Source organism: Cricetulus griseus, chromosome 6 (assembly GCF_003668045.3).
Source record: "Cricetulus griseus strain 17A/GY chromosome 6, alternate assembly CriGri-PICRH-1.0, whole genome shotgun sequence".
NCBI classification, from domain to species: domain Eukaryota; kingdom Metazoa; phylum Chordata; class Mammalia; order Rodentia; family Cricetidae; genus Cricetulus; species Cricetulus griseus.
This window is the reverse complement of record NC_048599.1, coordinates 47,064,654-47,135,569: the sequence shown is the minus strand read 5'-3', so window position 1 is coordinate 47,135,569 and position 70,916 is coordinate 47,064,654. Positions and strand designations below refer to the sequence as shown.

The following is a 70,916-nucleotide window of genomic DNA, read 5'->3' as shown; positions in this document are numbered from 1 at the left end:
TGGGATGTTCAGGTCTTGCTGTTGTAGCTCCACCAGTTTCTGGTGGTTCTGTATTGCTCTTTATGTTGTTGAGTTTACTCTTACCTTGTTGCCTACCCTTCTCTTTCCCAGGTTCCCCAAAGATGAATGATACCCCCTAGGTAAGCAGTAAGTAGTCGAGAGAACACAGCATCCTTATTCCCACCTCACCTGCTACCCCTTTCTAATGCCTCATCTTTTTATAATAAATAAGAGGGGAGGATGTTAGTATTTAGGCATGTGTACTGGACTGCCCTTGGAGTTCTGACAGGATACACCCTCAGCTGCTGCCTCTAAGAGCCACCTGCACATATTCACTATGTTCCCTTTTTAAAGGTCCCTGCCCACCTCCCATACTTCTCTTTCTTTCTCTTCCTCTCTGTCTCTCCCCCTCTCTACCTCTCTCTCCCACCTCTGTCTCTCTTCTTTCCCACTGCTCCTGTCCTCAGAGGCTGGTCTCCCCCTCCCCTTCCCCCTTTTACAATCCCTTTCCCCTAGTAAAAAACCCTTCCACTTGAACTCTGTCACATGGCATCTTTCTCGTGCAGCTTTTAAAAAATTACAACAGGTACCAAGATGGATGCCTAGCCTAAAATTTAGTTTCTTTAGCCATCACATTTGTTCATAGGCAGCCATTATTGGCTTAGCTGGACCACAGCCTGTAAGTTACTCTAATAAGCCCCCTTTCTATTTATAAGAGAGATTCATTCTGTAAGTTCTATTGCTGCAGCAGACCCTGACAAATACAACAATGCTTCAAAAAATCTTGTAGTGTCTGATGAAAGCAGACAAATGAGGTTACTCATTTTATCAGAGCCCGAAGTCTCCACATTGAAGGTAAAGTTCTTACTGAGAAAGGGCCCACTTTATAATATTTTAAGGACTATGTCTGTCTTTTGTGCTACGTTAAGCAAAAGCCAGTGGCTTAGTTTTTCCTCCTAGGTTATCAGAGGAATGTTATACAGAGGAAGAATAGATAGGTAAGCCCTTACTACTTTTTGGTACTATCTGTTCTTCCTAAAGGCACAGGTGACTATAGAAGTTGATGTCTGTTTTTCCAGGTTTCTTAGATTATGAAGTCTCCATATTTTTATGGCAACAGGATCTTGTTAAACCTACTAGCCACATGCTCACTGAGTGGCCCATTTCTTTCTGTTTTAAGATAAGCTTATACCTAATTTTGGAAAAGAGATTTCAGAGCTTTGCCTATAGCATCAGAAAATTAAGTATTCCAGCTACTTGGCTACAGAATCTCCCTCTCCTCCTTTTAGATGCTTAGTCTTGGCTGGTATCTAGAAGTTATACTTTTTGAGCTAGAACTCAGAGAGGCAGGTAGGCAGGCAGGCTTAGCAGTGATGATCTCTTAAGCAACCACATTGAAGGAGCATTCCTATTTACAGTCTGTCCCCTTGACACAACGGTTGAGTCTCTGTCGTTATCAGATTGGTCTCTTGTGAGGGATTATCTTTTAAAAAAGATTTATTTATTTTAATTTTATGTATAAGCATTTTGCCTGCATGTATATGTATGAGCACTACATTCAGCTAAGATACCTAGCAATAGTGGAGAGGGTGCCTGGACTGGCCTACAGCTGTAATCAGACTGGTGAATACCCCAACTATCATCATAGAGCCTTCGTCCAGTAATTGATGGAACCAGATTCAGAGATCCACAGCCAAGCACCAGGCCGAGCTCCAGGAATCCAGTGGAAGAGAGGGAGGAGGGAAGGCCAGGATCTTGATGGAGAAATCTACAGAGACAGCTGAACCACACCCGTGGAAACTCATGAACTCTAGACCAATAGCCATGGAGACTCTAAGAGACGGGACTAGGCCTTCCATATGTGGGAGACAATTGTGGAGCTTGGGCTATCTGTGGGGCTCCTGGCATAGGACCGGGATCTAACCCTGGTACATAAGCTAGCGTGTTGGAGCCCATTCCCTATGGTGGGATGCCATTCTTAGCCTTAATGCATGGGAGAGGGGCTCCTCATAGGAGCCTTTACTGGTGAGGAGGAGTGGAGGGGGGAGAGGCATGGGAGGACAACTGTGGTTGGAGTGTGAAATGAAATAAAAAAAAAACAAATTATTAAAAATTTATTTTAATTTTATGTGTATAAGCATTTTGCTTGCATGTATGTGTATGAGCACTACAGGCATGCTTGGCACCCCCAGAGACCAGAAGAGGGTTTGAATTCCCTGGAACTGGTGTTACAGATGGTTGTAAACTGATATGTGGATGCTGGGTTCTCAAGAAGAGCAACGAGCTCTCTTAACTGTGGAGCCATCTCTCCAGCCCCTGTGAGGGGCTGTCTTGAATGCTTTAACTGATATAGGATAGCCTAGACCATGGTGGTTGGCACCATTGTTTTGGGCAGAATGCTCCAGGCAATACAAGGAATCTTGCTAAAGGGACGACCAATTAGCTCAGAGTGTAAAGGTTCTTGTCACCCAACCTGAAGAACTAGCATTTAATCCTTGGGACCCACATGGTAGAAAGAGAGAGCCAGATCTCTGCAAGCTGTCTTCTGGTTTTACATGTTTGCAGTGGCACACATGTGCCCCCTCAAGATAAATAAATTGCAATTTAAAAGAAAAAGAAAGAAATCTAGCTAAGCATAAACCAGTAGTGTTCCTCCATTGCTTCAAGTTCCTGTCCTGACTTTCTTCAGTGAGAGACTGCTACCTGGAAGTCTAACCAGATAAACCCTTTTCTTTCCTAAGTTGCTTTGGTTACAACAACAGGAAAGAAACTAGAATAGAGGGGCTCCTGGAAGATATCTTATTAAGGGGATAATTACTCCTCTCATTGCCTTAGTCTGTCTTTGCCTGGGAGGCTGTCTGGGGTGGTTTGAAAGAAAATGACCCAATAGGGAGTGGCATTATTAGGAGGTGTGACCTTGTTGGAGAAAGCATGTCACTGTTTGGGTGGACTTTGAGGTCTCCTTCTCAGTGTGACACACAGTTGCTTCTGCTGCCTGAGGATCAGAAGTAGAACTGATCGGCTCCTTCTCCAGCACCCCATCTGCCTGCATGCCACCCGCCATGATGATAATGGACTAAACCTCTGAATCTATAAGCTAGCCCCAATTAGATGTTTTCCTTTATAAGAGTTTCTGTGGTCATGGTGTCTCTTCACAGCAATAGAAACCCTAAGACAGAAGTTGGTACCAGGGACTGGGAATTGCTGTGATAGGCCTGATCGTGTGTGTGTTTGGAGGAATTTGGAGTTTGGGAGTTTGGATTAGCAGTAGAATGCTTTAAGTGATGCTTAATGGACTATACTAGTAGGAACATCAAAGACAGTGGTGCTGAGGGTGATTTGATGAACTGTGGGGTCTGGTTCAGAGAGGTTTCAGAGAAGAAAAATATTAGTAGGTTACTTAGAGATTGTTCTTGTGATATTTTGGTGGAGAATGTGGCTGCCTTTTGTCCTTGTCTGAAAAGTCTGCTTGAGGCTAAAGTAAAGAGTTTTTTGGATTAATTCCATTGCTGAAGGAAATCTCAAAATAGCATAGTATATACTCAGTTATCTGGTTATTAGTGTTAACTCTTATGCAGATATATGAAAAGCAGCAAGCTGAGCAAGGAAAAATATTTGAGGAGTGAAAGACCCCCGAAGAGGTACTTTCGTAGAAGGAGACCCGTACCCAAGAATCATCGAGACCACGAACTTGGATGCAAATAGCAAGAGGCTTTATTGGATACACGGGTACCCGGGGCGACTTAGCTTCTGTGAGGCCAAGCGTGCCGAGCCAAGGGACAGGGGTCCTTATATAGCAAAAAGCGCAAACGAGAAGCAGGGATTCTATTGGATAATTCAAATGAGGCGCAGTACAGAGCTATTCCCATTGGTCAATGTAAATGAGGCGCTACTCAGGGTTATTCAAATGAGGCGAAGTATAGAGTCATTCAAATGAGGTGAAATACAGAGTCATTTCTATTGGATGGTTCAAATGAGGCACAGAGCCATTCCAGACCAGCATATTCTCAAGGTCTGGTGTCTGGTACAACAGACTCAACTCCTCCCTCCGTATCCAGATGGCTGACCTTGGGGGCGAGGGCCTTGGGACGGAGTGTTCCCCAGCGGGCGGGGGCGCGGGGGCGGGGCCCCAGGCCGGCTCACTTGGTGTTCGCCCTCGGGCCTCCTCGCGGGCTCCTTGCTCGGCCCCAGCCCCGGGGCACGGTGCCAGGCGGGCGGGCAGGGGGCTTGGCCCCCCCCCCCTTTGGAGGGAACCGGTGGCCGGGGAAGTGGAGGCTGGCGGGGGGTGGAGATCGGGGAGGCACAGGAGCGAGGCATCTGCCGCGCGCCCCATCAGCTGCCGACCAGAGGAGGAGGCAAACTTAAGAGCTAAGGGGCAGGGGTCTTTCAAGGAGAAGCACCAGGAAGTGAGTGGAATGGAGCTAAGCCCTGTGTTCAAGGAGACAATTGGATTGAGAAGTAGAGTAAAGAGAGTGGTTCTTTACTCTTTGGACCTCAAGGCAAGATCCCACCCATTAAGTTTTCAACATGTGAAAATGAACTAAAGAAAAGCTTAGAGCTGGGTGTGGTGGTGTACAACTTTAATCCCAGTACTGGGAAGACAGACCTCTGAGTTTGATGCAAGCCTAGTCAACAGAGAAAGTTCCAGAAGGGCCAAGCTTAGGCAGTGAAGGAAACCATCGAAAACAGAAAGCTGGTGAAGATGTAATTGAAAGATCTTTGAGTTTAAGGCCAGTCTGGTCTACAGAGCAAGTTCCAGGACAGCCACGGTTGGGTAGTGAAGGGAACCATCAAAACCAAAAAGCCATTGAAGATGTAATTGAATGAGGGGGCCATGTTCCAGCCCCAGCAAGCAGTAGAACCTGGCAGATCTGGCCACATGGTTCTGTCTCTACAGTCAAGGATAGACAAAAAGGGTTATGGAATCTCCCTCTGCAACTAAGGAAAGCTACTGAGGCCAATGGAGGCCTAGAGAGGTCATTGCGTGAAGTTGTGAAGGTGGATCCTGGATTGTCTTGGAGAGCCCAAGATGTTGCAGATGCCAGAGCCATGGGACACTTGCGGAGGAGAGGCAGTAGAACCATCCCAAGAGAAAGAAGTGTGCTGCAGTCAACAAAGCTGAAAGGAGACGGAGATCAGAAGAGCAGTTTAACATCAGACAAGAAGATGTAGAGTTTGGAGTTTGCCCAGATGGTTTTTGGTTTTGCTTTGGTTCAGTGTTTCATCACTATGCCCCCTTCCCTATGTTTTGGGATTACAGTTAAGAGATTGCTACATGCCTATGGGGGCCAGGGAGTGGAATGTGGTGGCTTGAAAGAAAATGGGCCCCAAAAGGGAGTGGCATTAGTAGGGGGTGTGGCTTTGTTGGAGGAAGTGTGCCACTGAGGGAGTGGGCTTTGAGGTCTCCTTTGCTCAAGCTACTCTCAGTGTGATACACAGTTGCTTCTGCTGCCCGAGGATCAAGATGTAGAATTCTCAGCTCCTTCTCCAGCACCATGTCTGCCTGCGTGGTACCTACACTCCATGATGATAAGGGACTAAACCTTTGAACCGCAAGTCAGTCCCAATTAAATGATTTCTTTTATAAGAGTTTCTGTGGTCATGGTGTCTCTTCACAGCAATAGAAACCCTAACCAAGCACTGTCCCTTTGCTGGATGATTGGCAGGCCTAAGATGGGTTAACTCTTATGGGAGGGGACAATAGTCGTAATGTTTGACAAAGCTTAGGATGTCCAGGGCTGGAGGGTAGAACCTAGATTCTATTTTTTTTTTTGACTCAGAGGAAGTAATTTTCCTTACAGGCCTCCACAAAGGTCAGATATTATATCACCTTTCTCCCTTTCATATGGAATTTTAAGTCTGAAGAAGTGGCACAGTTGATGTTTTCCTTTCTAGTATTGCCAGGGGCACAGGGGTAGTTCCAAAACTATGAGGGAGAGGAGGGAGGTGTCCTTCCTCAGTGGCCTCTAAGCCTGACACTATCCCTACCTCCTGCCAGGAACTAGGTAGAGAATATACATCTTAAATACAGAGGCTAATCCTGACCTAACTTGATAGCATAAAAGTCAAATGTGAAGTTAGTCCCACACACCTGAAGCCATGCCCCTTCCCATTCCAGGACTAAATACCAGAGGTGCAGCTGCCCTCCAGATGAAATGCCCCTCTCTATGTTGTATTACCTCAAAGCTTTTTACTCTCACTCATAGTGAGGTTGACATACTGCCTGTGCTGTTTATACACCCAAAAGGAAGAAGAGAAAGACAAAAGCAGCATAGCCCAGACCTGAGATACTCATTGTGCTTTTGAATTCCCAACCTAGACTAGGAAATGTCTACCTAACTTTTCCCCTGGGCAAGATGTTACAGCCTGAGCCAGGCAGTGGTGGCAGAGTCAGGGGGATCTCTGTGTTTGGGGCCAGCCTGGACTACAAAGTGAGTTCCAGGACAGGCTCCAATGCTACAGAGAGAAACCCTGATGTCACAGCCTGAACCCCTCATAACTTTCTGTCTAGCTTTGGATATCCTGGTAGCTCTCATGGCTGTGTCCCTCTTTCAGTTGTCTTAGTTAGGGTTTCTATGCTGTGAAGAGACACCATGACTGTGACAACACTTGTAAAGGAAAACATTTAATTGGGAATAGCTTATAGTTCAGAGCTTTAGTTCATTACCATTGTAGTGGGAAACATGGCTGCAAGTAGGAAGACATGGTGCTGGAGAGAAGCTGAGAGTTCTACATCCTGAACTGCAGACAGGAGGAAGTGACTGAAACATACTTTCTCCAACAAAGCCACACCTCCTAATAGTGCCACTCTCTACCGGCCATTTTCATCCCAACTACCACATAGGTGTCCCTAGATTCCTCTGACTATGTGTCATTGGGTCTCTCTGCTATAGTTTAAAGACAGAAACACAAGGCAGATGGGTTTTAACTCCTCAAATAGGTGAAGAAAAAGGACAAGAGAGTCAGAGATTCTTTTAGATTTTAGGGTGAGAAAGAGTATAGAAGTGGCCAAAAAAGTATAAAAGCCCTGGTATGGTGGCATGCTTTTAATCCCAGTACTCTGAAGGCCAAGGCAGGAGGATCTCTGTGAGTTCCAAGGACATCCAATACTTCACAGAGAGAAACCTTGTGTGAGAGTCAAAGTTAAATTGTAAATTTTAATTACTGTGCAAAAGAGAGCTATAAAACAAAATTCCTCTAACCTGTAAGCCCCTTGCCCAAGGACAGATACTTCCTGAAATGCTGGAGGCTATTGTTTATGGGGAATAACAAGGCACATCTTTTCACTCCCACAAACAAATTTGTTCGACCCAACTGCACCAGATGTGTTTGATCACATGTGGGTGAGAGGTTCACAAGCAGGAAATATGTCAGGATATATGCTTGCCCCTGAGTGGACCTGATGGGAAATACAATAGCCTTATGGATTTGCCATTATAAGTCTCTGTAAAATGTGACTCATGGCCATTTTCTAGGAACTCCAGAATGGACCTGGCCAGAGCCCATCCACCTGGCAGTATTTAATTAAAGCTTGCTTCAAATTTGTTTCAAAATTGTGGTAGTGGTCTTATTTTCCTCTGATGGGATTAATACCCATCTCAAAAAAGTATGATGATTTGGAAGTTTGCAATATATACTCACAACTATTTGTGAATGGTTCCAGGGGATTCGACACCTACTCCTAGCTTCCCCAGGTGCTGCAAGCACATGGTATACTTGCTTTCAGGCAAACACTTAAACACATTGTTGTGGGATACGCACCAGAGAAGACCACTTGGATATGAGTTTAAGCCAATAGAAAGCTGGTGACTACAATGGGTGTTGAGGATCCCATTGTAGCCCCAAGCCTTTCTCACGGTGAGCTTTTAAGCATAAAAACCATGTCCTGGTTTGACATACTTTAGTTAACTAGGACAGTAAGCCAGAGCAGAACTATAGAAGCTAAAGATACAAGATTAGTACATTTAGAGACTTTCCCAAGAACTGTGGACTTTGATGAATTAGGTCTTTGTTTTTATTTTGGCAGGTGGTACTATCTACATGCTGAGTTTTATGGCCTGGAATGGTACTTTCATCATGGAGGGCCTACTAAATTCTGGGGCCCTATACAGCATAACAAACAAACAAGCAAATACATATATTAGTCAGGTGGTGTTGTTGTATGCCTTTAATCCCAGCACTTGGGAAGCAGAGGCATGTTGATCTCTGTGAGTTCCAGGGCACCCTAGTCTACAGAGTGAGTTCTAGGGCAGCCAAGGCTACACAGAGAAACTCTATTTTGAAAAACAAACCAACAAAAAAAAAACCAAGAAAACAAACCAAAACCCCAAATAAAAAACTATTGCTATAGTAGCTGCTGTTGGTACCCTGGCCATGACACATGTAATATGTTGGCCCATGTGACCATCCTTCAACTTTCATGAGTGTTGACTGTTAGAAACTTACGACTGCCTCAGCTTCAGAGAGTTGCCCAGGCGATGGTGGCAGCCATCACACCGGGAAGGTTATGCTCCTGCCCTCCACTCCCCTGGTGATCCAAAAACTAATCATTGACTCAAGGCCACAAAAGTCCAACACACTTGCTTTAAAGTGGGGACACCCTCTATGGCCATTTATGTTTCAGAGTCCTCAACAGGATTAAGCCATGAAACTTCAGGTACATAGAATAGGCAGTTGTGTTCTCAGTGTCTCAATATCTCCCACCTCCTCTGTCCTGACTGTGACCTATCGACCTCCTGCTGTCACTTGTCGGTCAGAAATGAATTTGTCTGTAGTCTAGGAGTTGTCATGGCTGGGTTGTGACTTTGTCTACACTGTGGCTGCTAACACACGTCAAGAGTAAATGGCCTTGTATTAGTCAGGGTTCTCTGGAGCAACAATTAGAGAATGAATCTTTTTCTCTATATACATATATATACACACACAAATGTACACATAATTTACATATATGTATACTCATGCATACATATAATGATTTATTAGAATGATAGACAGGCTGTGGTCCAGCTAATCCAACAATGGCTGGCTATGAATGGAAGGTACAAGTATCCAGTAGCTGCTCAGTCCACAAGGCTGGATGTTTCAGTTGGTCTTCAGTACATGCCAGAATTCCAAAGAAGTAGGCTTTAATGGCAGTGAAGGAATGCACTTGCTAACAAGATGAGGCCAAGAAGATAGAGAGAAAAGCTTCCTTCTTCCATGTCCTTATATAGACTGGCAGCAGAAGGCATGCCCAGATTAAAGATCTGGGTTTAAGGTGTGTCTTCAAGATCCATATTAAAGGTTAGTCTTTTCCCAGATCAAATGATCCTGATTAAAGGCATGTTTTCCTATCTCAAAGAAGCAGATTAGATGTAGTCAAGTTGACAACCAAGAATAGTCACTGCAGGCCTCTTCTTTGTTCATGTAGGTTGTGAGCTGCTACATGGGTGCTGGGAACTGAACCCTGGTCATCTACAAGAGAAGTAAACACTCAACCACCAAACTACCTCTCAATCACCTACAGTATTTTTGTTAACCTCATACTTGATTTATGGTTATATAGGCTTTTCTTTAGTCCATAACTGACTTTAAAAAACATTAAAATAAATTAGAAGTTTTTGTTTGTTTGTTTTTGGTTTTTCAAGATAGGGTTTCTCTGTGTAGCCCAGGCCATCCTGGAACTCACTTTGTAGACTAAGCTAGCCCTGAATTTGGAGCTCCACCTGTCTCTGCCTCCCCTGTGCTGGGATTAAAGGCATGCACCACCACTGCCCGGCTAGAGAAAACACTTTTCAAAGTTACTTTTCTAAACATTTTTGGAGACGGAATCTCATTTCGTGGTTGTGATTGGTCCAAAATTTACAGAGACCCACTTGCTTTTGCCTCCTTAATGCTGAGATTAAGGGTATTTGCCTCCACATGCAGCCTTAAAAGGTTATTATTTTTGTATAATTTTTTTAAAAAATAGAAAGCAGTAGCCCTACTATATACAGATGATAAATACAATGAGAAAAAAATCAGAGAAACATCACCCTTCACAATATCCACAAGCAACATAAAATATCTTGGGGTAACTCTGACCAAAAAAGTGAAAGACCTGTACAGGAAGAACTTTGAATCTTAAAAAAAAAGAAGTTAAAGAAGATACCAGAAAATGGAAAGATCTCCCATGCTCTTGGATAGGTAGAATCAACATAGTAAAAATGGCAATCTTACCAAAAGTAATCTACAGATTCAATGCAATCCCCATCAAAATCCCAACACATTTCTTCACAGGCCTTGAAAGAACAATACTCAACTTTATATGGAAAACAAAAAACCCAGGATAGCCAAAACAACTCTGTACAATAAAGGGTCTTCTGGAGGCATCACCATCCCTAACTTCAAGCTCTATTATAGAGTCATAGTTCTGAAAACAGCTTGGTATTGGCACAAAAATAGACAGGTAGACCAATAGAATCAAATTGAAAAACCTGATATTAACCTGCACACCTACGAACACCTTATTTTTGACAAAGATGCTACATCTATACAATGGAAAAAAGATAGCATCTTCAACAAATGGTGCTGGCACAACTGGATTCAGACATGCAGAAGATTGCAGATAGATCCATATCTGTCACCATGCACAAAACTTAAGTGCAAAAGGATCAAAGATCTCAACATAAATCCAGCCACACTGGATCTTCTAGAAGAGAAAGTGGGAGATACCCTTGAACAAATAGGCACAGGCGACCGCTTCCTGAACATTACACCAGTAGCACAGACATTGGGATCTGCAATTAATAAATGGGACCTCCTGAAACTGAGAAGCTTCTGTAAGGCAAAGGACACAGTCAGTAAGACAAATCGACATCCCACAGAATGGGAAAAGATCTTCACCAACCCTACATCTGACAGAGGGCTGATTTCCAAAATATACAATGAACTCAAGAAGCTAGCCACCAAAACACCAAACAATGAAATTACAAAGTGGGGTGCAGAACTAAATAGAGAATTCCCAACAGTGGAATCTGAAATGGCTGAAAGACACTTAAGAAAGTGCTCCAAATCCTTGGCCATCAGAGAAATGCAACTCAAAACAACTCTGAGATACCATCTTACACTGGCTAGAATGGCTAAAATCAAAAACACCAATGACAATCTATGCTGGAGAGGATGTGGAGAAAAAGGAACACTCCTCCATTGCTGGAAATTAATATGGCGTTTGCTCAGATAAATGGGAATCAGTCTACCTCAAGATCCAGTCATTCCTCTCTTGGGCATATACCCAGGACTAACTGAATGCTAACTGAATGCTGCTTCACACTCAAAGGCTGTTCACAGGCTGATAACCCAGTGACAGTGGACTCCAAGAACTCCCAGCAGGCATATCGGCATAGGTGAATCTCAAACACACTCTTCCAAGTGAAAAAGACCAGATTCCAAAGACATCCTGCTGTACAGCACCCTTTATTCTCTGTATTCTTCAGGGTATGGGGTATTTACAAAGGAACAAAGGGGACTCTTTGGGGGTGATGAAACTTTTGTACACTGCTTATACTGGTAATAATACAACTGTGTGATGGGCTGAGGGCTGTGGAACTCTGCATTGAAAAGGTGAGTCACTAGTTATAAATGATACCTTAACAAAAGAGGGGAATAAACAAGGAGTCTTCTGTCTCATGCACCCCACCCCCAAGTCTCTGACACAGAAGCACATATGTTATGTTGCAGAGACGCCAAGTCACACACAGACGATACATCAATTCTACATTTTCTCATTTTATTTTATGATTCTCTCCCTGCCCCCAAACACCTCCACCCCACACCGGATACATTTGTGGCTGTCGAGTGGGATTCCCAGGACTGTGTTTTCAGTCCTGTTCCCTGGGTAGCTGTAGTTGATGAGTTCTCCACCTGCTTTGCTAAGTACTGGATCAGATGAACACATTTGGCCCTTCTCTCCCCCATCTCAAACTTCCTCCGGTATACGTGGATACAAGATAACCCCGAGCAACTCAGGAAGTTTGCGTTCCAGTGTGGAAAATAACTTCAAATACTATTAAAAAGTATAGTAAGTTTACCAAAAGCACCCTGACTTGGTAGGATGAGCAGGCGCTACACATCAGGACATTTCAGGACTGTCGAAGGACTATGTAACCATTTTGAGGCCAAATGCAAGAAGCCAGGTGGCAAGGCAACATGATGCAAACGGTGACATTCGAGAAAGGCACAACTATAGAGACAGTGAAATTACCTGTGGTAGCCAGGGGCTCTAAAGGAGGGAGACATGCTGGGGGACCACAGCAGATTTTTCAGAAGCAAAACTGTTCTTCTGTAAGAACTATAGTACCAGGTATCTTAGGGTTTCCTATTGCCATGATGAAACATCATGACCAAAAAGCAAGTTGGGGAGGAAAAGATTTATTATGCTTAAATTTCCATATTGCTGTTTACCATCAAAGAAGTCAGGATAGGAACTCAAGCAGGGCAGGAACCTGGAGGCAGGAGCTGACGCAGAGGCCATGGAGGAGTGCTGCTTACTGGCTTGCTTCCCATGGCTTGCTCAGCCTGCTTTCTTATAGAACCCAGGACCATCAGTCCAGGGATGGCAGCACCCACAATGGGCAGGGCCCTCCTGCATCAATCACTAATTAAGGAAATTCCCTACAGCTGGATACTATGGAAGCATTTTCTCAATTGAGGTTCCCTCTCATAACTCTAGTTTGTGTCAAGTTGACATAAGGCCAGCACACTGAATGTCTGTTATTCATGCTTGTCAAAAGTCATAAACAAGTCTCATAGAAACTGGACTTCAGTCATCAACCTGGGCTCATTGGTACCACCCCACTGCAAGAATATTATAAATAGGGGTAATTGTGTGCGAGCGGGGATGGGAGGCAGTATCAGAGAACATATAGGGAAACTCTACTCTATACTCATTTTAACCTAAAACTTCTAAAACAAAAAAGTCTACTAGTTTGAAAAATCTCTGAAGTGAGGTTGCATGTTAAATAGGAAGGCATTTTAGATTTGATGAAGCATCCTTTGAGGTACAGTTGTTTAAGTAAGCATAATGAGATAAAAATGTTGTGTCATGTCAAGGAGCTGTGAGATGGCTCAGCAGCTTAGGATCCTTGCTGCCAAGGCTGACAACCTGAGTTCTGTCCCCAGAACCTACAAGAGGGAGGAGAGAACTGACTCCCCTAAGTCGTCTTCTTGTTTCCACACAAGTCCCATGGCACCCATGCACATACATACACACTCACATGCTCAAAACAAATAGTAAATAAACACAGTGTGGTGTCATGATTTCATTGACAGCATTAAAGATTTTATTATTATATATTTTGGCACATTTTTATTTCAAAAATTATGTGTTTTGGGGCAGTTGGGGGATGGTGGATCTTGAGATACTTAAAACTCAGGCAGGCTGACACAAACAAAACCCACATGGTTCCAGGTTTCTGAGCTGCCTACACTAGCAAGGTTTAATGAGACAGAAAGCAGAGTTGCCATCAGCAGAGGCTGAGGGTTAGGCAAGACCGGGGTTAGTGTTTAATGGATACGTGATTTTAGTTTAGGACAATGGAAGTTCTGGATGTGGGTAGAGATAATAGTTATCCAAACTGTCATATCCAATGACATTGAACTATACACTTGAAATTATATCTTTAATGTGGTATATTTATATAATTTACTATATTAATTATTATAATTGTGGGGGTGTTAATATGTACCATGGTGTGTGTTTGTCAGACAACTTTGTGGAGTCAGTTCGCTTCTACTTTTACATGGATCCTGGAGTTGTAACACAGGCCTTTAGGCTTTTACAGACGATCCATGTCACCTGCCCTAATAGAATATGTATTTTAATATGTGCATGGAAAGGGAATAAAGTTTGATTTGAGACATGCTAAGATTAAGATGCTCGGGCAGTTGGATCAGGCAGTGACCCAAGTGTCAATAAAGATTTAGCAGGTGCCATGTTAGAACCATTAGGACAGAGAGAAGGTAGGGAAACGGGTAGTGGTAGTCAGGATACACTGGTAGAGTGTGGTGGTGTCCAGGGAGGTAAGAGAAGACAAGAGAGTGAGTATAGGGTCAAAATTATCAAGTGGAAAGCACGCCTTGTGGGAGGCAGCAGTCAGTGTACCGGTTTTGTGAGGGACTGGGAGAGGTGACAACTACCAGATGCGGCCAGATGGAAGTGTTTGGTGTTTTAGCACAGTGCCTCCTACTGATGAAAGCCAGGTTGACGTGGGCTGGGAAGGAAGGAGTGGGTGACCCCTCATAACCCTTTGAAGAAGTTCTGCTCTGGACTGAGGAGTGGTGATTTACACTCCCTATGCATGCTGGGGATGACTCTGCACATACGGAATGGCTCGCTAGAGAAGGAACCATGGTCTAAACAGGAGAGGGAGGAGAATTGAAGGAGGAGCATGAGTGATGAAAGGACCGTTGGAGGAAGCAGGACACCCCCAGCACCTTCCAGAAGAGACGGTGGTCCTGATGTGAATGAGGTTGGAGATGTAGTGGTGAGAAAACAATGGTTTTTGTCAACTTGACACAACTCAAGACTCATCTGAGAAGATGTAACCTCAGCTGAGAACATGCTGCTATCAGATTGGCCTACAGACAAGCCTATGGGACATTTTCCGGGTTAGTGATTCATGTGGGAGGGTCTAGCTCCCTGGGCACATGGGCACTGAGTTGTATAAGAAAGCAGGTTGAGCATGCCATGGGGGATGGAGCCAGTCAACAGTGTTCCTCCATGGCCTCTGCTTCAGTTTCTGCCTGTAGGTCCTGCTGTGAGTTCCTGACTTCCCTCAGTGTTTTGTGACCCGAGAGTTATTCGATGAAATAAACCCTCCTCAAGTTGCTTCTGATCATGGTCTTTAGTGCCACAATAGAAACACTAACAATGGCTTCTGTGTTCTCAGTGAAGTGAAGCTGGGTCACCAGATGGGCTGGTTAGGGGGTGTAAGAGGCTTGCAAACTCGTAAGAAAGTAGAAAGAAGTCACAGTGGGGACTGAGAAAGACAACTCCCGGGGCAAGGGCAACGGGCTGGCAGGGCAGTGCTCTGGGAAGCCTGTGGCCTGAATATGTAGCAACCTTCCTAGTCTTCCGAGGATGTGAAGAGAGCCCGGGCTTAAGCCACTTGTGGCTCTCAAAGTAAGTTCATGGTCCAGGAGCACCAACCTGGGAACTCAGAAAGGCAGACCGCAGGCCCCTCCCCCGCACCACTGAACCACAAACTGTGGGTGTGAGGCCTGGTTTGCTCAGTTTCTCACAAGCCCTCCAGTGTTTCTGAAAGCTTAGAAGCACTGAAGGGGGGTGGGGGGTGGGAAGGAGCCAGGGACATATGCATGAGCAAGTCCAGGCAAGCATGGCGGCTGTCCTCCCACGCAGAAGAAGGTCTTTCCTCTTACTGATCTACCAATCCACATAGGGAATGAAGTGCCATTTTTAGAGGAACTCTCAAATCTTTCTAATGAAGTGTTTAAAAAACAAATATGCTGAAGACAAGTAACATCTCTCAAATGCATCCATCTATGTTATCTCTTGAGACTGAATTCGAATGTTGAGCTTTGTGTCTTGCTCTTTGCCCTTGCCCACTGTGCCTTGAAAGGCCTCCGACTGTCCTTCCCAGCTTTCTCCTTCCAGGATAGCCACAAGGAGGTAGGACCACCTTTCCATATGGTTCACTTCCAGCTTTCAGTGCTGCTGGGGGGGGGGGGATGAAAAGCAACGAACAGGCTGTTATCCTAGAGGAGCGCTTTGCTTCTCAACTGAGATGGAAGCAAGGATGACTCAGAGCCAGTCCTGCTAGTGACTCACATGATGCTCTGTTTATGGGTAAGTGCTTCTCCCAGGAAGTTGACAGCCCTATCCTCCTACCTGAGTCACGAGCCCTGTGGTGCTCCTGTCAAGGCAAAATTACCACCAAGACCAGGGAGGTGAGCCAAAAAAGATGTGGGTTCTAGAAAACCTGAGGGTTGAAGTTTAAGTTTAGGAGGTTCAAATTTGTTCCTGATTTGCTGGTGGCCTTGGGCAGACCGACAAAGGGTTCAGTGTTCTTATATGAAAATGGAGATATTGTGTGACCTAAAATATTAGCAGATCCAGGAGCCATCCCAAAGGGGCAAAAGTAAACCAGGGCTCTGGAAGTCATCCTAACTGGAGATACTTTCTGGCACCAAAGGGAGAGGTCCTGGGATGACCTAATCACTGAAGATTTCCAGGACAATCTGTAGCTTGAGCAAGGCCTGGTAAATGGTGGAAGAAGGACAAATGGGGGGTCTCTAGGAGACAAGGAACAGGGACAGGATAGGAGGAGGTCAAATATAGTGACTCAGTGGCAGGGTCTTGAGTGTCCAGAGAGAGAGAGAGAGAGACAGAGACAGAGACAGAGACAGAGACACAGAGGGAGACAGAGACACAGAGACAGAGACACAGAGAGACAGAGGCAGAGAGAGACAGAGACAGAGACAGAGACAGAGACAGAGACAGAGGAGCTTGGCAAGTACAGTCATAGCATTTTGGGACCCCATCCACACATCTCTGTCTCCTTCACTGTCTTTGTTTTCATTGTCTTTGTTCTTCTCCATGTGTTACAACTGCCCACCCCACCCTACCTGCCCTTGCATTTCCTCCTGTCCTCTTCTCTCTTCCCTTTTCTACATCATGGAGCATCGAGGGCAGGCCTTGTGTGGGCTAAGTCCTTCCTTTCCTGTTTAGTTGGTATGTGGCATCTGTTATAGAGACAGCCATCAGTTCATCCTGTTTACTCCTTGCTGACACATAGGTTGTGGTCAGCAAACCTATCTACCAAGGCCCCCCAGTGTGGGAAGGGCCAGGATGCTGACACACATTGTGACTAGATTTGTTTGTTTCACTGCAGCCAAGGAGGTTCAGTGTTCTCTATGCATCCATGTCTGGGACAGTCAGCTGGGCTGCTGACGTCAATGGCCCGGCAGCCTGGGCACGGCTCAGGACTCAGAACAGACCTTCGGAGTGAGTGCACATTGCGCAGCTCTTCAGAAAGTGTGTGTGTGTGTGTGTGTGGGGGGGGGGGGGATCTCAGTAGTGAGAAGGGCTGCACAGGGCGTGGGAACATTGAAATGTACCTTAATTCCAGTGTTTATTTCTCATGAGCTAGTTAGGTACATATAAGTAAAGGAGCCCTGAGTGAGCGTGTTTTTCCCACATGCCCTCTCTGTCTGCCTCCCTCGATTGAGTCTTTCTGTAATGCATGCGATTTGGTATACCTTCCTTAGTTGTTGTTTTTTTCTTTTTCTTTTCCCTAAATCCTGAGTAATGGTCTGTTTAGGCTGTAAGTGGATGAACATTTCTGAGTTGGTGGCAGGAAGTGGGCATGGCCACGGGATGGTGGTGGTGGTGGTGATGGGCATTTACAAGGAGGCATGATTCTTGCCTAAGACCACATTCCTAAACTCTGAGTCCAAGGGCCTAAATCCACAAAGATCGTGAGACAAAAAGCCAGGGAACAAGCAGCGCTCACGTAAACGAATAGTCTAGGTGAGGGGTTTTGAATAATCTGAGGGAGGCCTGGGATTTCCTGAACCCAGAGCTTTCCAGGCAGCTGGTCTTCTGGCCTGGTTGCACATCAAGTATGAAAGGGAAATGCCAACAGTCCTGGCTTCCTTCTAGGAGGGAGAATCCACTGTGTTTCTCTCCTGCTTCCCTTGGTGGGGGAGAAGAAACAGTCTATACCCAAGGCTGCTGCCACCTCCAGTATTGCTTGTAAGGATTGGTTAACGTTCCAGGCTTTAAAGAACCTGCCTGCCCCAGGAATCTGTTCCCGAAGATAAGAGAGGTATCCCTTGGAAATGTTCCTCTCTTGTTTATTATCTGCAAAGATGACTGCCAAGGTTTCCCAAGACTTCTCTGTGCATATTTGTTATGTGATGGCTTGTGTTTCCCCAAAATGATATGTTGGAGTCTTACTCCCTGGTACCTCAAGTCTGACATTATATGGCATTAATTGGAAATTTATTACTACTACTACTACTACTACTATTATTATTATTATTTCGAGATAGGGTCTTTCTACACATCCTTGACTGTCCTGGAACTCTCTCTACAATGGCCAGGCTGGCCTTGAACCCACAGAGATCCGCTTGCTTCTGCCTCCTTCCTGAGTGCTGGGATTAAAGGTATGCACCACTATGCCCAATTCTTTACAGATAAAATCAAACACAATGAAATGAAGTTATTATGACTATTTATAGATGATAGCCAAAACCAAGGTGATACATCTGGAAGTCACAAAATGGCAAAGACTGCCTGCACTTTCCAGAAGCCAGGAGAGTAGTGCGGAATGGATTCTCCCTCTTAGAGGCACCGATCTTGCTGGCATCCATCCTGATTGCGGACTTCTGCCTACCACACCTCTGAGACAGTGAATTGTGTTATTTAAGCCATTAATCTGTGCTATTCATAATGGACACCCCAGAGAACGCTCAGCTCTACTACACGTGGTGGACTGGGCTTATCTTTTTTTCTTTTATTTTTGAGATTATAATATAATTACAGCGTTTTTCCCTTTCTTTCCCCACCCATTACTTTTCTCTTGAGTCCTGGCTGACTTTATGACTTCTGGCGCAGAGTGTGGGAGACATGATTACCTGCCAGACCTGGGCCAGAGTCTTATGATGCTTAGCAGCTTCCGTTTAGATCCTCTGAGAAACCATCTGCCATGCTGTAAGGAAGTCTAGACTGTTCTGCTGGTGACGTCCTGTGTGGCTGCAGCTGAATTTCCTTTTGCTGTGTCTAATTGATACCATATGGCAGCAGAACTGTCTAGTTAACTCAAAGAATTGTGAGAAATAAAGAGTTTTGGTTAAGCTACTAGGTTTGGGGGAGTTATGCAGTAACAGACACCTGAAGGTACATTTTCATTTATTCTGGCAAGCACTCCATTACCTCTCCCACTGTTTTCCTAAAACCTCCAGTTCTACCTTGCTACCCTTCTTCTGAATAGATTCTGAGTTTTCTGGCTCTCCATATTACTTCCTTTTATGTAGTAAGATGTTTTTTTCTCTTCTGGGGGGCCCACCACCCAGCTCCCAAATGAATCACACATGGAGGTTTATTATTAGTTATAAATGTCCAGCCTTAGCTTGGCTAGTTTCTTGCCAGCTTCTCTTAAATTAACCTGACTACCTTTTGCCTCTGGGCTTTTCCTGTTCTCTGACTTTTGTAAATCCTACTCTTATTCTGTGGCTTGCTGTGTAGCTGGATGACTGGGTGCTGGCCCCTGACATCCTCGTCTCCTTGTTCTCTTGCTCCCTCTTGGTTCTCCTATTTATACCCTCTGCCTGCCAGTTCTGCCTATCCTTGCTCCTGCCTCTGTATTGGCCATTCAGCTCTTTATTAGGACCATCAGGTGTTTTAGACAGACAAAGAATCACAGCTTCACAGAGTTAAACAAATGCAGTATAAACAAAAGTCACCATCTTAAAATAATATTCCACCACATTTTTACATACAAAGTTTTAGGGATTACTCTCATTGGCAGGGCCTGCATTGTGTGATCATCTTTGTAGATGGATGTTTCTTTGGGCTCCACTTCCTCTCAGAGTCCTCTCTGTCCCTGGAAGTCCCACCTAGCCTCTTTCTAGCTATTGGCGGTTCAGCTTTTTATTACACCAATCACAGCAATACATTTTAACACACTGTACAAATATCCCACAACATTTCTCCCCTTTTTGTCTAATAAAAAGGAAAGGTTTTAACTCTAATTATATTATAATTATATACAGTAAGTAACATTATATACAATAAGAACAATTATCAAGTAAGAATTACATTCACAATGTTCAATACATTTGTATTTGTCAAATTTTGAGAGATTATTCTATTATCTATCTCTATCTTAATGAGTCCACAGTTTTATACTTAAACCATTTTCCACTATAACTTGTATTACTATCCTAAAAAATCTTTTTAGATCTAAAAGCATCTTCTTAGATAAACAACTTAAGCTTTTACGTTTCCCAACCTTATAAACTTTACATCTCTTATGTAAGTTCCTTTTTTGAATTTGATATCAAAGAAAACTGTAAAACTATAACTATCTAGTCTTTAACTCCATCAAAGACCCAAGAAGGATACAATATTAATTGAGTAAACAGGAAGTGTAGAGCAAACAATTCCCAAAACTACAGAAACAACATAGACAGCTGACTACCTGGATAGTCACCCAAGTTCCTCTGCAAGTTGGGGCATCCATCTTTGGCTTACAGGCCTAGAATATTTGACAGACTTTTCTGAGAAGCAGGAATTTTGAAGAACTGTCCTACCTTGTCTTAGCAAAGTTGGCAGCTGCCTTCTTTTGTTTCCTCCTTGTCCAGTTTGGATGGTATACTGTCAGCAGTCAGTGCAAGGGTAGTTTCTTGCCCAGTGTATAACTTTGCCACAATAAAAGCAAACTCCATATGGAGGTTCTTTGATGTCCATTATCCTTTTTTGAAGCAAACTGGTGCTTCCAGGAGCAGACATGTCTCACTGCCACAAAAAGCCTTATGTTATTAAAACATTTAAAATGCCATTATCTATAGGTCTTTGAAGTATTTGGAGACCATCTATCCATCTAAAATGTATTTCTGTATGGCCTTGAAAACATACCTAGCAGGACTACAAGTTTTATTGTTATAGATGACTAGCTACTAGCCCAAATTTCTTAATTATCCTATGAGGTTTATAATAATAGCTTTTAAGGACTAGAACTTTACATTACATTTTTAAGTGAGCTGCATAGGTACAATACCTTAAACAGGACTAGAAACATATACAATACAACAAAGTAACCTTAAATTTGTATCACTATATAAAAATCCATACCAATGTAAAATATTTGAGACTAGTGGTTGTTCAAAAGTAGACTCAACAACCCATTCTTTTATCCCATCATTCTATATTCCCCCTTTTGCCCTTCAGAAAGAGATCCCTGAGTCTAATCTCCTTTGTTTAGCTTTTTTCCTGACCATCACCAACAACGACTTATATACAACCCCTGTAAATGATGATGAACATCCATAATCTATTGAATGACCAAACCACCCACCCCACCTGTTGGGAATGCGGATGTTGTGTTCTCTAGAGTGCTTCCATTTGTCTGGGGGTGATGGAATTTTTAGGGAACCCTGAGAAAATTGGGATAATGGTCAAGACCTGGGACAGCTAGCTGTATTATTTTTTGTTTAGTCTCTGTGTGATAGGAAGGTGTAGAGATTATCTGAATTCTTGGCTAGATAGTCTGTGAGGCTGGCCTGTGTCAGCTAGCAGCTTTGAAGTTGTTTTGGATGCAGAATTTTGAGGTAATTGCAGCAGAGGCATTCTGAGAGGCTGGATCACCTGAGCTACTTGTCTTTATCAGTGTCTGGTCCTTTTTTTTTTTCTGCAAACACACAAACTTTCAAAAGTAACATATATATCTACATTAACACGAGTATGGAACTTACAGTGTGGACAAGTCAGTTAAAGATTTTTTTCTTTATGTTTGAGCAGGTAAAAGGCATCTGATAACTTTACAAGTTTGTTTGGAACCAAACCTCCATCCATGCCATATGAAAGGATGGCATGTAAAAAATAAATTATGAGAACTCTGTAGCCAACAAGATTTATCATGTCTCACCCAGTCTCAAAGCTGTTTCCATAGTAGAGGGATGAGAATATATGTCACCTCTCCTGTAGTCTTTCTTGGCTTATTTTTCATGCCTCTAGTCAAGATTTTCAGGAGGTCTTCCCCCAAGCAAATCTTACCTTCATTAATTTTGAAAAGAACCATAACTTTTTGTTTCCTGTGGAAACAAAGGCGTAACCTCTCCCCAAATGCATCATATTTTCTGACTTCCATTTTGAAGTTAAGACATTCTTAAAATATATAGGTTGGTTTAATTGAGCAGTTTCATAATCCAATGTCTCTCAGCAGCTATTGTTTTTTTTATGTTAGCATTTAAACAATTCAAAGTCAATAAAGTATCATACAGGAACCAGATACCCTGTGTATTTCCCATCTTTATATGACTTATTTTTTATATTTATTTTTTCTTTAAAGACTTTACTTATTACTTTTAAACTATTTTTTCTGTGACTGTCTATACCCATTTTCTTTTCTTTCTTTAGCATCTAAGCACATTTTAAAACACACTGTACCTTTTTAGAGGTTTTCTGTGTCTGGACCTGGCTTTACTAAGCACCTGCAGGGTTCTCTGACTGCACGAGACAAATCTTAAACTGCCATGTCAGCTGCCACCTGACTCAGCTTAGTACATGGCACTGGCACATGGCTTTGGCTCCAGACCACAGGCAGTGGCCAGTATGTGCCTCTGTATGCCAAGCACTAGCTTGCCTGGGAGACTGCAGGACTAGGAAGCCATGTCCAGCTCCTTGTCTAGAATTTTTCTTAGCTTTCTCAGGCTCTACGTTTGGGTATTTGAACCTCCACATTGGATGCCATATGTAGACAGATTTTTCTTTTCGGCACAAGTTCACCAATAAACGACATGGAGGCTTATTAATTATGAAAGCTTGGCCTTAGTTTAGGCCTGTTTTTAACTAGTTCTTATAACTTAAATTAACCCATTTATATTAATCTACATTCTATCACGTGGCGTTATCTCTCTTCCATCTTGCACCTCCTGTTACCTCTCTGTGTCTCCTGGTGTCTCTGCCCTTCTTCCTCCCAGAGTCCTCTCTGTTTCCAGAAGTCCTGCCTAACCTTTCTAGCTATTGGCTTTTCAGCTTTTTATTACACCAATCACAGCAATACATTTCCACACAGTGTACAAATATCTCACACCACATCTTAGCTGCAAAGGAGCCTGGGAAAGAGAGGTTCTGGCTTTGAAGTAGGGATGTGGAGAAGGATTTGTGGCTTGGGAAGTTCCTCAAACATAGAAAAATATTCCCAAAGTTCTGGCACCTTGTGCTTCAGCCCTCTGGCTGGGGTCCTTTTATTTTACCCAGATAGAAATCATGGGTGAGTGCTTCCACCTGTGATCTTTGGCAGCTTCTGTATCCCCACCCCCGGTGTTTGACAATAATATGTGAAGCAGGAGGTAGGTAGGAGCCACAGTAGGCGGTACCCTATAGTGTTACAACCCAGGGCATTTGGGACCATCAGCTTTGCAAGTATTGTGATGTCTATTCTTGGCTGTCAACTTGACTGCATCTGGAATGAAGTGTGAATGCCTATTCTAATCTGGCTGCTTGAGGTGGGAAGACACACCTTTAATCCAGATCTTTAATTCAGATCTAATCTGGGCCACACTTTTTGCTGGAAGTCTATATAATATATAAGGACATGGAAGAAGGAAGCTTTTACTCCTTGACTGCTTGTCTTCCCTCTTGCTGGCAAGTCCATTTCTTCATTGGCATTGGAACCTACTTCTTCCGGATTCCAACATATACTGAAGACCAGCTGAGACATCCAGCCTTGTGGACTGGGCAACTACTGCTTCCTTGGACTTTCTGTTCATAGCCAGCCATTGTTGGCTTAGCTGGATTATAGCCCGTAAGTCATTCTGATAAATGAGAGGCAGCACAGGAAGGTGTTTCTCAGATGATGCATCAAGAACCAAATCTGTCTAGCTAGGAAACGAGCATTTGGGCCAATCACAACATATCTCATGTACAAATGGTGGTTTGGGTTTGCACCAATGATAGCAAACCTAACATACAAATGGTTATTTATGTTTACAGGTCTAGAATAGGTGTGGCAGTCCCTCTACTAGGCCACTAGGGGAAGTGTGTTCCCTCTGTCCTGGGTGGAGATGGTTGTGGGGTCATCTAAGTTCATTTGGACTTCAGATAGCAAAGAGTCTGCTACAAACTGAAACAGTCTTGCCTGACTTTGTGCCTTCAGGAGCCAGAAAAAAACAGGGCAATCTTTGTGTCCATGGAGTGTTCCAAACAGCTGCAACTGGCCTAAGGGTAGTTCACTTGGATGTTTGACTGGCAGTCTTTTGCTCAAAAAAAAAAAAAAAAAAATCAAGGCAGACAGAAAACAATAGAGACAGAATCCAGTAGCTGATAATTAGGGAGCAAAATCTCTCCATTACCCAACATTTTTGCTTACTGACAAGAACATAAATATCAGTAGTACCTTCAATAAGAACTTAAAAACTTATCATTAATAGTGATTTTTTTGTTTTTGTTTTTGTTTTTCAAGACAGGGTTTCTCTGTGTAGCCCTAACTGTCTTGGAACTTGCTCTGTAGTCCAGGTTGACCTCAGAGATCTGCTTGCCTCTGCCTCCAGAGTACTGGGATTAAAGGCATGTGCCACCATGCCCAACTAGTAGTAGCAATTTTAAAACAGTTTTAACAGTGCTTAATACCCACCTAGTACCCCAGGAATAGGTGAATCTTTCTTATCTGTGTCAGTTGGAACATGTGTATCTTTAATGGCATTTGGAGGGGAACTTATGACATGCTTGCCACACACAGCTCTGGGCCTGTCCACCTTCTGGTAGTAAATAGGGCCTTGTAATTCTTCTTCTTCACTCTCTATCCATATGGCTTCGACTTGAAGGACTGACTTTGGGCATCACCTCAGGGATTGCATTGGGATGGTATATGACCCAGTCAGAGCCAACTAAAGAAAAGAGGGTGTGGTCTGTGAGGATGGAGCCTAGAGTTGCTGACAACATGTTCTCACTGTAAGGAGCAGTTAGGAATAGGAAGACCAAGTCTGAATTTTTATTTATTTATTTTTTTGAGCCTTTGCTTACCTGAGTCAGTTATACTGCTGGGCTTTTCTGTTACATAAGTAACTAAATCCTCTGTTTATTTGTTCAAAAGCCATTTAAGTGGTTTCCTACCCAATGAGGCCAGATTAATATTTTTATTTAATACAACCCTTTGGGGCAGGTACTATTTATTAAGCCCATTTTACCTTTGAGGGAGCTGAAACAATAAGGCACTAAATAACTTGCCTAAGACCAAGTAACTACATAGAGGCAGAATTCACCCAAGGGCTTGAGCCCTTAAAGCCATCCTTAACCAGTCTACTCATTGGGGAGGAGGAAGGAGTCACAGAGGAAAGTGTGAAGTCTACCTGAGTTTAACCCCAGGAGGAGGTGGTATTTAAAAAAGGGGTGGGAAGAGGGACTTCAAGCTTGGTCAATGACAAGACCTTTTGAGTGAGAAGAAACTTCATATGAAATTCACTTGCCCCCGATTGAAGTTTGTTCCTAGGTGGCTCCCTCTGACAGGGAATATCAGATCCCATTTCTGCAAGGCCATGTCTGCTCTCTGGGCCTCCTTTTAAAACTCAGTTTTGGGGACTGGACCCAGAACTTTGGATATGTCAAAGTGTTCTTCTGCTGAGCTACACCCCTACTCCTTGTTCCTTTGAGACAGGCTTTCATTGTGTAGCTCAGCCTGGCCTTGAAGTTTGGTATGTAGCCAAGGCTAGCCTTGAACTCTGTAACCCTCCTGCCTTGGCCTCCTGAGGCTGGGATCACAAGTTATAATATCATCACATCCAGTTTCTCTCTTGGCTGAACCTATAGTGACCTGTGCTCAGCATCAGCCTGGTGTTCCAGGTTGAAATCAGGGGAGGGCACCCTCCTGAGACACAGCCCAAAGCGGGGGCTTTGCTGACACTAAGGACTTGTATTCCCTTGGAGCCAGTGCTGACCTGCTGTATTACCAATAAAACATGAAAACTGAACAGGGTGTAGAGTTGGCTAATTAGTTTCTCTCTCTCTCTCTCTCTCTCTCTCTCTCTCTCTCTCTCTCTCAGAGTGGGGTTCAAGACAGGATTTCTCTGTGTAGACCTGTGTAGTAGCCATCTGTAATAGCCCCTGTAATAGCCCTTCTTTGTGAGGCTTCTTGGGTCCAGAAGACTTGGCGGGTCCATACCTGAGAGGGGAGTGTGGATTGAGAAAGGGAGGGTAAAGACACTAAGGAAAAGAGAGACACAGGATAGAGTCAGGAAGACAATCTGGTGAATACTGAATGCACCAAGTTTATTTTTCAACATTCTTATGTACCCCAACCAAAAAGGGGAAGATGGCAAAAGACTTCTTTACTATGATACAAGGAAGAAACAGACTTTCTTCCTTAATTCTCCAAACATTTGGTAATGTTTAGTCTAAGGTAACCACACCTTAGACTAAGTTTCGAACTATCTGGCCTTGAGCGTTAAGAATAACCATATCTCAGACCAAGTCTCTTGTTATTAGGTGAGACACCCATGCCGCACCAAACATCCTACAGTAGTCACGCCGTAGACCTTTAGGTCTTATCACTTTAACCATGGAAGAGTAGGGGTAGTTTTGAACTCTCTAACCTTATGCCAAGATGAAGCGAAGCGCCCGGACAGCCCCGACTGTCCTGGAACTTACTCTGTAGTCTAGGCTGGCCTTTAATTGAGAGATTCACCTGGTTCTACCTCCCAGGTACAAGGATTAAGCATTGGTTCTCAACCTGTGGGTTGTGACTCCTTTGGGGTCACATATCAGACATCCTGCATATCAAATATTTACATTATGACTCATAACAGTAGCAAAATTACAGTTAACGAAGTAGCAACGAAATAATTTTATGGTTGGGGTCACCACAACATTAGGAAGTCTCGAGAACAATCCCATTAATGGCATATGCCACCACTGTCCCGCTAACAAATAATTTCTAAGCAATTGTAATTTTTAAAAAAGAAAAAAAGTGCCACTTAATATTAACTTTAGCTTTCGTTAAAAGTTTGGTTTTTTTTTTTTTTAATAGGGAAATACACTTTTAAAAAAGGGCCACTTCAGACCGTGGGCCGGCCTGGCCGTGAGCGGGCTGGTTGGGATGCAAGTGCTCTTTCCCTTTCACCTTAGGTTCCGGGTTGACGTGGACACCCAACCGAGACCTGAGTGAGTAGAGGCAGCCCAGTACGAGAGGGGTTCTCTTTCCTTTCGAAAGGGCGGCTCCTGAGTCTGGGGAAACTGAGGCGGGCACGCTCTTACAGTGCCGGAAGACCTCGTTGGCTTTGCAGGGCGGGGCAGCGCAGGGCTGGCTCTGTTCCTAGGCAGATGGGTGGGTGAGGCGTCCCATTTGCGAGATAGGGGAGCACAGGTGCCTGTGCCCGCGGCGGCTCCAGGCCGGGTGGCCTCCGGCTCCCCGCCCCCGGTGGGCGGGCCCGGGGCGGAGCGCACAGGCGGGGTGGGCCGGGGACGCGAGGCGGAGCGGGGCCCCCGCACAGGCCGCGGCGGCTGGCTCGGCCCTACGGTCCCAGCGGCGGCTGCAGGAGGAAGCCCGGCGGCTGCGGAGGAGGGGAGGCGGAGAGGCCGAGGCCGCTCGCGAAGACGCTCCCCGGCTCCGCAGGGAAAGGTACGGCGCGGCCTCCCCGGCCCGGGCGCAGGCAGCCACGGCGCCGGGCAGGCGAGGGGCTTCCCGAGGAGGCCGGCGGTGGGCAGAGGCGGCTGTCCCGGGCGGCCGCGACCTCGGGGTCCGGGCCGCATCTCCCGGGTGCTCGGCACGGCGGCGCAGACAAAGCCGGCTAGACACTCGGGCGGCCCGGAGGGTGCGCGCTGGGGAGCGGAGAGAGCGCAGCTGGCGGCGGCGGCAGGGGCCCGGTGTCCGCGGGTCTCTGTGGGACAGCGAGAAGAATGGGGAGCAGCTTTCCCGAGGGCCGACCCGGGGCTCGCAGTCTGCCCCAGGCTTGGCGAAAGGCAGGGGGAGTTGGAGCAGTCGCTTTGCCGGGAAGGGGTGTCGAGGCCGGCTGTCTGCCTGGGGGTGGCGCGGCTGTGGAGCAGGTGAGCGGTCCGCGGACCTCTCGGATCTTACACCAGGAGAAAGCACCGCACAGTGACTGGTCCTTCTTCCAGCCATACCTACAGGTTGTTGGAGGAACCTACTGATAGTGTCACAGCATGGTTCTGCCTGGGGTCCACTTGGGGGAAACAGCAGGCGCTGAGTGGAGGTAGCGGGGCTGGGGGTAAATGGAGGGTCAAGAACGTATTTGCCTTCTGCTACCTCTTACAGAGGAAGGGTTTTTACAAGGCCCAAAGGGCCGTGCTTCCTCGTAGGTTCCTGGGCCCTATGACCATCCCTTATGTGTCCCCCAGGTTTCTTACCCAGCAGGTTGTGAGAACAGGCTTATGTCCTTCCTCTCATTTCAGAGTCTCTTTTGGCGTTGATCCTCACCCCCTGGAAGCCAGGGAGCCAATTCCCATTACAGCGTATCTTCCTCCGAAGTTCCATCCTTAGCAGTGGCCCTAAGAGGCACCCAGGGTCTCCAGTGACTGGCCACTCTCTCAGGCTTTGCCCACCTTGCAGGTCTCCTAAAAGCTCTGTCCCAAAGTTGTATCCTTCCCCGGGCTCTCCAGTTCTCTCTCCTGCCTGTCTGCCTTAGCCTGCTTTCCTACAGTCACTTCACTTAGCTCTTAAATGTTGGAAGGCTGCAGGGCTCTGTTTTCAGCACCCCCTTTCCTGGTTCCCCTTCTCCCCATCCCCTGTTCACTTCCTACCCCAGTTTTCATTCTTTCTTATGATTAAAAAAATTTATGAACACAAGTATATCATTTTTGATTTGTTTTATGTGCATTGTTATTTTGCCTGCATGGATATCTGTGTGAGGGTGTCTGATCTCCTGGAACTGGAGTTACAGACAGTTGTGAGCTGCCATATAGGTGCTGGGAATTGAACCCCAGGTCCTCTGGAAGAACAGCCAGTGCTCTTAACCGATGACCCACCTCTCCAGCCTCAAACACAAAGATCTTAAGTGTTTCATGCTCATGATTTTGAATAACAGATTTTGTCTCTGGCCCCAGCTGGGTCATATCACTCTTCTGATTGTTTATCACGTCCTGGTTGACAGAAAACTAATGTGGTTGAAGCAGGATCCTGACAACACTGGAGACAGGAACCTCTCAGGTCCTGCCATCTGAAAATGGCTGGTAATCTACCCATCTTTTAGGACAGGCAGAATGAACTCCTTTCTGCCCACCCTGCACAGCCAGTCCCAGAACAAGGACTTTGGGCTCTTTCCACAAAGCCCATCTAGGATCCATTCTCCATGCTCTGATTCTGCTGCTGTCACCTCAGGCTACTGTTCCATGCCAAGCCACCTTTTAAGTCTCCCAAAGCACTCTAGTAGCCCTCTCTCAGAGCTCCCATTCACCTTCTTCACATCTATTTTTAACAGAGTAGCAAGAGTCACATAGAACATTTTGATCAGATCATTTTATTCCTTGATGGCTTATTACGCTTGAATAAAATCTCAAAGCCTTCCCATGGCCTCTCTGACCCTCTGTCATGTAGCCATTGATGACCTCCCAGCCTATTTGACTCTTGTCCCCTTTATAGTCTCCCTGGCAGACAAATTGAGTTACACCTGTCTCTTCAACATCCTAAGCTTTTCCCTGTCCCAAAGACTTTGCTTGTGATGTCTACCTTGACTTGAAGATTATTTTCCAGGGCTTTTTCTGGTACATGATTGGCTTATATTTTTTAGTTCTAAATTTAAATATAGCCCCCTCAGATACCAGCCTAGCCTATGGAGAAGGCCCCTCCTCTACACGTGATTCTCCATAGAACTTGCTTTACTTTCTTCATTTTATGTTTCAGAGTTGCTAACCCCCTGTTACAGTTGTCTTGATTTTATTTGGTCTTCTTAAGGGCTAGAACCTTGACTGGCTGGCCCATTGCAGGTCTCCTAAAAGCTCTGTCTGTTGACAAGTTGGCCCATTACTGTATCTGAAGCATCTTGCTTGGTGCCCTGTAGGTACCACTCAGGAAATACTGAGCCAAAAAGTTGAGGTTGTGCTAGGCAGAAAGACATGGGCGTTACAATTAGCACAGGAGACTCCTGCAGCCTTAAGTGATCCTGAAGAGTTTTATTTCCACAAAAGCAGTTGTGAAAATTGCTGCAAGAATGTGAGCCAGCCAGGAGGATGTGAAAAAGGGAAGCTGAGAAGATATGGGTACCTTGAGGTCATTCCTGTCTAAAAAAGGAGACCAGGCGTGTGGGGATCAGGGAGGGTTGCAGCTAAGTGATTTCCTTTGCTTCCTTGCCTGGAAATCAAGGTGTACCTGTGTTTGAGACAGTGAGTATGTGGGATGTAGGAAGCAGGGTCTCTAATTCAGGACATGGGGACAGCCTGGGATTTAGTTCCATCTACTCTGTTGGGTGGCTTCTGCATGCTTAAACCCAGGGGGCCAGGGAGCTGAGAGGAAGAAGAAGCTGGGGTTGGGGGAATGCATTTTTATGAACCCTCATCTTGCTATCCACAGAACGGTCAATGGAGTGTTGAATCATGGGGCCAATACTTCAGAGGGGGAGAGCCAGGGGACCTCTGATATGGAAGATAGGGGTACCTAGGCTAGACCCCAAAGTCATACTGTGAGTCAAGTAGTGGAGTTAGGAGTTAACAGTTCATATTTGGGCTAGGATGGCATATCTGGGAAATACCATGAACTGGCATAGGTGGGAGCAAAGAGGACAAAGAGGAAATTTGGCGGAGGGCAAGTGGATTGGCAAGGTCCTAGCGTGCTCAGTGGGCACTAGGTATCGCCTAAGGACTCTTCAGATTGACTCTAATGCTCCTAGCAACTTACGTGGTTGTCCTTTCTTCCATTTTATTGAGGACAGACTGGAGGTATAGGAAGTACAACAACTAATAGTGGCTGAGTGAGGTCTGAACCCAAACCATCTGCCTGTGGAATCCAGGCCTCTTGGATTTGGACCAGTGAAGGGCTTCTTAACAAACAGGGCCTTTCCTGCCTTGAAGGGTGCCTGATACCCTTTAAAGCAGGAGTCTTGCTTGGGGTGGACTGCCAAGATTCTCTGCTTCTGGCCTCACTCTCTTCTGGGTTAGGTGATTGGGGCTCATGCGCACTGATATCAGGGTTCTGGGGGGATGACTTGTGCTTCTAGTCTTAACATTAATTAGAATGTCACCTCTTAGTTTATGTCCCTGTCACTGTTTCTTTGAATTCCCCCTCCCTGGAGAGGACAAAGCTCAATGGGGCTCCAGAGACAAGCTGGCCTTTTCATGATCCCGCCTAGAACAATAAGGCAGTGCTTCAAGCTTGACTCCTGGGAGTCCAGCTGGAGTCTGAGGTAGGCTGGATAGGATATGAGTTCAGAGCTGAGGGATAAAGACGACGGATTGGGAGTGGCATTGGCCTCGTTTTGCCTTGCTGTAAAATGGGATGAGAGAGACATTTTTCTCTGCTGCTGGAGGCGGTGGAGGTCAGCAGTTTTAAAGGGTGCCAGTTCTGGGGTCCAGGCCAAGGCAGCTGTGCCTGTGAGCCTTTTCCGGGATACATCCAGATAAATGACCACCTTTAGGGTATGGGGTGGCCGAGGAGGGGCTGCTGACCACATGGGATGATGTTTATTACAAATTCTGAGCCCCAGAGTTTAGAGGATCTGTTCTTCCACTTGGGCAGATCCCTCATCTCCTCCCAAGAAGAGAAAGTAGGATTGTTGAACATTCTCTTCTGCATTTGGGGAAACTGAGGCACACACCAAGTACATTGCTGTAGTTGTCAGTAGGTTCATGGAGGAGGCCTGTCTGTGCCTGCATCCTAGTTTGCTGAGTTGAATTGGAAGCTAGTGAGGAGCCTGTGCTGGACACTGGATCTTCTTAGATGTCATTGGCATCTGGAATCTCCTGTGCCCAGCCTTGTGTTCAGAGGCAACAGGGACAAAGGGCGAGGTCCTCACTGTTCAGGAAATAAAAGAGCCAGCCATGCCAGGTGCACTTTGGAGAAGCTTCCTGGAAGAAGCTGTGCTGTGAGAGTGTCTCGAAGCCCGTCAGAGGACTGGTGGCATTTCCAGAGTGGAAAAGGAGGTCAGGCCTGGGGAAGTGGGTTGAAGCCAGGCTGGGAAAAGTTTGATTGCCCAGCTGCAGAACCTGGACTTATACCAGGCCCCAGGGAACCACCGAAGGTTACAGGCCATGGCTGTCACAATACGATTAGAGCTGTGGTTAAAAAAAAAAAAAAAATGCTTCTCAGACTTGAGCACAGATACACCACCTGTTCAATTTACTAAAGTGCAGGTCAGTCCTGTCTGAATGAGTGGGTCCAGGGCAAGGTCTGGGAACATGCATTTCCCCCCTTTCCTTTTCGGCCTCTCTTTTTCTCTCTCTTGAGACAGGGTCTCACTCTGTAGCTGTTCTGGATAGAACTCCCTACATAGAACAAACTGGCCTCCAACTCACAGAGACCTTCCTGTCCCTGCCTCCAGAGTGCTGGGATTAAAGGTGTGCCCCACGCCTGGTTAAGACTGGATTTTTAAGAGCATAGGCTGTGCAGAATTGCTACTCCATTGGCCACATATCAGTACAGCGAATTTAGACCTGTGTCCTGCCTGTGTGACAGGCTCAGTTTAGATGGCACCTACAGGAGGTTCCCTCAGGCCCTTGTGGGGTGTTTTGGCAGAGTTCAGGGAGCAGCCTCTGTGGGGAAAGGAGCCAATGGAGGAGGTGCAGAGAGACCTGTAGAGGATGCTTGTGGGTGGCCTGCATGGAAGTAAGGCTAGATGAGGGACCTATGGGCACTTGGGTCTCAGGAGCTGGCAGCACAGGCCTGATTTTTTGCAGTTCCAAGACTACAGCTGGGTGTCTGGGGTTACTGGGTCTTACACAGAGTGACATGTAGATGACAGGCAGGGCACCTTATCTCTGCCTGCAGCCTAGCCTGGTGGGGGAGCCAATCTGGGAAGGGCACCCTTCCTCTAGCCAGGGTGGAGCGAGAGATTGGGGCTGCAGCTGCCTTCAGCTCCAGGACAGCCGACACTTCTGACAAGTCCTCTGTCTTCCTCAAGCGTGCACTCGCCTTCCCTTTGGCCCTGTGGGAGCCCCTGTAGCTGCTGTTGATGGTCACATGAGCTGTGGTTGTGGTCGTACTCTGTGCTGGTCACCTCCCCAGTGTGTTTGGGAGTCAGGGCCTGGGCTGAACCACTACAGGCAAGTGTCTACTCCCTTTTGCCACCTCAGTTTCCTTGTCTGTAAACAGAGAGGTTCTGTTCCCCTGTGGAGTGATGTCACAGAGTTTGTTGGGTGGGGCACTGTGTATTTCCAGAGTAGGAGCTTAATACACCTAAGTCCTCGTTTACCATTAAAAGTTGTGAGCTAATGATGCAGTAGAGTGAGTAATTTGTGTGGAAAACTGGCTGCTTTGGGCTGTCCCAAGGCTTCTTGCTGTCCTGGCTCAACATAGCTTAGAGTCAGTTGAGGTCCCATTAGATGCTGGCACCACCAGCATGCAGTCACCACTGTCCGGCAAAAGGTGGGAGGATAGACACTGAAGGTGAATGCCACCGTGTGCCCAGAGGGGCTGGCAGGGCTGGGGCTGGCCTGCTTTTAGGTTGAGCTCTGCAGGTGTTCTACCAACGCTTCAAAAGAGAGTATAGTCAAGCCTGTCTCCCCATTTTGCCAGGCCTTCCTGAAGGGTGAGGGGGATACCATTTCTCTAAGCCTTAGGGATTAGGAAAAGAATAAGAGAAGAAATTGGCAGGTCTGCTCTACCATCCTGTTGGGTGGGTCATGCTGTGTTTATGAAAATTGGAGGTCCAGACAAGTTATATAGGAAAGAAAGAAGAGCTCATGTTTCTCAAGCTGATTTGGCTAAGGAAATATGTGTTTTTAAAGGTTTCCCAATAGCTTTCCAAGCAGGAGAATCCCCTTTGGGAATGGCAGGTGTGGATGGATGGGGCTCACTGGAAGCCACAAACGTGGATGGTGGGCGGGCTCAGTTTGGAAGGAAAGGAAGGGTTGAAGGCTAGCTTCCTGAGAGACACGCTTGGTGGGACAGTGGGTGAACACAAAGGGCTTGGCAGAGGGAGGGATAGGCTAGATGGATCCCAGGCCCAGAGCTGGTTTTGGACTCTTGTGGTCTCTGTTCTCTTTGTTGGGTGAATGTTTGAGGGACCCAGAAGGACTAATCTGATGCCCAGGACCTGATGAACAGGTTCGGATCTTTTAATTCTTGGGGGGGGGGCACTTCTGCCAGTGTCACACTACCTGCCACTTTCTTGATGTACTCCTCTTTCACCCTCTCATTCAGAAGTTACATGAGCAGGGTCATGATCTCTGGGCAAGAGGCTGAACCTCCCTGTGACTCAGTTTCTTATTTATGCCTCAGGGATAATATTACCTCCTTTGAAGGGCTGTGTGACATGGAGCCCCGACTTGCAGGTTTCACTCGTGTGATTAACAAATGGATGGAAGTGATATATGTCTCCAGGAAAGACCCAAGGAAGGGCCTACCTTGGGTAAGAGAGACACAAAAGCCAGCAGAGACACCCCCAAGGCGGGGGTGGAGTCCTGCTAGACCAGTACAGTGCTGAGAAAAAGGAAGAGTGTGTGTGGGGGGGGGCTATGGCAGCAGGAACTGGCTTCAGGAGTAGTGGCCCATGGGGTGAGGAAGTAGGGGAGGGGTAAGATATCACAGGTTTGGTCCTGGGGGCCAGAGGGTCTCTGTGAGAAAACAGCTGCCAAGCAGGACATGGTGTTAACTGCATGTAAGCCCACTGGTAGGAAGCAGCCAAGAGTTTCAGGTTGGGGTATATAGTGAGAGACCCTATTTCAAAACTTAAATCAAAACAAACAAAAAATAGCAACAACAAAAAACAACAAAAAGTAAGAGACTGATAGGAGCCTGTCTTAGTTACTTAGGCCTTGGGGAGCCAGGTGAGAAACATGGTAGTGTACACAGTGAAGAGGTGGGGTACAGGAATCCCCAGTATCTGTGCCCCTGCATGGCTCAAAGTGTGGGGAGTGGTTGCTTATGTGACCCTGAGTCTCAGATTCTATCATTCTGCAAAATATCAGGAGTCTCAGTCTGTGACCTTCTCAGAGTGGGTGTGGTCTGCACAGGATGATGATGAGGAGGTATTCTGGGGTACCTGCTCCCCATCTCCCTGTGACAGTCTAAGCTCTCCCACCCTTCCCCTGCACATCTGCAGCCTGAAGACTCTTTGATCTGCAGCTCAGGTGGGGAGACAGGGTGTGGCATCCCAGCAGTCCTAGAGGACGGGCCAGACTGACTCTTGCAGTGTCAGGTGCTGACAAGCTGGTGCTGATGCCTTGGGCCCCCTGGGAAGTCTGGGCAGAGGATGCTCAGTGGGGCTTCCCACCAGCCTCAGCCGAGTTCTATGATACGTTGTGTCCCTGTGTCCTTTGCCCTAGCTCTTGATCAGGCTGGAGCCCTAAGCTCTCTGCAAGTCCAGGGGTAGAGGGCCAAGGTTAGAGGTTGAAGAAAAGCATTTTCATTTAGGCATAGCTGGGTGACCTGGTGTGGGGTCTAATACTCCTGCCGTTCAGTCATCTGTCTGCTTAGGGAAAAGTGTTAAGGCCAGTATGATTTAAGGTCAGGAGAAGCCTTACTTGGAAGTGAGTTGGGATTTATTAGAAAACAAAGAACTTAGCCACCTCTGCCAGCTATGAGCTAGTTCCTGCCCCACCCCCATCTTCATGGGCTACTACTGCCTTGTTTCACAGAAAGGGGACACTGGTCAAACCCAAGTTCTGCTTCATCTGGCTTGATGTTCTCTTGTCATCCAGTATCTCCCTCAGAACCTGCACCTAAACCTTCAACTGTACCCCACCCCTACTCTGCCTGTCTTCTTGCTGTCTTGATTCTGGGGTTGAGGGTGTTGTCTATGGAAGGCTACTAAAACCCTAGACTCCAAATAAATAGATTTTAGGATAATGGTGGCAGGAGACACCTAGGATGGCCTGCAGGCAAACACTTTGAAGAAAGTGTTAAAAGAACTTTCATTATTCAGTACACAGGACTCTCACTCTCCTTAACTTTGGTAAATTAACACAAAACCATACATAATGCAAAACTTCGTGAGTTACACAGGAAGGGTTTGGAGTTTGGAGAGTAGCTTTGGGAAAGATAATGGAACAACACCCTGACCAAAATGAGAGTGAGCCCCAGGCATAGTCTCACAAGATGACTTATATGACCTTTCTGTGTCTGTAATATGGAGTCGATGCTGTGAGGACCAGAACCTTCCGCAGGAAGGTGTTTAGCACTACACTCTGTGCCTTCAACTCCCTCCATAAAAAATAGTGACAACAATGACAGAATGCTTTGAGAGACCTTTGACTTTAAAAGCAGGGAGTTACTGAGTCTCTTTGAACTTAACAGAAAGACTTGAAGGGTATGTCTGTTGCATAAAATCAGTGTCTAAGCTCCCCAGGTGTTTTATGGGCTAAGTTGTGACTGGCCCTAGACCCAGCTGTGGCCTTTGCTGGCAACACCATTGGCTTTGCATACTGCTTGCTTGTGTATTGAATGGATAGGGTGAAGAGCCTTTCATTGGCTGGTCTCATGCATTTGCTAGCACCCTAAACTCACCAGGAGGGGGAAGTCTTGGGCTAGTGAGAGAGGTGACTGTCTAGTGGGGATCATGGATTGTCACTCTTGGAGTTTCCATTTGACCTGGCAAAGTAACATTGCCTTATCCTGTACCCTGTTTATGCAGGAGAAACCAAGGTAAAGGCTTGAGTTTGACAGTGTGTGCTTGGCAAGCCTAAGCTAATTCCTGGGGCAGGGAGACTAGAGTGGTATGTAGCCCACTCTGTCAAGCACCCAGGCCATGAGGTAGCTGGCCTCCTAGTGACAGTCCCAAGTTCAGGCAACTGGGGTGAGTTGCCAGGCTTTGAGTGACTCTTCCCAGCCCCAAGTGCCTGGCATAATGTGTACAGCGTCAGTATACGGAGAGGGGTAGGATAGGAGAAGTGTGGAGCTTGGAGCAACTCTTGGGATTGCGGCCCTGGGTGGGGGTGGTGAGGGTGAGGGCCTGGGAACTTGGTAAAGATTGAGTCTGACCCTGCTGTGGCCTCCGTTTGCTCTCTTCAGCCCTCCTAGGCCTTTTCCCTCATCTGTACAGTGGGTGGATGTAGTGAATGGAAAACCCAGCCCAGAGTTTGGTATAAAATATAAGAATCAAATAGCAGTTTGTCTGCTCATCTGTTGTTGGATTGGGGGGTTCTTTTGTTAATTTAAATACTTTTTGGCATCATGTTCCTCAGCTTTGTAATTTGTGTTGTAATGGTGGGGGTGGGCTTTGGTAGTTTTGCTAGGATGGGGTTTATTGAAGACAAGGACTCCCTCCTTGCAAATGCTCCTCAGATTCAGCAGACCTCAGACAGTCCTGCTGTTGTCGCGCTGAAGGGTTTTGCATGCAAGGAGCACAAGTCTCAGGCTGGGTGAAGTGGAGGCTCTGTGACTCAGGAGAGAGGATGGGCTTGCTGGACCGTCCCTCACTGTCAGGCACAGTTGGGCTTTGTGCAGAGTCACGAGGGCCACTGAGGGATGAGGGGGAGCTGAGTAGCTGAGCTGTGTTCCACAGCCTCAGTTCTTGCGAGTGGTTCTGAAAGAGTCAGCAGAAAGTGCTGACTGTGCTAGTCTCCTTTGCCCCAGTGCTGTGGCCAGTGTGTGGGAAGGGAGAGGAAAGAAGCTCATGAGGAAGCCACCCCTTCATCTGCCAGCTTACACCTCCTAGGTGCCCTTCGTTCAATGTTCACCAAGGGTAGATCTATCTCTGTTGCATCTGGCCCTGGGCACGATGACTCACATCCGGGGTGGACTGGCCTGTGTCTGCAGGTGATGCTGGGTGCGTTTGCCTCTTGCTGTAGGTGGTGCCTAGTCAGTGCAGGTGATGCCCAGTGCGGTTCTGCTGTGTTTGGGGGTGTGTGCACTAGGGGCTGTGCCCTGCAGAAGCTTGTTCACCTCTGGTGATGACCCCAGCCAGAGAAGAGAGCCCAGGCTTCACCCCTCAATCTGTGGAGCCTGCATTGTGGTATTTGGTCTTGGGTAGGTTTTGATCTTTCCCACAATCTAGACTTATGAGGGGTAACATGGTCAGCTCGATGACAAAGAACTAGTCTGGGTTTATCCCAGCAGTGTCACGACTGGTCACTGAAGTCATGCTGGCCTGCCTTGCCTTGACTCCACATCCTCTCTCTTTGTAAGTTCCGGGAGGTCCACACAGCATTCTCACTTCCTCTGAGCCAGTGCCTTCACTGTCCCCCCACCCTGACTTCTTTCTTTGTGGCTCTTGTACGCTCTGACCTGTCAGGTTCTTAAGGGGACAGCTCTAGCTTTTCTGTATTCCTGGTGCCTAGGGCTGCCACAGAGTAGCACTCATTAAAAACTGCTCAATGAATAAAAGATTTGTCCCTACCACCTGGCTCTGGTTCAACATGGATTTCTCTCACACTTTGTGAGTGCTCTTCAGATCTGCCCAGCCCAAGCCCAGAATGCCTCTGTGAATTAATAAGAAATTCACATCCCACCCACATGCCCTGTGCCCACCCAGATTCCACAGCTACTGGGACACAGCCTGTGGAGACTGATGCTATATGCTGTTGGTTGAGTGACTATATGCCTCCTTCCCTTTGGAGGGTAGGGATGGAGAATTCTGCTCATGGGGCATTCTGTCATCCCTCGGGTGGACCTGGACTCTCCCTGGGAGTAGTACAGGGCTTGCCTGTGTGGCTGTCTCTGTGAGGCTCATGGGTGTGACTTAAGACCCTGAAGAGAAGGTGGGATGCATCCTCCCCTGAGATGTCTATTCCCAACTCCCCAGGCATGAAGGTCAGGTGAATGAATCTGGGAGCTGGGGCGTCAGGGCTCAGCAGGAGACTTTTGGTAGGGAGGACAGGGGGCGCCCTGATCTCATGTGGAGAGTTTTCTTTCATCAACAGTGCCTCTAAGCATCACCATTTGGGACCAGAACCGACTCCTTCCCAGACTGTATTAGGATCCTCAGTCTGGATCTTAGCTGCCTCCTGTACCTTGGAGTTAACCGGCTGTGAACCTCAGGGCAGCCCTGTCTCTACAATTTGATGCTGTGTCCTCCCCAGGGTCAGATGCAGTACAAAGCAAGGCTGACTCTTGTAGGAGACAAAATGTGTAAATAAAGGTCTCACCGAGTCCTTTGGATGGGGAGGATCCAGACCGGGCAAGTGTGATGGCTGTTCCCACTTCAGGGACAAGAAAAGGCTCTTCAAGCTTGTTCAGTTAGACCCAGCTCTGTGTCCTGGGCCCTCTCCTGCAGGGAAAGTATCTCTGCAGAAGCTGTGGAGGAAAGGATGGATGTGATGGTAAGGACATTCATGGCTTGAGGTATATCCAGACCTGGGCTGCAGAGGACTTTGGAAGCCGGGCAGTGACAACATAAAGCTGCTCTGGCCTCAGCTTTGCCAGCCTCCTCCTCTGATGCTGCACCCCCTGGAGTCTCTGCATTTGGAGCCTGCACCTGAAATAGCTTCATAGGTGACCCTAAAATAATACCCATGCTTGGGCCCCATTCCATGGAGTCCAACTTAAACAAGGTGTGGTAAGTATAGGTGTTAGTAGACATCCCCTGGGGAATGTGATGTTCCTGTCAGTGCACCTGGCTTCTAGTTCTGCTTTTCAGAAGGGAGGGGCTGGAGCTCCTGAGTGATGGAGGTGCTACCCCCGGATCTCCCTCACCCTCAAGGCTTCCTGGATAGGAAACTGAAGATTATTCATTATCTATTTCTGGGCAATAAATTACTTCAACACTAGTAGTTCTAAAACAGTGAAATCATCACCTGTAGCTCATCTGTGAGTCAGGAATGGGGAGGTAGTTGAGCTAGGTGGCTCTGGCTCAGGGTCTCCCAGGAGGCTGCAGGCCTCCTGAAGGCTGGGGGTGGGGTGGGGTGGGGTGGGGGGGGGTGGGGTGGAGGATCTACTTCCATGGTGGGCCACGCCTGCTTGGCAGGATAGCATGGCCACTGTGTCTTTTATAACCCAGTGTTTGATGTCACATTTTATCATTTCTGCAATATCCTCTTAGCTACAAAGGTCAGGTGAAGAGGAGAGGGCTGCACTAGGGCATGAGTGCCGGAAGTCAGCACTCATGAGCTCTGGCCTGGGAGGTCCAAGCTCCAGCAGTAGGTGGGTTATGGGCTGACCTTACTCTCCCTCCATGTTCTCTCCCTCACCACGAGACAACAGGAGTGTCTGTGGAATGGGTAGCTCAGTCAGGATTCACATTCCTCTTTGAAATTACTTAATATGAGAGGAGGGCTTGTGACCCTTCCTGGGTGGGCTTGCTTCCTCCAAGCTCCACCTACATATTTTCACCTGGTTCAGTCTTCTCTATGGTGACTCCCACTCTGTACAGGTGGGGACCTGTGGAAGAATAAAGAAATATTGCTGCTATGTGCTCTGCACGCATTGTCACACAACCCATTTTACTGATGAGGTCACTTGTCTTAGGTTTCTATTGTTGTGATAAAACACTGACCAAAACTTAACCCGAGGAAGAAAGGATTTATTTGGCTTACATGTCCTGAGTCACAGCTCACAGAAGAAAGCCAAGACAGGAACTGAAGCAAAGGCTGTGGAGGAGTGCTGCTTACTGGCTTGCTCCTCATGCTTGCTTAGCCTGCTTTCTTACAGAACCCAGGACCACTTTTTCAGGGATAGGACCACAATAATGGGCTGGGTCTCCCATCCCACATCGTTAATCAAGAAAATGCTGCTGGGCATTGGTGGCGCATGCCTTTAATCCCAGCCCTCGGGAGGCAGGGGCAGACAGATCTCTGTGAGTTCAAGACCAGCCTGGTCTACAAGAGCTAGTTCCAGGACAGCCTGTCTCAAAAAACCAAAAAAAAAAAAAAAAAAAAAAAAAAAAAAAAATGCCGTACAGACTTGCCTTATAGGCAACCTGATGGAGGCATTTTCTCAGGTGAGGTTCCTCGTCACAGATAACTCTCGCTTGTGTCAAATTCACAAAAAAACAAAAGCCACCTAACCTGTCACTCACCTAGTAGGGGGTGGAAATTCAAATTATTGATATTGAAAAGTTGGTGATCACATCTCAGAACATACATGAAAACTGTGGTGCTACAGTTGTCCTGTAGGAGGGACTGTTTGTGATTATAAGTGTAAGAGAATGAGCTTTGGTGATCTCCCAACTAGGCTTCTTATTGGGTCTGCCCATTCAAGGAGCTATGACAGTGCCTTATGTTTGTTCTGCTTTGCAGTGTAGCAGGAAATTAAGTCTGGCCCAGGGTGCTCACCCCTCCCCAGTGTACCTCCCACCCCATCCACTTGTTCCATGAGGGAGGTGTGTTCAGTGTGTGTGTGTGTGTGTGTGTGTGTGTGTGTGTGTGTGTGTGTGTGTTATGTCCTGCCAGTCAAGGACTGCCAAGAGTGCCTGGCTCCCCTCTTCTCTTCTGAAATGGGGTTACAAGGAGCTTTGTGAAGTTGTCCTTTCCAGAATTACATTTTGAGGGAAGAGAGGTGCTGGGAGAGAAGCCAGGCACCAGGAGGAAGCTGGGACCTTGGTTGTCATCAGGGCTTCTGCTGGTCTGAGAAATGAGGTCCCTCTACTATTTCCCTGTCATGAACCTGGGGTTGCCTAATGACCATTGAATATGGGGAGGGTGGTTGGGCAGAGTCAGGATTGAGGGGCTCAGACTCAGTTGGGATTAGGCTGGGAGTTAAGTTGTGGGTATTTGATTGACACCAAGGTTCTGTTGGGTTGAGGCTGGGCTCTGAGCTAAGACAAAGCTTTGGGTTCCTTTAGATGGCAGTGGAGCTTTATGATGTTTGAGGGTGACTCCATCCTCTATAATAGCCCTTTGGGGACCTTCCTTCCTTGACCTTTCTTTGTGAGGTAGCACTTGTAGGTGGCCACACGTCTCTCCTGTGTTTGTTTCATTCTACCTGCCGTCCACAAGTAGGTAGACCTCCCCACTTACAGATAGAGAAGTTTGAAGACTGGCAGTGTCTGATGGGGCTGCAGGACATGGCACCAGGAGCTGGGAGCATATGTGATATTCCTGGGATGAGTTCAGAAGTGTTGGCCAAATGGGGCCAAAAGAAAGGCAGGCCCTAGCTTAGGAATTGCTTAGCAAGCAAGTAGGATATGGAGTTGGACTGCCCTGTTCTGCCCACTGTGTTCACACCTCTATTCCTGCTATTCCTGTCCATTGGCCTGGCCCTTCTGGTTTGGTGGTGCTGCTCAGAATACTCATTGGCAAGAAGGCTGGGAAGGGTCTGGCTGGGAGGCTGGGGCAGCCTGCCCTAGACTGGAGGGCGGGAGGAGGCTTGCGCAGACACAGAGCCCCTTTGTTTGCCAGCACAGCAAGGCAGCTGGTGTGGGATTTCTGGGAGTTTTTTTTTCCCCTGTCTTTTTTTTTACCTTAGAAGAATAATTGCATTGTCTAGGGGGGTCTCTGGACTTCAAATCCTTCTGCAGACCTGCCAGGCAGCCCAAAGATGTTCCCCTGGATCAGCCCCAGCTCTCTTCCTTCCTTCCTTCCTTCCTTCCTTCCTTCCTTCCTTCCTTCCTTCCTTCCTTCCTTCTCTATTTCCTCCTGTTGGAAGCTTGGAAAGAGTATCCCTATGGGGAAGAGGAAGCTGGCTACTGCCACAGGCCACTAGTCCTACCCGTTGGGAGAGTCAAGAAGTCTACAGGGCTGGTTGCGGAGGGTGCAGATATTCTGTTTCCTGTAGCTGAGGGCAGGCACCCTGAGTCCTGCATAGATCTCTCATGAGCAAACATTGGGCTTGAGGGAGGGGAAGGATGCTGGGTAGAAGCAATGACCTAGTTTGGAGGGCTTCATCTGATGTGATCCTAGACTCTACAGGGGATGAGTTGAGGAGGGTGTTGGCGACCCAGAGACTTACTTTTCTACAGGCAGCAGACAAAGAAATCCAGACTGAGGTGACCTGTGGAAAGAACAGCATCTCCGTCACCCTAGGGAGTAACTCATGTTTAGAGGGTCCAGGATGGGTAACAGTTTTTGTGTCTTTGAAAGTTGTGGGAGTAAGATGTTTGAAACCCGTGGTTGCTGGTGGCGTATTTTCAGCAGCAACCACAGCTGGGGAGCAGTGGCCTATGGATTAGTGAGAGAGGCAAAGATGGTCCCAGTGTTGAGGAACAAGGATGTCTATACTGACTGGGCTGCTGACCTGTGTGGTAGTGTCTCTCAGTCTGTGGCCATGCTCAACAACAGGGAGGCTGAAGCCTCAGTCCTAAGACACTAGGAGGTTAAGAGATCCCTAGTGAGACACTTGTATCCTGGGAGTAATTTGGTAGCTATTGTACTTAAGAGCCAGTATGTGGGGCTTACAATTCACAGTTGCCTTGGGAAATGATGGCGCAGCTCCTAAGTTCCAACACGGACTGTGTAGGTTAGAGCCAGAGGCAGCTCTTTGATGTTCCACAAGGAAAAGGCCACTAGGTGGGCTGGGGAAGCTCAAGGCTTTGGAGTTAGGGGTTTTTGTTGTGTGTGGAGGGGAGTATCTTGGAGAACTGAGGCCAGCAGGGCAAGATGATAAAGGGCTTTCCCATGTTTGGTGGGGAGTAGACACTCAATGAATTGCTGGATTGTATTCTCTGGTCATATTACTGAGGCCTAGCCAGTTATCCTTTAGAGCAGTGGTTCTCAACCTGTGGGTTGCCACCCCCAGGGTTGTCAAATGACCCTTTCACAGGGGTCACCTAACACCATCAGAAAACACAGGTATTTGCATTTCAATTCATAGCAGTAGCAAAGTTAGTTATGGATTAGCAATGCAAATAATTTTATGGTTTGGGGTCACCACAACATGAGGAACTATCTTAAAGGGTCGCAGCATTTGGGAGGTTGGGAACCACTGCTTTAGAGGGTGGAGATTGAGACTGGCTACAGGTGACATTCGGTAGATGGAGGAAGCTGGAGGATCCCTGAGACATTGTAGGTAGAGGCCCCAGTGTTTGGGTTGTGGGACTGATCATGGCTTGGCCTAGAGGATAAAGGGGATCTTCTTCCAAGGACACCTACAGCTTTGACCCTGGGCTGTTGATAGGATGAGCACGGAAGATGTGTGCTGCCTTCGTTGAGTTCTGGGCATTTCTGGGAGGGGCTCAGCAGGATCCTGTGTCGATGGTGCTGGAACTGGGCAGTGGTGGGAAGCTGTGGCCTGTGGCCAGGGAAGTACTCTTGACACAGGAGGCAGTGGGGTATTTTGAAGAAGGGCACTTATGCTCTGGCTGCCCTGATTTCTTGAAGCTTGGTCTGCTTGGGGACATGGATGCTGGGCAGGAAGCCCTAGACGCCCCCACCCCAATTTACTATGGGGGCCAGAGCAAGAAGGCAAGTGTGTATTGTTCTGTGCCTCCCTCAGCTCCCACCTCCTCCCTCCCCGCCTGGCTGAGGCAGCACTTTTTCTTCATTCCTTTATCTGTGGGCAAGTACAGGGTGTTCAGTTTCTCCTGTGCATACAGATCAAGGCAAGAAAGAGGCATGCACCGAGGACCGTTTAAACAATTCTTCCCCAATAAAACAGTCTCTCTCTCTCTCTCTCTCTCTCTCTCTCTCTCTCTCTCTCTCTCTCTCTCTCTCTCCCCACAAACACAAAACAACAACCCCCCCCAAAAAAAATCCCAGAGGGGAAAAATGGTTAAAAAAAACTAACAGGAAACAAGACAGCAGCAGCAGCAATGTCTGTTGAACCTGACACAGCAGGCTTTCTGGATATATCTTCTCATATTTTTTTAGTTGGACCTCAGTGGATGGACACAGGGTGATAAGGGGACCATAGCAGATGACATTCCTCTGCCTTCCGTGGCGCTGTGTGTGTGTGTGTGTGTGTGTGTGTGTGTGTGTGTGTGTGTGTGTGTGTGTTGCCTCTGGCTTCTTGTGGGCAACACCGGTGGTTGGAGCTGGTTTGGGACAAGGCTATGGAAGACCAGGAGTGTGGGTTTAGCTGTGAGGGTCAGTGGTGCCGGGGACCCACGTGGGTCCTGCTCTCCTGTGCCGCTTCCACATGATGTCCATGTTCAAGGTCTCTGAGATTTGGTGCTGGGGGCTGAGGGTTATTTCTTCAGTCATCTTTAAGATGGCCTGTGGACCATTCCAGAATCCTTTCATAATGCACCTGCAGCACCTGACCCTTTGTGTGCTAGATCCTCAAATGCTGACAGTCTGTGACAGTCTTATTTGATTGTCACAGCAGTGCAGTGAGGACCAGCCAGCCAAGCCTAGGGAAGAAAGGTCATCTGGACTTCTCTGGCTTTTCGAGAGGGTGCCTTAGGGACCCTGTGATAAGCAGGACACACCCCATTATTTTCTTTTTTTAGATAATGTCTTGCTATATAGCCCAGACTAGTTTGAACCTCATGATCTTCCTGTCTTAGCCTTCACAATACTGGAATTACAGGTGTGTGTGGCCATAGTCAGTGTGGGAACTCCAGTTTAATCCCTGTTATGCCTGCTCAACATGGTAGCATTTCAAGATGTGGCTCCACCAATAAGCTTTACCAACACAGCTGCCTTCCCACCCCTTTATTGCAAAAATGAATCTGTTGGGGTGCCCCTTGGGCAGGGGTGCCGGAAAGGGGAATCCCCACTCTTGTTCCAGAGGACGGGTTGGGGCACACAGCAGTGTCATGTCTCACCCGATGCCTCTGAGCACCCTGGCGTCATTACAGCTGACGCAGGTCCTCCGCAGTGCTCGTGTATTTACTGGCTTGTCACAGCATCGGCGGTGGCTGGCAGACTTCCGGTGGCATCACTGCTGACCCTGCCAGCGCGTGCAATCCGCCACATCCTCACCTCTAAATTTAGTTCGCAGGAACCTGGGCGAAAGCAGAAGGGAAGGGGGGAGAGAGAGTCCAGCCAGCCCTGCTTGGCATGTTCCCTGGAGGGTGGGGACCAAGAAAGGGAAGAGGGCAGGAGAGGAGGAGGCAGGAAAGGCCTGCGACCACCTAGTGGTGGCCTCATCCCCTGGCAAAGCTCGAGTCTGGGCCTCGAGCGCCACCTGCCTGCAGTCTAGGAAACCTGTTTTATCCTGACTTGGCTGGTCTGGGTCTGGGAGTGGGGTAGGAGGTGCAGTAGGGGAGGGAGCATTTCTTTCTAGAACCAGGCATCATATGAAGTAAGTTAGGGAGAAGCAGCCTCTTAGCCTGAGCATATTAGGGAAACAAAACAAAACAAAACATAAACCACACTTACTTTGCTAACCCTCCAAGTGTTAGAGAACACTGTCCCAGGGAAAATGGAAATTTCAGATGGTAGTTGGCTTGTCTTGACATGCTGTGTAAACTCCATTCAGATCAAGGTAGATATGTTCCCTCCACTGAGCTCATGCCTGCCCTTCTCATTCATCTCCCCTCTCCCTTAATCTCTGTCCTCAACAGATTGTTTGCTTGCCTCTCCCTGAACTTTATGTAAATGGAGCTATACAGACAGTATGTGCTGCTGGGTGTCTGGCCTCTGGTTCAGTTTCTTGTCTGTCTAGAACACAGCAGCTTGGTTCTGTAGTTGCTGAGTTTCACATGCGACGAGGGTATTTCATTGCTCAGGCATATGTTCTCATTGGCTGGCCTTTGGGTTGTTTCTGAATTTGGTCAGTGGGATAAAGCTATAAATTTCTTGGACATGTCTGTGTGGTGGGATGTGCCCTGCATCTCTGGTGGATTTTTAAAAGTGGATTACTGTGTCTGGGAAAGGTCATGCTTGCTTCATGGGTGTGGGTGACAGGTTTTTATGTGCTTCTTGGTTGTGGCCTAGTAGCTTTCATCTACCTGCATTTATTTCCTTGCTGGGTCTTGGTGCTATTAAATTCTGCAGCATCTGCAACAAAAGCCTTAGCCAACACAACTGAACTCTTTAAGCTGTTTGAGTCAGGGACTCTGAGGGATGGGATATGAGCTGAGTATTTCCTACATGGTGGTTCTCAGATACCTCCAAACCATCCTGCTCCTGGGAATAGAGGAACAGTTTATTCCAGCCTTGAGCCACCCCCGTTCCTTGCATTACCAGCTGCCCAAAGTCTGGCGTCTTTAAGTAAGCTGGCAGAGTATAACTGTCAATTTGATGTCTGGTCTCTGTGCTGTGGGTCATCACAACTCAGTGTTTCCTGGGTTCATTGCTGTTCTGTGGTGACTGAGGGGCTGGGTGGAGGGGAAAAGGACCTACCCAGAATAGCAAGGCTTGTTGGACACCAGCTTTCTGGAGGAGTGGGGAGGTGAAGCCTTTGTCTTTCCCACTGCATTGCCACCTCACCAAGACTCAGAAGGCCAACAGAAAGGCAAGGAGGAGAAAGGCATAAGGGAATAGAGAGTACTAGGAACAGCCAGGTGAGAGGTGGGGACGACGCCCAGTGCTGTATGTGCAAGTCTCCTGTGACGGTGCAAGTGCCCCTCGTGTGTAAGTGTTCTGATAATCTGTGTGAGCTGCCTGGGGCTGGCACAAAGAGCAGCCATGTTGAGTTGAACAAAACATCATAGTCAGTCTCCTGACTTTGGCCTTTTTTTGTCATCTCTTCTCAGATCACCTCTTGTCTCACTTGAGGACCTGTGGACAGGGAATAGGCAGCGCTTAAGAGATTTGAGGGTGGGGTTGATGGATTCTACCTCTTGCCTGTTGATAGGTCCTAAAACACATATCTCCCTGCCTGACTTTCTTCTCTCTTTGCCCCTTCCTTTCTCCCTTTTTTGCATTTTTGGGAGTTGTCTCTTCTTGATCAGGTCTTAAGGGAAGGGGGTGCAGCTGTGTCTGCCCCTGGGGTCAGGTGAGCTGACCCCCACACCCTCTCTTTCTCTCTCTTGTTGCAGGCTCCTAGAAGGTGAGTACGGACGGTATGCAAAGTTGTGAATCCAGTGGCGACAGTGCGGATGACCCTCTCAGTCGTGGCCTACGGAGAAGGGGACAGCCTCGTGTGGTGGTGATCGGTGCTGGCTTGGCTGGCCTGGCTGCAGCTAGAGCACTTCTCGAGCAGGGCTTCACAGATGTTACTGTGCTCGAGGCTTCCAGACACATTGGGGGCCGTGTACAGAGCGTGAGACTTGGTAAGCATCACTCAGGCCTGGCTACCTCTCTAGGTCACCTGTTGTCCCCCAATACCGTGGTCCTGCCTGAAGTCTTACTAATTTGGTCTTGGGACACATGCTGACTTGGTGTAAGACTTAGGGTTGACAGTGTTTTGGGGGAGGACATACCCAGAGTCAAACTAACTGAGAGTTGTGGGGACTCATTTCTAACGTCACGGGGGGGGGGGCTTGTATAAGTTCTGATTAGTCATTAGTTTTTAGTATGAATTAGACTGAAGTCCAAGCAGCAGGAACTAAGGTTGGTAGAGTGGAATCAGGGTTTAGATGTCCTTGTGGTTGATGTTTGGTTTTGGGATTGTCTGTAAAGAAGATCCAGTTTGCAAATAATGAGGGCCCTGTAGAAAGCAGCCAGATAAGAAACATGCCCCTGGGGTAGGGGGACTTTGCCAGGGCTCTAGAGAGCAAGGGTGTTTCCTGAAATGGAGCTGGTAATCAGGCCTTCCACAGCCATAGCTGTGTGGGGAGTTTTGGCCAGTGGTGGGTTGAGTGGGGTTGAGTGGGTTGGGACCATGATGATGACCCAGTGAGACCACATGCAGTGACCTAGAGTATGTGAGTGATGTGGACACTCTAGATTATAGTGTGTGTGTGTGTGTGTGTGTGTGTGTGTGTGTGTGTGTGTGTGTGTAGAGGCTAGAGGTTGACATTGGGTGTCTCCCTCAATTACTTTCTATCTTATTATTGGTTTTTTGAGATAGGGTTTCTGCTAGGCTGGCTGGCCAGCAAGTCCCAAGGGTCCTCCCGTTTCTGGCAATTATGAGTGTGCACTACCTTGTCTGGGTTTTTGCCATCGATTTTGGGGGATCTGACTAAGGTCTTCATGTTTTTATGGCAAGCACTTACCAACTGAACCATCTCCCCAGATTTCTCTTTGGTTTTGAGATAGGGTTTCTTTCTATAGGTTAGGTTGGCCTTGAAACTACAAGTCTCTGCCTCCCAAGTACTGGAATAGCAGGTGTGAGCCACCTCAGTTGCACCTCTAGAGGATTTTCTATTTGTCACAAAGAGCCTGTGTGCTTAGTTGCTTAGATCAGTGGACAGGCTGAGAATCAACAGACATCAAGGATACCCCCTCACCTTTTCTCTTCTTGTAGGGCTATGGAACACATCAAGTGTCTTCCCCTAGATCCATTCCTGGAAGGCACATATGAGGTTTTGTTTCCCCCTTTCACACACAAACTGGTTTGTCTCTTGGCAATAAGAATGAAAGTGCCATCCAAGTGCTCCTAAAGCTGGGGCAGCTAGGGAGCCCTGGCACTTTGCTCACTGTTGATTAGCCTCAGGGAAGAGCAGTCCCATTTATGATTCTTTGGGCCTATTCAGAGTCTGATATGGACACAGAAGATGGGGAGATAGGTGACCCAGTCCTGGAGGCACCTGACATCCCAGGCCATGCAGGGAAAGCATGGGGTGGCAGAAGGCTAGATGGGGAGGCTTGCTGGGCAGGTTGTGTGGAGTGAGGCTTGTGAAGGAGAGAGGGAGAGCATGCTGGCCAGGGCATCTGTGTTGTATGCAGGTAGGCAGGCCCGAGAGCCCAGTGTGTAGATTGACATGCTGTAGCATGGCATAGTGGCCATGAGAGGCTCTGAGGACACCACATGCTCTAAGGTGGGTAGGCATGGGGTGGCGCCTGGTGCCCTTAGGAAGTACAGATGTGGCAGAGATGGAGTGGGTGGGATACCTTGAGCGGTGGCCTCACTCTGCTCCCTCCAGCCCCTGGCAGGCCTACACCTGACCTTGCTCCCACCTCTTCTCACATTTGAGGGACATCTAGAGACAGGAAAGGTGTTGCCTTGCTTCTGACCTGCCCAGTCTCTGAGTGACTTGGAGCACCCCTACTGTGCCAGGGGGAGGGTTCAGTTCCTCCTCGAATGGCTGTTTCCTCTTTACCTCTGAACTACTGGCCAAGTCTCTGGGAAAGGGAGACTTTTGTGTTCAGTTATTTCCACTGCTGAGCCTACCAGGCGCCAACAGTAGCTCTGAACCCATGGTCACACAAGAGAGTCTCGGTTAGTCTCAGTGGGTCACAAAACAAAGTGAATAGTCATGAGTGTGAGGGAGGAGTTTGTGTGGAGGGAAGAGTGGTCGGTACTGCATTGTATACATGTGCAGAGTTGTCTAAAAGCAAATTTAATTAACAACAGTGATAACAATAATATCACTGTTCTTCCTCTGCTCCTTTTGGGAACTTAAGCTAGAACACACACTTTGGGGGCTCCAGAGCCTGAGGCTCTAGAGTTGCCCTCTGGCCAACAGCAGCTCCTGTAGGCAAGGTCCTGGACTTTCTGTTTTTGGTAGCCTTCAGTCTGCCTCCTTTTCCTATACTGGGGGCCTGTGCATGCCTGCCACTTTCAGAGACACTAGACTGTTAGTTATCCTGCTAACTGCAGCATGAGGTTGTTTTTTTTTTTTTTTTTTCTTGTTTTAGGCACATTCATGTTACAGGGCTATTTTTAGTAACTATGGTTTAATTAGAAACATCCCAAGAAAGGGAAGGCATTCGAATAAGGAGCGTATGCCCAGTTGTTGGGGTGATGGACAGTGCTGCCATCTTTAGACGATATCAAACAAGCCACCTCAGATAAAACAGCTTAAAATGTCTTTTTATTTGCTCACAATCTGTGGGTTGGAAGTATGGGTCTTTTTCTGTCTTTGCCTTGATTCCTGCATGTCCAGGGCCAGTTGGTTGGGATCTCTAAGATGGCCTCACCCTCTTGTGTGGTAGGGGGTGTAGGCTTTGGTCTGGGCTTATGTTCCTAGCAAGGTGAGCCTGTGTTGTTGTTTGTTTGTTTGTTTGTTTTTCCATAGTTGTCACTTTTAGAGGTTGAGGGTAGAAGCCATGAGACCCTGTGCTGGCTAATTTTATGTCAGTTTGACACAAGGTGGAATCATTTTGGAAGAGGGAACCACAATTTTGAAACTACCTCACCACCCCAAATTGGCCTGTGGGTAAGCCCGTGGTGCATCTTCCTGATTGATGATTGATGTGGAAGGGCCCAGTTCACTGTAGGTGATGCCACTGTGAACTGGTGGTCCTGGGTTTTATAAGAAAGTAGGCTGAGCAAACATGAGGAGCAAGCCAGTAAGCAGCACCCCTCCATGGCCTGTGCATCAGTTCTTGCCTCCAAGTTCCTGCCCAGTGCTGACTTCCCTCAGTGATGGCTGTGAGGTGGAACTGTAGGCTGAAGCACCCCCCCCCCCCACACACATGCTTTTGGTCATGGTGTTGTATGACAGCAATAGAAAGGCTAACCAAGACAGGCCCCTTGAGGCCTTGGTCCTGAAGCTGTATTTTTTTTTTTTTAAGCTACATTCTGCTAATCAGAACATGTCACAAGTCTAACCCAAATTTAGGAGGTAGACCCTGCCTACCTCTGGGGGGGTGGGATGGGGAGGCATGTATAGTCATTTTATCAAGGGACATGTGCACAAAGGAGGGAGAAATTATTGTGAATTTGACAGGAAATTGACCATAGGGATCTTGAGCCTGGCCTGAGAGAACAAACACCACAAATTGTTTCTCTGTGCTCTTTGCACCATGCTAACTTCTCTGGAAGCTAGGCAGGGAAAGCAGCCTCACAGCTTTGAAAGAATCTAAAGGAGAAATTGAGGTCAGGACAGAGGCAGCTTGCCTCAGATCTGCTGTTTTGGCTGGGGATGAGAGGTGGGATGAATTCCTAGGCCTCTTACATCTTGGATCCAGGTTGCTCCTCAACCCTCCTTGACAGAATCTCAGGGTCTGCCCCACCCCACCCCCACGTGAAAGGATTTTAGGGCTTAACATGGTTTATATTCCTCAACCCTGAGGGAAATGTTGTAAACTGGAGTTGTCCTCTGAATTGAAGTGAGAAGTTCTGGAAGGGGTTTCTTCTGTCTGAGAGAAGGGCGTGGACTCTAGAGCCATGGGGTATTAAGGAGCTAGAATAATGCTGGAAGATAGCCAAGTATTCCTCTTGAGTGGGCGGGACTCAGGGCTCTGGCATGCAGTATTGTCTTGGAAGAAGGTGAGACCAGGAGAAGCTTCTAACTGACGGCATGAGGTGACACTGGGGCACATCCAAGAGTCACTCTGGGCAGTGCTTCTCCCTGCTGATCACCTCATTGCTGTCAGGTAATGTTCCTCTGTAGGCTTTAGCTGTTTCTCAGAGCAGACTCCCAAGCCCCTTCCTGCCCTGACGAGTGTTTGTGGGCAGAGGTCCTCTTAGGAGGGAAGGAAGGAAAGCAGTCCTGTCCCTCTCTGAAGAAACCTGCCTCTCTAAGGGTCTGTTGTCACCACCAGGACACGCCACCTTTGAGCTGGGAGCCACCTGGATCCATGGGTCCCATGGGAATCCTATCTACCATCTAGCAGAAGCTAATGGCCTTTTGGAAGAGACAACAGATGGGGAGCGCAGCGTGGGCCGCATCAGCCACTACTCCAAGAATGGCGTGGCCTGCTACCTTACCAACCGGGGCCGTCGGGTCCCCAAGGACGTGGTTGAGGAATTCAGCGATTTATACAACGAGGTAAAGGGAACATCAGGACAGTTTGGGGATACAATGAAAGTGCTGAGCTAGGCAAGGTAGTGATAGATTTTCTCAAAAAGGCCTTGAATGTCATTTCCTAGACTTTACTAGGTATTTGGGTTGTGACAATTGTCACTATGGTTTTTATGGATACTCAACATTTTTAGAAAGCATTTTCTAGTTGTTCCTGGTATATAGCAATAGAACTAATTTTTGTACATTGATCTCAGTTCCCTGATGATGATTATTTTAATTCAAATAACATAACTATTAGAATAGTACTTAGTATTCTAATAGTATTTTTGCAATTATGTGTAACCAACATTGTTCAGGAGAATTTTTTACACTGATGGAAATGTGTTAGAACTGCACTTTCCAATGTGGTAATTTCTAGCTACTTGTGGCTTTTGAGTAGTTGAAATTTAGCCAGTGAAACTATGTAGGAATTAATATTAAATTCCAAATTACTACAGGTATCTAGTGGTTACTATATTGAGAGTCCAGCCTCAGATATTTATTATTCTTATTGTGTGGGTTAGTATCGCCATCTGATATTAGATAGAAGTAACAATACTGTACTTCATTGAAGCATCCCAGCTTTAAAAAAGCATCGGTATTCTTCTTGGTATCTCTCAGTAGTAGTATAAATTGCCCTGGACAAATGAGATAAAGTACAGGTCTTATTTTCTTATTGTAATGTCATGACCCCATTCTAGGTCAGCACTTGGGTCACTAAGCACTTATTGTACATTTGCCAGTCCCTTGCATTGTGGCGGTCCCTGGTCCATGGAGGATGGGCACTCTCTGTTTTGTGTGTATGTGTAAGTTACATGAGTGCAGCTCCATAGTTTATTTTCACCCACATACAAAATGTAGACTTATTAATGATCAGATAGTAACCTGTGTTCTTCAAAGTATCCTTTGCTGGCCTACTCACTGATCCTTGGCTATTGTAAGTGCTTTAAGCATGAGTACTTATGTTTTGATATTTTAGTTTTTTAGATAGGTCTCATACAGCTCAGCCTGGCCTTCAACTTGCTGTGTAGTCCTGATTCTTTTTCTTCTGCCCTCCAAGTATTGGGGGCAGAATGTGTGCCACCATGCCTGGCTCTGTGGATACCTCTGAGAATGATTCTCAATGGTCATGACTTGTCCTGTTGGTCAGTTTCACTTCTGAAAGCCAAGAATGGGGCTGTGAAAAGTAAAATGGATAAGGTGGTTATCAAACTGCAGTGCTGCTTAGGGTCTGAAGGAAGAGGGATAGAACAGGATTCCCTTGTGTGGCATTTAGTCAATGCAGTTGAACTTTCTAAACAAACCTTGTGAAACTGTGCCTAAGGGTGACTTTATCATAGGTGTTTCCAACAATGATGACTCTGAAGGGCCATTCTTATAGGTACATTTAAATGGGGTGTGTGTGTCTGTGTGTGTGTGTGTGTGTGTGTGTGTGTGTCTGTGTGTGTGTGTCTGTGTGTGAGTAGGTCAGAGGTCAGTGTGGTTGGGTGTCTTCCTCTATGGCTCTCTACCTTACATTTTGAGACAAAGTCTCAATGAACTTGAAGCTCACTGTTTTCATCTGGAACAGCTGGCAAGTGAATCCCCAGGATCTCCTGACTCTAGCAGGGCTAGGTTTGCAGATGCATGCTGGGAATTCAAACTCAGTTCCTCATGCTGCGTAAGCACTTTGCTCATTGAGCCATCTTAGAATGTCTCAGCTTGAGGGTTTTTTTTTTTTTTTTTTTCCCTGTCTCAGTGCTGGGGATTGAGCCCAGGGTCTTGCCTGTGATAGGCAAGTGCTTTCCCACTGAGCTCTATCCCCAGCCTTAGATGTGGAGTATTGAGCACTTAAGTTATAGAACCGCTCTGACCTGCATTTTTCTCATCTGTAAATGAGTTGTACCTACTTCCCAATATTACAGGGATTGTAATCCCAATGAAAAGTGCTTAAGAATTGGTGTAGGGTCACAAGCCTGTCCCCTATATCCTCCTTTCATGTGTGGGAGGGTTGCCAGGATTCAGGCATTATGCTGGCCTGCCCTGTCATCTGGCAGAAGGCACTCAGGGAGTACCCTGGGTTCTGTTAGTTCTATTAGTCTGTGCGTAGATACAAAGGACCCTTTAAAAAAAAGACCCCGCCCACTTAAAGCTCTTTCCTCTCTCTTTCCTGCTTTCTCTTTCCCTTTCTCTTTTCTGCTGTTCCCCTAGGGCAGATAGGACTTTTTTCTGTCTCCCTCTTGTCTTCTATCCTCTCTCTGTCTCTGTCTCTTTACTTCTTTTCTACCCCCTTTCCCTTTCTAATAAATCTTCTCACTAAGATCTGTCTGCCTGGCATGTTTGTCCCCCACTTCAGTCACCCTCGTTTGCTATGGAATACACCAAGGTCCCCCTCAAAGCTTTATCATAACAAGGTTACTGCACCCACATAATAGACCTATATCCTAGTTGGTGATGGCTACGTTTGTTACTCCTCAGCTGGACTTTATGGTCTCCAGTGACCATGAGCTGAATATCAGTTACCATGTTGCTTATCTTTTAGGGAAAGGCTGAGGGAGGAGAAGGAGAGTCCCCAGTTTGAGTTCTTGGCAGTGATCCTGAAGGAGGAATTTACTAAGGCTCCAGCTACTGCTGGCCTCCCAATGTCTTGTGATTGTAGGCAGGACAAGTGAACAGTTTCACTCAGTTCTTCTCTGTGATTTATGCTGCAGAGACATCCTTATGTGCCTGTCTCGTGTGGAGGCTTTCTCCCGTGGAACAGGGGTGATTGGAGGGTACATTGCCGCTCCTCCACTCTGGTCCCACAGCTTATGCTGGGGCTGCAGTGCAGAGCACACATCTTTCCCAGGAATGCATTCTGGCCAAATCCAGCCTGGCCACAAGGGGTCACAGCTGAGAAGCCCACATTTGCTATAGCCTCAGAAACGAGAGCAGTGGGTGGGGATCCTGCTGCCCTCCTTCTCAGCCCTTCAGGGATCCAGGGTCTTGGCACAGTGTCTAGGCTTTGCTGCCTTGGCGCCTGCCTCCCTTTCCAAGGCCATTTATTTCTTACAATATTCTCCTTGTTGCCTCTTCACCGAGCTAACCCATTTCAGGGTTCTTGACAGCCTCACCCTCCATTTTTGACTGTGCAGTTCCCTCTGCCTGTAACACCCTCATCTCCTCTCATTGCCAGTGTTGTATCTCCTAATGAGTCAGGGTTGCCTGGGTTGACCTTACTACTCCTGGGTTCTTTGCTATCACAGTATCGTGTAGAAATCCCCTTAGAATGTCTCATCAGCTTGAGTATGGGCAGGGCTGGGGACTTTGTTTTGCTTAATACATTGGGTGTGGAGCCCACAAATGCATGTTGAGCGAATGTTAGGGCCTGTCTGGGAGTAGACTTGTTCAGGGTTTGTGGTGGCAGGGTGATGTGTTTCGAAGGTTTATGGGTCAGGCTGTCAGAGAAGACAGAAGGACCCTGTTTCAAGGATTGATGGTCACTGTGGACAAGGTGTGGGTTGGTGTTTTGACTGGAAAATGTCTGCCAAGTGGTTCCTGTTTCTTGGCCTGCTGGGGCCTTGCAGAGATGTTCCCTTCCGTGTTGTCCTCTTCTGTCTTCCTTCTGTGTCCAAATGAAGGGGCTCTTACAGATCTGAGTAGTGCAATGAGCGTGTCTATGGGGGTGAGCTTCCTACAGTTGGTTCTTGGAAAAGGTGAATGTGTGCAGACCAAATTCTCCAGGGGAATATGGGGCCCTTGTAGACATGCTCAGGGTCCATGAAGAGGCAGCTCCTTCCCCAGACTCTGCAGGTCCCAGATGTTTGTGGTTTGTTCTAGGAAGGGTCCCTAAGAAAGCTTTAGGTCCATTGTACCGCTCTTACAGGCTCGGAGGTGAGGAGCTGACTGACTAGGAAAGGTGTCTTGCTCAGTTTCATGCAGAAGCAACCAGGGATGCCTGGGAGTAGGTGGCTTTCTAGGTGGGCCCTGTTTGCTATGGAGGATGGTAAGAGTGCTCACTGTCCAGGGGTCTCTCTGGCAGGTCTATAACTTGACCCAGGAGTTCTTCCGCCATGGTAAACCAGTCAATGCTGAGAGTCAGAACAGCGTCGGGGTGTTCACCCGGGAGAAGGTGCGCAATCGCATCAGGGATGACCCTGATGACACAGAGGCCACCAAGCGCCTGAAGCTCGCCATGATCCAGCAGTACCTGAAGGTATCTTTGTTGTGGAGTGTAGATGCCAGAGTGAAAAAGTTTGGGGGAGTCTGGGTCCAAAGGGCTGTGCTGGTCCGAGCTCTTGTTCCTTGTCTGGCCTAGCCCTGCCATCACCTGGCTTCTCTCTGGGTCTTCCCACAGGTGGAGAGCTGTGAGAGCAGTTCTCACAGTATAGATGAGGTGTCTCTGAGCGCCTTTGGAGAATGGACAGAGATCCCTGGCGCCCATCACATCATCCCCTCAGGCTTTGTGCGAGTTGTGGAGCTGCTGGCTGAGGGCATTCCCCCACATGTCATCCAGCTGGGGAAACCTGTCCGTTGTATCCACTGGGACCAGGCCTCAGCTCGCCCCCGGGGTCCTGAGATCGAACCCTGTGGTGAGGGTGACCACAATCGCAACACTGGGGAGGGTGGCCAGAGTGGAGAGAGTTCCCAGCAGAGAAGGAGGGACGAGGATGAGCAGTGGCCCGTGGTCGTGGAGTGCGAGGATTGTGAGGTGATTCCAGCCGACCATGTGATTGTGACCGTTTCGCTGGGCGTGCTCAAGAGGCAGTACACCAGTTTCTTTAGGCCAGGCCTGCCCACGGAGAAGGTGGCTGCCATTCACCGCCTGGGCATTGGTACCACCGACAAGATCTTCCTTGAATTCGAGGAGCCCTTTTGGGGCCCTGAGTGCAACAGCCTGCAGTTTGTGTGGGAGGATGAGGCAGAGAGCTGTACCCTCACTTATCCCCCTGAGCTCTGGTACCGCAAGATATGTGGCTTCGATGTCCTGTACCCACCAGAGCGCTATGGCCACGTGCTGAGTGGCTGGATTTGTGGGGAGGAGGCTCTTGTCATGGAGAGGTGTGATGATGAGGCCGTGGCTGAGATCTGCACAGAGATGCTGAGACAGTTCACAGGTAGGCCCTGTGTCCATGCTGCTCCCTGGGGCCTGGCTGCTTCCTCTGCTCCTAGGTCTATAGCAATTCTACCTTTTCTAGATTGTGGCACTGAGGTGGCTGTCCTACTGGGAGAGCCACTGCAGGGAACTACGTTTAGCCTCTGTCACCTCAGCTACTGACACTCCCATTTTTTGAGTTTGAATGACTCAAAATGATGGCTCTTTGCACTAAGGACTTCATGGTAAAAAGGACTCCAGTGTCACCATCTCCATGAGCTGGCCATTTCCTGTTGTATAGCATCTTGTTCAGAGGTAGATTTGTTTTACTCCGATAGTGATTTTTTTCCTTTCTTTCTTTCTTTCTTTCTTTCTTTCTTTCTTTTTTTTTTTTTTTTTTTTTTTTTTTTGAGACAGGGTTTTATTGTGTAGCCTAGGCTGGCCTGGAACTCACTGAGTTGCAGCTAACTGGACTTTGAATTCAAGATCCTCCTGTCTCAGTTTCCTGAGTGCTAGGAATACAGGCATATGCTGTCATAATCAGCATCTTTGATTCTTTTACTTGGTTATTTTCTGCCCACTGCTGCAGGAGAACTTCCCAGGAGCCCCTGATATAGGAAAGGGAAACATGATTATCTGAAATTGTTTTAAATACTTCTGGGAATCAATCCTAGGGCCTCATGAGTGCTAACCATGAGATCTACCATGAGACACCTCCCCACCTCTAGTAATACTTTAAATTAAGAAAATCAAGGTCTTCGGATAAGTAATGTTTGTTTTCTGGCGGTCACCAGGAAGTGATGAGTGGGAATACAGCTTGAGCCCAGTCCCCCCTTACTTCTCCCAATCTTTTATGCCTGCTTGAATGTTCTGGAGCCCCGGAGGGAGGTAAATTGCCTGTCTTGGGGTGCCTTCCATAGGTAGCCATTTCTTATGTCTTGGTTCTTCTGACTTCCCAACAGGGAATCCCAATGTACCAAAACCTCGGCGAATCCTGCGCTCAGCCTGGGGCAGCAATCCATACTTCCGAGGTTCCTATTCATACACACAAGTGGGCTCCAGTGGGGCAGATGTGGAGAAGCTGGCCAAGCCTCTACCCTACACAGAGAGCTCCAAGACAGCGGTGAGTAGGCTGTGAATGGTGAGAACAGGCTTCCTTGGAGGGACTATTTTGCATGTGTCTGGTCCAGGGGAAAGGGCTTGGGGTAGTGTTCACTAAGGGCGCCATGGTGAAAAGCGATGGGGTGGCTCTCATAGTGAAAGAGAAAACAAGACAACAGACAGCATCTGGAAGAAAAAAGTAGAATCTCATAGAATAATATTTTCTGGAGCTTCTGAAGCATGGGTCATTGCTGTGCTGGACAATAAGTCTTAAACCACAGTTAGATTGAATTAATTAAATAGAATTTAAATGAATAAATACAAGTTTTAGTTCCTTGGTTGTACTACTTACATTTCAAGTTCAACAGCCCCGTGTGCCTAATGGACCCCACATTGGGTTATGCGGTACAAAAGGTCTGTTGGACAGCAGTGCAATTATTTTCTCTATGTTTTAGAGAACAAAATTGGGGTTGTAGCTCAGTTGGCAGAGTACTTGGCTGGCATGCCTGAAGCCCTGGGTTTGATCCCCAGCACCTCAGAAACCCTGCCTAGTGGTGCATACCCACAATTCCATAGCACCGGAGAAGTAGAGCTGGGAGGATCAGGAGCTTGAAGTTGTCCTTGGTTACATAGTTTGAGGCAAGCCTGAAATACATAGACCCTGTCCAACTGCACTCTAAGAAGATAATTAATCTGAGGCCAGCAAGGTGGCTTGGTGGGTAATGGAGTGCACTGCCAAGCCCGATGGATGACTCGTTCAGTTCCTAGAGCTCATGTAAGAGAGGAGAGAACTGATTCCTACAGGTTGTCCTGGTTTCCACTCTACCATGATGGCATGCATGGGTGTTTGCACGCACACACACACACACACACACACACACACACACACAATGCTAAAAACTGAGAGAAATATGCTCCCAGTAGTAAATTTTGTCTAGTAAGTGTAAATATACATTAAATGTAAAAATGCGCCACTTATATTTAAAGCAGTTCTTTGGAGTCACTGATGAAGGAGATTCTGTCAACTAAGGTATGTCTGTCTAGCTGTGCTCAGAGAGGGCATCTTCCTACAAAGGAGACCTCTGGTTGTGACAGTAGTAAAGCAAAACAGAAATAATCAACAATGATCTGCAGGATAATGGGAGGACCAGATATCATTAACACCTGGCTTCCATGTTCTGTCCCAAGAGGACTGCAAGAACAATGGGTCTTATGTCTTCAGCTGATAGCATGGACCAGAAAGGGGACTCCCTGGATCTGAGACAGCAGTATACCTGAAGCTTATTGGCTAGAATTTAGTCACATGATTACATATTGCTGACAGGCTGGGCCAGGTCATTTTTGTTTTGAATGACTTTGGAACCAGTTAAGAACTAGGACTTGAGCTGGGAGTGGTGGTGCACACCTTTAATCCCAGCACTCAGGAGGTGGAGGCAGAGGCAGGTAGATATCTGTGTGTTCCAGGCTAGTCTGGTCTACATATTTTGAGACATTGACTCCAAACAAACAAAAAAACCAGGGCTAAACTAAGGAGGAAAGAGAATGGTGGATGAGTGTGGGAGTGGGCAGCTTGTGCTTGGCCACAGCCCATCCCTCTTTCTCTCTTTTTTATTTATTTTCCTTCCTTCTCTTTAACAACCTCCCTGAGCTCCTTATCACTGGGTGCAGCTCTGCTGCGAGCTTGTTAGGGATGTGTGCTCTTAGTCTAGACTTGGTGGATTCATCAATGCGTTCTTAGAGAAGTCCACACTTGAGTTTGGTGTGCAAGAAGCTGAACCGTCCTTGGACTCACCGAGACACCTGCTTCCTTGAGATTGAGCCTTTAAACCAGAGGTCTCACTGTCTTTGGTGTGGTGACTTTTCCCTCTGACTGAACTCGTTCAGTGTTTAGTTATCCAGCATCCTTTGAGAAGCAGTTAAAAGTCTTCCAGGAGGCTTTGTGGGATCTCCCTTACATTGAACCTCTTTTCTGGGCTTTAAGCACCTTCCCCAAACACCTGTCATCACATATGACACTGTTTAGTAACTGGGTTTCGTGTCTGGCTTCCCTGCCAGCATGGAAGCTCCACAAAGCAGCAGCCTGCTCACCTTTTATCATCCAAGTGCCCAGAACAGGCCCTGGACCCTAGTAGGGGCCCCGTAAAGGTTTGTTAAATTACCACCTAACGGTTGTTTACGTTCTTCCAGATCCTAAGTGCTCACACACTTAGTTTCACTTAATCTTTACAGCTGGCCTCAGAAGCAGGTGGTATAAATCTATTTGTCTGATAAGAAAATAAAGGCTTAGGAGGGCTAAATAGATGATCATTAAGAGGTGAATGGAGCCTTTGGGACTGTACAGCCAGGACTTCTCACAGCCTTGGAACAGAAGGAAGTGAGGCATGGGTGCATGGGGACAGAATGGGAAGGTGCCAGGTGGGTGGGTGACTCTTCATTCTGTAGAACAATACCGGTGTCCTGCTCACTTGTGTCTGCCTTGTAGGAAGATGGGTTCCACGGCAGGCAGGGAGACTGCTGCCCCAGCTGCTTCTCCACTCTCACTTCCACTTCCTCCCGCTCAGCCCATGCAGGTGCTGTTCTCCGGTGAGGCCACGCACCGCAAGTACTACTCCACCACCCATGGTGCTCTGCTCTCTGGCCAGCGTGAGGCAGCTCGTCTCATCGAGATGTACCGAGACCTCTTCCAGCAGGGGCCCTGAGGGTGTCCTCACTGCCATATGTGTTCCTTAAAGAACCACTAACTCGTGACTGCTGTCCCTTCCCTTGCCCATGTACTCGTAATTTCCTGATTGTCTGTAGGATGAAATTATATCTTTTGTAGTGGACACTGGGCTGTCTTCAGACCTGGCCCTATAGCTTTTCTTTTTCTCTAGGCTGGGTAATGCCCAGGTGGGATTTGGCTTCCTGCTTTCCCCCTCTCCATGTTATTGCAAGTGCCTTCAATACTTTGCATTTTGGGATAATAAAAGAAGTGACCCTTCCCATGCTCCTAGCTTCTCTGCTCAGTTGATAGCCTCTGTGTGTGCATTTGTCTAATCACATCTCTGACTAGGGTTTGGTGCAAGGTTTGTGGCTGTGCTCCTGAAAGGGAAGGTGTTTAGGTTTGTTGAGGAGACGTTCCTCCTTTACCCCTTCTCTTCCTGCCTGTTCAGTGAGTTCTCCCTGCCCAGGGCCCACTCCCTTAGGATAGGCCTGGTTCTGACCACTTGCCCTTCTTGAAGCGTGGTTGGAAGACAGGTTGTGTTGAATGAAGGTAAATTCTATGGAGGGATACCCCAGTTGTGGCTCCATGCCAGGGTCTGATGAGTTCACTGCTGGCCACAGGGCAGTGAGTCTGATTCAGGCTTTAAACTAACAATATGTGTTGGATGTCTTACGCAACAGAACTTAATGCAATGTGGGCCCTCCTTTGGTCACTGCCGGCTGCCTTCTCTGTAGCCTAGGTTCCTTTGTTGGAAGCCACCTTTACTTTCTATGAACTTGTGTTGGGAGATGCTGGCTAGCTTCCACGGTCCCTAGGTTTCTCCACCAGCTGCGTGGGATAGACAAAAGCAGCCACAAGACATAAAGTAGGAGGGAAGTAATTAATTACCAGGTGTTGGAGTTGTAAAGAACTCCATAGGGGTAAGGAAGCTCAAAATGTTTATTTGGTGACTGCATGTTGGGGACCTTTAGAGGCTGTGTGTGTGTGTGTGTGTGTGTGTGTGTGTGTGTGTGTGTGTGTGTGAGAGAGAGAGAGAGAGAGAGAGAGAGAGGAGAGAGAGAGAGAGAGAGAGAGAGAGAGAGAGAGAGATCCAGCACTAGCTCCAATCACATGTTGGCAGGGTATCAATCATAAATTCTAGGCACACCCACCATTTTTGTCTTTTCAACATTTGTGTGTGTGGATATTCTGCCTATATGTATGTATGTGCTGCTACACCAAAATAATCTGAAGCCATTGCTGTAGATAGTGGACATAGGCACAGCCATACTCCAAGTCTTTGTGGCAGATTCTGCCAAGGCTGGCCACGTGCTTGCCAGCATTTCACTCCTGGTTTCTACCCAAGAGAAATAAAAGTGCAGATGCCCACTGAAGTGATGGATTCATAGTTGCTGGAAGCTGGAAGTAGCCTAGGTGTGTCCCAACAGAAGAATGAACTAACTAGTGCATGTAATGTGACCATAGTAGAGCGTCACACAGTGGTAGAGTAAAACAATTGGCTATTTGCAACACAGTGGATTAGTCTCCACAACACTGAGTGAAAGAAGGGGCACAGGCTCTGCCTTGGGTGCTTTGGTTTTATTACAAGTTCAAGAACCTGTAAAATGAATCCACAGTATCAGCAGTGAGAGAGGGGGGCAGTGACCGGGAGCTGATGCATTTATACTTGGGTAAAAAAAGCATCATGTTGTTCACTGAAGATTTCTGTACTTTACGTGTGCCTCAGTTGAAAGCAAGCTGTATTCGAGGGTGTCTGTCTTGCCCTTCCAACCCCAAATACGGTCATGTTGTCCCAGCTCATTTCTTTCATGCAGCAGAGAGGACTGACAACATCTTGACAGCAGATAAAGGGAGGAAGGACTCACATCCCCTGTTAGTTACTTTTCCATCACTGTGCTAAAACATTGTGATCAAAGCAGATTGTAGAAGGAAGAGTTTAACTGGCTTACAGTTCTAGAGGGAAAAGAGTGGTTGATGGTGGAGTGGAGGCACCAGGCTGCAGACATGGCAGCTGGAGCAGAAACTTAGCAAAGTGAGCTGGAAATGGTGAATAGCTTTGAAAGTCAAATCCCAGGTTTGGGGTGGCTAGAGAGATAGATGGTCAAGCGGTTAAGAGCACTGGTTGCTCTCCCAGAGGACTCCAGTTCAATTTCCAGTGCCTATATATGGCTCACAAGCATATAACAACTGTAGTTCTGGGGATCCAGCACCCTCTTCCAGTCTCTGCAAGCCCTGCATGCCCATGGGATATAGACATATGTGCAGACAAAACACCCTTACGCATAAAATGATCAAAAGAAGCCTCAGAGTTGGAACCCAGTGACAGACTTCCCCAGCAAGGCCATACCTACCAAGCTTCCCCAAATAGCCCACCAGCTGGGGACTAAATGCTTGAGTCTGTAGGGGACATTTCTCAAAGGATGGAACAGCCCACTGGCCTGGGGATAAGTACTGACCTTGAGTTCGTGTAATAGGTTATTATTGTATTAGGTCTATTGTCGGTGACTCCTCTTCCTTTGTATTTGCAGGGAAGTGGGGTTTTCAGAGCAGAGGAAACCAAAGTTCACAGAAGGACTTCTGTGGAGCTACCCCAGGCCACACAGCTTAGGGACATGCTGTCTCACTAAGGGAGGGGACAGCCAAAGGAGGAAGCCAAGGGGCTCTTGGAAGATGCAGACAGGGACAGGAGGTGCAGGAGGGGTGGCTTTGAGAGTCTGCCAAAACTGTCAGCCCTTCAGGACGTCGCCTTCCATCAAATAGCTGCCTCCTGTAAATTGTATGCAGGACAGTCCTCAAAGCAAATTCAAGGCTGATGGACAAGGAAGAGAAAAGACCTCAGAAAGAGACACTACCTCTAACAGGAGCGTGGGCTGCGTCCCACATGCTGACCAAGTTTCTGAAAGCAGAAGTGGCATCTGGGCTCTGTCCAGCGTGTGACACTTCTGTCAGCATTCACACCAGGGCTGCTGCCATGCCATTTCCATTGCCTGGAAGTTCTTTCCTGCAGTCTGTGTTACATCGGGAGTCCATGCTCTTAGTTGCATGGAGTATTGTGCCATAGGCATTGGGGACTCCAGGGTTAAGGTCTTCAGCTGTCACTTTGTGGGAGTCTCAGACATTCCACAGGGGACTGGGGTACTTGGCAGTCATTGTCTCTGCCATTGTTGCTATGTCACATATGAATGACTGCCATTTTTCACTTGATGGTGGCTGACCAGAGCATAGGGTAGGCGTGAAATACCTCTCTGTGTTGAGACAAACTGATTGAGGTAGGAGCCATCTTGGCTTGTAGTTTCAGCCTGTGGGTGGGTTGGTTCTGTTGTTTTGGGCTAGTATGTCATGGTAAGAGCATGTGGTAGAGGACTGCCTGTCTCATGGTGGCTGGCAAACAAAGGAAGGGGTTAGGGTCCTAATAGGCCCTTGAAGGGAATGCCTACAATGATCTGGGCCCCTCCCATAAGGCCCTGTCTCTTAAAGGTTTCGTTGTGTCTCAGTCTGATTAACCTGTCAAATTAACAGTTTTTCAGCTTAATGACAGAGTGGCAGGAAGCTGGAATTTCTCTGGGTCAGCCTGTTCATTGAGCCGATTTCCCATATGTATAGGGGAACAGGCAGGAAGTGTCCCGCTAAGGTGGCCATGACATCTAATCTCATGCTATATATTGTTACTAGACAAAGGGGTCAGTCACTGCCCTGTTCCATACAACTGAAATGGCTGTAGGTGGATAAATCCATTATCATGTCCCTTTATTCTAGCGGTTGTTGTTCTGATAATGAAGAACACCCCAAACCGGCTCTCAAGGAGTGAGAAGTGTTGGGCATTTTATCTTACAGATTCATTGCACATGTAACTTGGGTGTGTTGGATTCGGGGTTCACTCTTCATCTCACCCTCTACTTTTTTGTCTTGCATCTACTACTACCCCTATCCCAGTATGTGGGACCACATGGAATCACACAGCCATCTATACACCCCAGCTCAAGACCATGTCACCACATTGTCTTCTCATTTGTGAGTGACTTCAGTGTCCTATCTAGCTGTGTGGGCAGGTAGCTGTCCTTTGCTTATGAGTTTGAGCTGGGTTTCTCTGTGTGTGTCCTGGCTACTTGTAAATGGCTCTGGGGTTGAGATTTTTACCTTTGCCCATTGCTTCACTTGGTCTCTTCTCCTAAAACCAGTCAGCATAATTCAGTCATGGGCCAAGCCATCCCAGCGCTCTTCTGGAGGAGAAGGGCTGTGCCCACTTGATCAGAATAAAGCAGAGAAAGCAAACTGCACAAGACATACGGTGTTGCCTACACCATCTCTCCATGGATATAGCTGGGCCAAAGAAGAATCGCCCCCTCCCCATTCCTTCACAGTGTGTTCCAACTGCCCTCTTCTTCGTTTGAATAAGTGGCACTGCTATCCCTTGGCTTCAGGAGAACACCCAAGTCATTGTCCACTCCCCATCTTCTGAATTGCCATAGGCAAGTTTCATCAACTCTCCTTACACATTTTGAATCTAATCCTTTCAAACTCTCCACTGTTCCTGCATTTCTGCCTTGAATGGCTGCAGTGGCCTGCTAGATGGTGTTCCTCTGTAACCTCCTCTCTTAGCCCGTTGGCCACATAGCCACCGTGGCCAGTCCAGCCTCCCTGGTTTCCAGTGGCGGCCCTCACACTGGAGAACCAAGGTGCTGCTTGCAGACACCTATGAGCTGTCCCAAGATCCGCCTACCACCATCTCCTTCCCTTAGTCCTGGCTGCTCTGTTTGCCCAGAACTCCCAGCCCACCTCGCTGGTCTCAGATTTCTACTCAGACACTTTGGGGGACACTACCCGGAGCATCCCTTTTCCATGGTTACCCTACTCTGTTCCCTCCTTTTCTTCCCCCGTTTTGCTATCTGGTGTTTGTTTATCTATGCAGTTGCCTGTCCATCTTCCCACCACCAGGTAAGTTCCATCTTCACCGTTGCGTATCCAGTGCGTCTAAAATAGTGCCCGGTGTAACAGCAGGTTTACACAAACATTTGGAGAATGAGGGGATGAGGACACCATGCAAAGATGATGTCAACCTGGAGACCCACCCCCAGTGCTGGTGACAGTCCTCTTGGGGCCTCCCTCGCCAGCTTTCTGAGACTCCCCTCCTTACCACAACTCCGTTCTCTTTGCTGTCTCAGGCAATAGGCCCTTCTGCCTCACAGACCAATAAAAGCTGACTAAAAGTCACTTCCTCACCCAGACTGCAAACTCTCCAGCCTGCTGTGGAAATTCCCTCGTGACAAAATGAGAGGAGTGGTTGGCCCCTGCCTCTGCTGCCGTGACCTCCACCTGTGTACCCCACCCTCTAACGCCGGATCCTTTATCTCGACTTTCCAGTCACCTGTCCTCCTCTTGCTTTCGTGTCTTTTGCTGCTTCCCACTGGCAAACTTCGCGTACCATTTTCTACACTGGTGCTTCCTCCATCCCACTCTGCTCACACCAGCAGTTGTTAGGGAAGGGCAGACTGCCCTTCTCTCAAGGCAGGCCCGGAGGGGCAGAAGTGAACAGGCCTGCTCCCTGGAAGGACAAGCCGTGCCCTCTGGCGCCACCTTCTGGCCATATTCAAACAGCGCTTACTGCATTGAGAGGATGTGTTTGGATTCTCTGAGCCATTTTGAATTAAAAAAAAAAAAAAAAAAAAGAACCAAGCAAGTCATCCTGGGACCCCCTTTAATTAATACTGAACAAATGAATATTATTGTAATTGTGCCTCTTCCTACATTTCCATTGACTTTTCATTACCAATAAAAAGAGGCACTGTTGGTTCCTATTGGTTCATCTAGTAGAGGTTTACTTATTTCATAGTGGATGTTTAGTTATTTCATTTATTCTGCCAGACTCTGAGAAGAGAAAGTTTAATTATGCTTCAAGAAATGCATTTACGGCTGGGCAATGGTGTCACACACCTTTAATCCCAGCACTCGGGAGGCTGGGGCAAGTGGATCTCCATGAGTTCAAGGCCACCCTGGCCTATAGAGTGAGTTCCAGGACAGCCAGGGCTACACAGAGAAACCCTGTCTGGAGAAAAATGCATTTACTAAATAAATAAGAAGTGTGACTTTAGTTTACCCCTGTAGTGAGGCCGGACGTCAGAGTTGTGCACACAATACTGGTGTGCGTGGGTACAAATGGCAAGTGTGAGCAATGAGTGTCAGGTATACATATTATTTATTGTGTCCCATTACATCCGGCTACATCATGGGGACAGGATAAGGTTTCACTAAGAAAATAAACTTATTTACTGGAATGTAGTTGTGATTAGTTATTTTTCTCTTGCTCTGATAAAACACCACGACAAAGGGTTCGTGCTGACTTACTGTTCCAGAGGGATGAGTCCATCACCATCTCGGTGGGCATGGCTGGCAGCAGGCAGATGTGGTGCAGGAGCAGGAAGCTGAAGGCTTACATCCTCAGCCAGAAGCAGGAAGTGGAGAGGAAACTGGAGTCTCTCAAAGCTGCCTCCAGAGACACACATCCTCCAACAAGGTCCAACATCCGAAATCTCCCCAAACAGCGACACCACCTGGGGACCGAGTGATCAAGCGCCTGAGCCTATTGGGGACGTTCTCATCCAAACTGTTGCGGGTATCTTTCTGGAATAAGCACCCTGACAGCAGTGAGTGAGTGGAATAGAGATTGTCACTGGTAGATGGAAGCCAGGACAGTTCCTCAAAGGCTTCCATGCCAGGTCCAGCTTGTATTCTCATTTTATACTCAAACCAAAAGGTGGTGCTGGCAAGCAAGCAAGATTTTACGGACACGTGTGTGTGCGTGTGTGTGTGTGTGTGTGTGTGTGTGTGTGTGTGTGTGTGTTTGTGTGCAGGTTGTTCAGGGCAATGGCCCATTGTTTCAGCTATTCCTCCAGGTCATTCTGTTTTAGGTAGCAAGTGAAATCATGCTTGGCAAATAGACTGTACAAGCAGTGCTTTAAGTAAATCATGAGATAAGTCCATAACTAATAATTGACATTTCCTGCCTTATTCTACTTCAAAACCACCACAGATTGCACTACAATACACAGAACTCGAGTGCTATGCTTTAAAATTGTTAGACCTCATTGTGTAACATCAAGAAACAAAAGTGTTCTCTGTGTCTCTCCCAGTTATTGACATTACCAAGGATGTGTTGGTCAGCTTTCCACTACTATGACTAAACGCCCGAGATGGTTGGCTCATAAGCAGGAAAGGTTTATTGTGGGTCCCAGTGGAGGATGCTTCAGGTCAGGGCCCTGGGGACTATTGCTTTGGGGCCCATGGTGAAGGATTATGGCAGGAAGTATCTGCAGAAGAGTGAGAGGGAGGGAGAACTTTAGGGGAATATTTTAGATCCTAATCGGACCAAATGGCTTCCACTCTCAAGACGCTTGACATCTTTGTCTTAATTTTGCTCATTTGTTTTTTTTTAAAAATCAATTAAAAAGATTTCATTTTATTTTATCTATATGGGTCTTTTGCCTGCATGTATGTCTGTGTACTGTGTGCCACAGACAGCTGTGAGCTACATGTGGGTGCTAGGACCTGAGCCTCTTTGAGAACAGCCAGTGCTCCTAACCATAGAGCTTCATTGCAGCCCCAGATTTGCTCATTTCTGTATTTAATGTAAACACACTGTCCCGGTTTCTCTTCCTGTTGCTGTGATAAAATGCATTGATAAAAGCAATTTAAGGGAAAAAGTGGGGTCTTCCAACAGCAATTGATGTAAAAAGATAGTCCCCACATGCACACTCAGCAGTCCGGGTGACTGCAGACTTCATCAAAGTGACAGTTAACACTCTTAGAACTCTACCCCTAGTTAACTTGACACCGAAACATTTTTTTTCCCTGGTTTTTCAAGACAGGGTTTTTCTGTGTAGTTTTAGCTGTCCTGGAACTTGCTCTGTAGACCAGGCTGGCCTGGATCAGAAATCCACCTGCCTCTGCCTCTGCCTCCAAATGCTGGGGTTAAAAGTGTGAGCCACCATGCTGGGCTCAAAACATCATGTTTAAGCTATAACCTTCTACCTCTTGTCTCAATGAGCTTGTAACCATCCTATAATATGAAATGTATGTAATCCAACTTTAAAGTCCCCACAGTCACTAAGAGTTCTGACACTGTAAGGTCCAAAGTCTCTTAATTGCCAGTTCCTATAAAATACAAAACAGTTTATTTCCAGCATATAATGGTACAGAGTAAAACATTCCTATTTCAAAAGGGAAGAGCCAGGGCATAAAACCAACATTCTAAAACATAACCAAAATCTATCAAGGTAAACTCCTAATGCCTAATTCTGGCATCTGGGGCTCATAATTGTAAAGCTTAGGCTTCAAAGGGACACTGAATCAAATTGGTTTTTTTTGGGGGGGGGTATTAGAAGAGTAATTGGTGTTATATACAGCACAGAGGGGAGGAGGTGCGCCACCAGTAGTCCCTAATAACTCGGAGACAGGTAGCCTGGGGCTTGTACACAGAATCAGCTATGAGGGAGGAGAGACATAGAGCAGTGTCTGGTCTGAGTTCTTTTCAAACCTTTATTTTACTATTACTGTGCATGTATGCCATTTGTGTGTGGGGTGTGTGCGTGTGCCATGGCGTGGATGAGGAGGTCAGAAGACAGCTTTGTGAGGTTGATTTTCTCTTTCTACTATGTGGGTTCTGGAGATTGAACTCAAATCATTAGGTTTGCTTTTGCCTGTTGAGCCATCTTGCCCGACCCTGATTTGGTCCTGACTGTCATGTCATCAACAGGGCTCGGAATGGTTTGCATAGCCTGAGACTTCAAGTCCTGGCACACTCAGCACAGACATTCTTTCCAAAACCAGCTCCATTCCATGCCCCAAACTCTCCTTGGTGCAAGTCCTATGGCCCTGGCATTGGCAAAATACTGGATTCTTTACTGAGGATTCATCTTCACAATTCACACAGTGGCCTCCAAGGGCCTTTTTTCAGGGACTCCGGCCCTGCCACATATTGGATGGTTTCAGCTCCTCTCCATGACTCTCTCAACCTTGCAACTCTCATAGCTTCAAAACCAGCACCACACAGATGACTCCAGCAAGCTCTGCAGCTAGCACAGGGTGGATTTGGGACCCCTGGGACCACAGCTACATCAACTGTGTGTGCTGATCCTGCCCTACACAGAACTTTAAGTGAGCAGGGCTCTGTTTGCTGAGGCTTTTTTTCTTTAAGTGAACTTGGTCTTTATAATATGCCCTCCCAAGAGTTTTTTTTTTCCCTCTGGACACCTTTCCCTTGTTTTAGTGTACTATGGGGGCTTCTCATTAATGCACTAATCTTAACAGATAGAGCTGTCCTGTTAATTGTGTTCCCTTGACAAAACCTTACTCAACACCTTTCCCCTACCAAAATAATTAATCCATTATCTTTAAATTGGACTTTACTTAGTTTCCTGGGCAAAGATTAAAAAGAAGCCAATTCTGGGTGAAAATATTACACCAATGGCCCCTATCCCAACCAGCTCCAGTAGAGTCCCTTTCCACCTCTGGAACCTCAGAAATCGGGCCTCCATTTCCCACCTTCCCTCTCAGCATCGGTGCCTTCCAAGCCCCCACCAGAGTGCCCCCCATAAGCTCTACCACCAGCATCCATTGGCTTTTCTAACCAAAAGTGTCAGGCTCTTCCATAGTCCCGCCACAAAACAGTTGCCGAGGCTAAAGAACCACACAGTCAGGTTTCTCACAGTGACATCCCCAGTTCGTTGT

General features: G+C 47.2%; 1 protein-coding gene across 7 annotated transcripts; it reads left to right on the top strand.

Annotated features, from left to right (window-relative positions):
- The first annotated feature begins 15,902 nt into the window (after positions 1-15,902).
- On the top strand, positions 15,903-66,988 carry Smox (spermine oxidase). 7 transcript variants are annotated; one of them, XM_027421737.2, is made up of 8 exons: positions 27,141-27,314; positions 47,539-47,772; positions 52,094-52,320; positions 56,336-56,509; positions 56,651-57,410; positions 58,351-58,511; positions 60,545-60,634; positions 61,051-61,494. In XM_027421737.2, the coding sequence occupies exons 2-8, from the start codon at positions 47,565-47,567 to the stop codon at positions 61,186-61,188; spliced, it is 1,758 nt and encodes a 585-aa protein (XP_027277538.1). In that variant the 5' UTR covers positions 27,141-27,314; positions 47,539-47,564; the 3' UTR covers positions 61,189-61,494. The 7 variants fall into 7 exon arrangements, with proteins under 7 accessions (XP_035302202.1, XP_035302201.1, XP_027277535.1 ...); XM_035446311.1 differs by lacking the exons at positions 27,141-27,314; positions 60,545-60,634 and adding an exon at positions 15,903-15,924; XM_035446310.1 differs by lacking the exons at positions 27,141-27,314; positions 60,545-60,634 and adding an exon at positions 16,958-16,981.
- The last annotated feature ends 3,928 nt before the right edge of the window (positions 66,989-70,916 follow it).

Excerpts from the sequence above, each read along its gene's own strand:
- Smox (XM_027421737.2), top strand. The coding sequence starts at position 47,565 with ATGCAAAGTTGTGAATCCAGTGGCGACAGTGCGGATGACCCTCTCAGT. Across the intron at positions 47,773-52,093 it reads TGTACAGAGCGTGAGACTTG|GACACGCCACCTTTGAGCTG; the intron begins GTAAGCATCACT and ends TGTCACCACCAG. Across the intron at positions 56,510-56,650 it reads TGATCCAGCAGTACCTGAAG|GTGGAGAGCTGTGAGAGCAG; the intron begins GTATCTTTGTTG and ends GTCTTCCCACAG.